This window comes from Rattus rattus, chromosome 3, assembly GCF_011064425.1.
Source record: "Rattus rattus isolate New Zealand chromosome 3, Rrattus_CSIRO_v1, whole genome shotgun sequence".
Classification (NCBI taxonomy): Eukaryota; Metazoa; Chordata; class Mammalia; order Rodentia; family Muridae; genus Rattus; species Rattus rattus.
This window is the reverse complement of record NC_046156.1, coordinates 75,710,439-75,782,527: the sequence shown is the minus strand read 5'-3', so window position 1 is coordinate 75,782,527 and position 72,089 is coordinate 75,710,439. Positions and strand designations below refer to the sequence as shown.

General features: G+C 37.5%; 1 pseudogene; it reads left to right on the top strand.

Annotated features, from left to right (window-relative positions):
• Positions 1-43,353: 43,353 nt before the first annotated feature.
• On the top strand, positions 43,354-44,434 carry LOC116895450 (annotated as a pseudogene).
• The last annotated feature ends 27,655 nt before the right edge of the window (positions 44,435-72,089 follow it).

Sequence of the window (72,089 nt, the reverse complement as noted above, 5' to 3'; positions counted from 1 at the left end):
TATTCTTCCCTTTCTCCTCCCTTTCTTATTTGTCCACCAATAAGTAAGCTGCCTTTCTCCACAAAATGTGCCTTTACAACGATCTCTGTCTTACTATAGCTTACCATGGAATCATCTAATCCTGCCGGGAAGTCGTGGCATCATAAGAATACTCTTCTCCTTTTATTTCAGTGATTTCTCCAACAGACAGAAGGTAACTAGCAGTTTTACTCTTCTTTTCTTTCAAATGCTATTTGTGAATATTATGTTATTTGCAATTCTACAAAGCTGTTGGGATCAAGGAAAATTATTGGATTGTATTAGATTAAACATTGAACTAATTTTTAATCTGGACTACTTTATGATCAGACTGTCTTGTAAATATTTTTAGCTATTTTATATTGATAAAATGATGGCTAATTATGAAGTATGCTCTGTACTACTGTGCATGAATTTTTAGAGATACCTTTAAGATCACAGGTAGAAGTTGTAACTTTGCCAAAAACACACTGATGTATCAGTGTGTGTAAGAGCTACAATTACTCCAAAGGGTAATTAAGAAATTATTTTTATTTTTATAGTTCACCGCTGTGCCAAATTATTTATGTCATTTACTATCATGCATTTTATTTAAAATAGAAACATCCCATACTAATCAATAAATATTGAGGAACAATTTCTCAGAAATCAGGAAACATTCCTCATGTTGGTTCTTCATAAGTATTAATTTAATCATGTCAGTAGGCTAGATTTAAGAAGGAATAAAAAGTGAGTTGTTGGGTAACATAAAGAGTTTAAAATTATTCTTTAAAATTATTAAATTTAGTTAAAATGGTTAGGTTGATTTTTATATGCTCACTCTGAAATTTTTCACAACTACTTTTAAACATTAGAAATATATGAAATGCTGACTTATGGGGAAACAAATGGGAGAGACAGGAATGAATTTGCTGAACCAGGAAAATAAAGTAATTTTCTCTATTTTGGTTGCTTGGAAAGTCTGAGACAATTGAAATAGTTCAGAGAACTCAAGATATTTTAGAAACTAATGTTTTATAATTAACATATCCCTGACACAAATATGTTACATTTCTGTGATTCACTATATAGTAATAGAAAAACTATAGCAAAATCTAATAAAATAATGTCTTACAAGATAAGAAATGTCTCCTTTTAGCGAAGATTCCAGATGTTTTCGAAAATATCTTATGAGTCTGTGAAAAGGGGTAATGGGGAAAAGATACTTTATCAAATAAATTAGAGAAGAATTCTTTCAGGCAATATCACAGCAGATGTGGATTTGGGTTTTGATGGTAACTACCAGCTGTGATTCACTCTAACTCACCAAACTTGTGCACATGTATCATGACGTGCTGATGTGCAATAGATGGGATTTTCAAAAGGCCTCCCAGAGATGCTATTATTAGTATGACCCTACTTTATTTTTCAGGAGATGCTAGCTTCATCTAAAATAGGTAATTTTTTTATTTAAAAGTTACATAAGTTAGAAGTTTATTGCTATTTCAACAAGATCAAGTTTTCATATCTTCATATATTTTACCTGCTCTGTATCACATATATAAGACTTAATTTGGGCAGCTTACTTCATGAACTGCCATATTTGTAACATAGAGGTCCCTGATATTTTTTGAATACATACTCTGTTCTTCTAGAACCACTTGTTCTACAGACTATCACTTGTTCTTGATCAGTATGGACTGTTATTGTGGATGCATATGAAGTGAATTTCAGTGTATTAACTTTTTACTTTTTAATTTTCTATAATTTCTAATGTCAAAAGAGTTTATAGAGATTGGATTGTTGTTATTATTACTGAGATGTTTTCTTTTTGATTGTAGATAAAGAAAATTTTTAATTTAGACAAATTTCTTTCTTCCACCCAATATACATTTGTTTTTTAAATTTCCATAAGGTACTAGAAAGACCTTATAGTAGGGCACTGAACAGGAATAGGGGCTGGCTTATTGTGTTCTTGGTCATAAAAAGAAAGCATCTAGTTTTATATAAATAAACATGACAAGGATAGTAAACTTTCATAGCTATTGATAATTGTCAACATAATGAAACTTTTACTGGTAGCACTAAGTGGGTGAAGTCGAGGAGAGACTTCTTTCATAAAAAAAAGTTGAAACATTCTCCAACTTTTATTTGCCTTTATTTATATTTTCATGTGTTTTTCTCCAGTTAATCCCCTACATATGGTGAACTATGCTAAGTTATGTTAAACTTCTAATCATTCCCTTATCGTGGTGATTCCACTTAGACTATCATCATAAAACTATAATTTCAAACGTCTGAATATTACATAAAACTTCCCCCTCCCAAAGTACAGAAGAGGAAGACAAAAGCATTTCGGACATTCTGTTTTGCATGTTACCCCATCTGGAAACTCCCTTTTGAGGTTGTGGACCTGTGACCCCATTCTTGTGAAAACATCCCTTCTATCACAGAAATTACATAAGGATATAAAAATCAGGTTATAAAACTTGGATGAATTCTACCTAACTGCTTGTGAAGTTTGTTTTGCACATTTTTAGTTTTTTATTATAAATATCTCATAGAATATTTCTATGTAAGAGTTCATGTCTTATTTTCATGTGGTTTCCATTGAAGGGTGCACTTTTTTTTTTTGATAGCTACTTCCTCTAGTGACAAGCTTCAGAATTGTTGATTTCTTTTTACTTTAGTAGTTTTAGAATTTCTAAATATAATTGGATGTCAAATCATGCTCTAAAAAATGTATGCCTTCTGTATTTAATGTATTCCTTATCTGTTTGAAATATATTTTAATATTAACCTATGTATTTTAACTTAAAACATGCTTTATGCTACACAGTGCCATTAGACTAAAATGTACTGAAATGTTTCATTCTCTGCTATTGAAAAATTTATGGAATAATCTCACAGACTATCAAAGAAACTTAGGAGGCAAATCATATAATTAAATTATTACCAATGAAATGGAGTTTTTACTATAAATATATGGACAAAAATCTTTTCAAAAGAGTAAAATTTTTGTTAAATTTTTCTATATATGCTAGATATTGTTGACTATAAATCCAAAACATTAGACAAATATTTGATGCTATTTCCAGATTATGCATATCCTTTCTAGAATGCACTACTTTATATATATATATATATATATATGTGTGTGTGTGTGTGTGTGTGTGTGTGTGTGTGTGTGTGTGTATGAAATATTGTCAGTAAGAAGTCCTTACACTGTTCCGTTTTTTTCTTGGTTATGAATTACTCATTAATTTTATTTGACCATTACAATATATATATTAAACTTCATATTAAACTTCATAAATATATAGAATCATTATATGTATCAATGAACAAATAATAACCATTTAGAAGGCATATATATATTAGACAAATATTATTCATGCTAATTTTCAGATTTATATTTATATTTCAAATCCATGCCTCAGCACTCAGTATTGAACACTAAGCATTATCTTTTCTTGTTATCTCTACAACTGAGCTATAATTCTCTTTTAAAACTTCAAGAAAACATATAATTTAATCAACTGTACCTTTCATTTTCCTTTTCAAATCCACAATTCTACCCTTTCTTTTTTAATTATTTCTATTTTAATTAATAGGCTCTCTTTTGACTCTGTCTCTGTTTCTATCTCTCCTTCTTTTTCACTAATTAACGCTACACATACACGAGAATACATCTGTAATTGAAGTACACATATACACACACATACGGACACATGAGTACAAACTGCTAGGTCTCTATCATGTTATGTGTTGATACTCGTGCATATGTTTATAGGGTGTGCAGTTCTTATTAGATTCCTTTGTTGCTCTTAGTTCTTTTTGTCAGTTTGAGGTATCATGAACTTTTGACATTCCACATTAATATTTCTATTGGAGTCATCCTTGTTCAGCTTATGTTTATATAGTCTTTTTAATGGAACTCCATGAATGAACCTTTTAAAAAGCCAGTGTTTCATAACCAACTTTCCTTTTCAATGACTCAATTTTTTTCTGCCTTCTCTTCTGAAATGATCTCTGAACTGTGGGTTCAGGAGATATGATAGAGGAGTATCAATTTTAATGGGATTCATAACTCTGCCCTTTGGCTGTTTGTGTTTTTCTGGAGTAGTCTATGTTGCAAAAGGAAGTTTCCTTAAATAGACAGGGGTCAAACTACACTTTCCTGCATAAATAAGGACAAATATTTAGAGTGTACTTAGTAGTGTTTGTAGGTTTAGTAAATGGTGGCTGTAAGTTTTCCCCTAGGTCCAATGACTCTACTAGCCCTGTATTGTTAGCTAGGTTTTCAGTACTACATAGCTTCCCTCTTATTGAATGGATCAGTGTCCAATTAGAGATGGCTATTTACCACTAAAATGTGCACAACTACTGTACTTATAGAGTTACCGTGTCTGGTTATTGTGGTCCATTTTTATCCTAGCTGTGTTGGCTGCTTTTATTTTTTGGAAACTTGCATAGCAACATCTTGAACAATGAAAAGTTACTCTTTTGAGAGTAAACTTTCAGGACATTTTTGATCATGGCTCTAGGTCTTGAGTTTGTGGGACATAGTGTTTTAAGCAATAGGGACTATGGGACTCAACCAAGGATAAAATCAGTAGTATATAATGTTTCAGGAGCCTCTTGAACAAACACAACCAACAATAGAACAACAAAAAAAGAGGGCTTCCCTTGTAGGGTGTTGGGTTCTTTTTCATAGATGGTCTTTGGATTTTAGAAAGAGCACTGTTAACTCACATGTGTTTTTGTTGTTGCTATTTGTTTTGTTTTGTTTTTGTTTTGTTTTGTTTCTTTTCTCCCTTTTTACATTTTAATAACAGATTATATTATCTTAACATTTTCTTTTTATAATTTAATTGATTTTATTTGCATGAGTGTTTCGCCTGCAAGTATGTCTTTTGCTTTTTCTTGTTTTTTATGTTTTATTTTATATTTTTATCCTCCAGATTTTAATTACCTCCTGGTCCACCCTCTGACTGTTCCACATCCCATGCCACCTCTGTTCCTCTTCTCCACCAGAATGTGATCACCATAACCCTTCTTCATTAGATCTCTAAACTTCCTGGGGCCTCTAGACCTCTAAACTTCCTGGGGCCTCTAGACCTCTAAACTTCCTGGGGCCTCCAGTCTCTTGAGGGTTAGGTACATCTTCTCTGACTGAACCCAGACCCTAAAGTCCTCTGTTGGGAGCCTCATATCATCTTGTGTATGCTGCCTGGTTGGTGATCCATTGCCTGAGAAATCCTGGGGGTCCAGGTTAAATAGAGACTGCAGGTCCTCCTACAGGGTCACCCTGCTCCTCAACTTCCTCTAGATTTTCCCTTATTCAACGACAGGGGTCAGCAGGTTCTGTTCATTGGTTGGGTGCAAATATCTGCATCTGAAACTTTCAGTTGCTTGTTGGGACTTTTGGGGGCAGTCATGATAGATCTTTTATTGTGAGTGCTCCGTAGCCTAAGTAAAAGTCTCAGGCCTTATGGCTTCCCCCTTGAGCTGGATCCCAAATTGTTCCTGGGGCTGAACCTTCTTTTTCTCAGGCTTTTCTCCTTTTCCTATCCCTGCGGTTCTTTTAGACAGGAGCAATTATGTGTCAAAATGTCTGACTGTGAGATACCAACCCCATCCCCACACTTGATGCCCTGTCTTTATGCAGGAGATGGGTTCTAAAAGTTTCCTCTCCTCACTGTAGGGCATTTCATATAGGGTCCCTCTTTGAGTCCTGAGAGTCTCTCACTGCACGGATCTCCAGTACATTCTGGAGGGTCCTCCCAACCCCTTACCTCCTGAGATTGCCTGTTTCCATTTTTTCTGCTGGCCCTCAGGGTTTCAGTCCATTTCCCCCACCTAATACCATATCATGTTCCCCTTCCCTCACCCAAGTGCCTTTTCCTTCCCAAGTCCCTCCGCTTCTCCTGCCTTGTGGTTAATTTCTTCTCCTTGCCAACTGGGACTGAGGTGTCCTCACTTGTGCCCTTCAGCTTGTTGACCTTTTTGAGTTCTATGGACTGTATCTTGGGTATTCTGTACTTTTTTGTTTAATATACATTTATTAGTGAGAACATACAATGCATGTACATTTGGGTCTGAGTTACCTCACTCAGGATGATATTTTCTAGTTCCATCCATTTGCCTGCAAAACTCAGGATGTCCTCATTCTTAATAGATGACTAGTATTCCAATAAACCACATTTTTTATATCCATTCTTCTGTAGTGGGACATTGGGTTGTTTCCAGCTTCTGGTTATCATAAATAAGACTGCTAGGAACATAGTGGAACATGCACCCATGTGGCATGGTAGAGCATTTTCTGAGTATATCCTCAGAATATTATAGCTGTGTCTTTAGGTAGGTCTATTTCTAATTTTCTGAGGAACCTCCAAATTGATTTCAAGAGTGGTTGCACCAATTTGCAATCCCACCAGCAATAGAGGAGTTTTCCTCTTTCTCCACATCCTTGCCAACAAGTGTTATCACTTGAGGTTTTGATCTTAGCCATTCTGATTGGTGTAAGGTAGAATCTCTATGTCGTTTTGGTTTGCATTTCTGTGATCACTAGGACTTTGAACATTCTCTTTTGTGAATTCTGAGTTTGGTTCTATATCCCATATTTGATTGGGTTGTGTGGGTTTTTTTGTGTGGGTTGGTTAGCTTCATGAGTTCTTTATATATTTTGAATATTAGTCCTCTATTGGATACGGGGTTACTGAATATTTTTTCCCAATGTGTAGGTTGCCTATTTGTCTTATTGACTATGCCTTTTGCCTTAGAGAGGCTTTCTAGTTTTATGAGGTCCCATTTATCAATTCTTGATCTTAGAGTGTGAGCCATTGGAGTTCTGTTTAGGAAATATCCCCCTGTGGCAATGAGTTCAAGGCTCTTTTCCACTTTCTTTTCTATTAGATTGAGTGTATCTGGTTTTAAGTTGAGATCCTTGATCCACTTGTACTTGAGCTCTGAGCAAGGTGACAAATATGGTTCTATATGTATACAGAGCTAATTAGACCAGCAATATTTACTGAAGATGCTTTTCTTCCCCACTGTATATTTTTGGCTTCTACGTCAAAGATCAAGTTTACGTAAGTGTGTGGTTTTATTTCTGAGTCTTCAATTCTATTTCATTAATCAACTTGTCTGTCTCTGTACCAATTCATGCAGTTTTTCACTATTCCTGTGCAGTAAAGCTTGAGGTCAGGGATGGAGATTTTCCCAGCTGTTCTTTTATTGTTAAGAACTGTTTTTGTTATTTTTAGATTCGAGTTTACAGAAGTGTGTGGTTTTATTTTTGAGTCAATTCTATTTCATTAATCAAATTCCAGATGAATTTGAGCATTCCTTTTCCCATGTCTTTGAAGAATTGTGTTGAGATTTTGATGGGGATTGCATTGAATCTTTAGAATGCCTTTGGTAGGAGGACCATTTTTACTATGTTAATTCTGCTATTCCATGAGCATGGGAGGTCTCGCCATTTTTTGAGATCTTAAATTTCTTTCTCGAGAGACTTGAAGTTATTGTCATATATAGATCTTTCACTTGTTTGGTTATTGTTACCCCAAGATATTTTATATTATTCGTGGTTTTTGTGAAGGGAATTGTTTCCCTAAATTGTTTCTCAGCCTGTTTATCATTTGTATAAATGAAGGTTACTGATTTATTTGAGTTAATTACATATCCGGCCACATTGCTGAAGTTGTTTATAAACTGGAGAAGTTCTCTGATAGAATTTTTGGGGTCGCTTATGTATACTATCATATCATCTGCAAATAGTGATACCTTTAATTCTTCTTTACCAATTTATATCCCCTTGATCTCTTTTTGTTGTCTTATTGTTCTAGCTAGCACTTCGAGTACTATATTGAATAGATATGGGGATAGTGGGCATCCTTGTCTTGTCCCCAATTTCAGTGGTACTGCATCAATTATCTTGCCATTTAATTTGACATTGGCTGTTGGTTTGCAGTAAATTTCTTTTATCTTGTTTAGTTATGGGCCTTAAATTCCTGATCTTTCCAATACTTTTAACATGAAGGGGTGTTTTATTTTTCAATGCTGTGTCTGCATCTTAGGAGACAATCATGTGATTTTTTTTCAGTTTGTTTATATAGTGGATTATGCTAATGGATTTCATTGAAACTATATATACCAATTTATGTATATTACAGGTAATTTTAGATATGTAGTTGATATTGTGATTCGTGATGACTTTTTTATATGACCTTACTACTTTTTACCATCTTCCTTCTTTTGTCTATATTCATCTTTTTCTCTATTACCAAATTTTAGTCCAACTTTCTTTTTTCCCCTTACAGGTCACTTGGACACTGATATGAAAATGAATATTTCTGACTATAATGCCTGCTCTTTGGACTCTATCTTTTGTTGGGTTTCCAGGTTCAATTTTAATATGAAAGTTTTTACTTCATTTCATTACATTTTATTTTTCATGTCAGGCTATTATCTCTTAGAAACCTGATCTTTTTAATGAGGTACAGAAAGGACGTGGATCAAGAGGAGAGGTGAGATGTAGAGAAAATGAAAGAAATAGATGGATGGGAAACCTTAATGAGAATAAATTGTATGATAAAAGAATTTATTTTCAATAAAAATTGTTTTATATTTCATTAAAGTAGAAAAACTGTGAAAACTTAGATTATATGGACATATATGCCTATATATATATATATATATATATATATATATATATATATCATAATGCCAAGAATTAAGTAATAGATTTTTAATACAATCATTTAAAAACCTCAAATGCATATATATGTATATGTATATATGCTCCAATCATTCAATTTAAGAAACAAAAGTGATCTTCCTATGGGGTTGCAAGCCCTGTCAGTTCCCTTAGTCCTTTCTCTGACTCTTCCATTGGGGTCGACATGCTCAGTCCAGTGTTTGGCTGTGAGCATCCACATCTGTATTGGTCTGGCGCGGGCAGAGCCTACAAGAGAAAGCTTTACCAGGCTCCTGTCAACAAGCACTTTTTGACATCTGCAATAGTGTCTAGGTTTTGTGTCTGTGTGTGGGATAGATCTCTAGGTGTGGCAGTCTCTGGATGGCTTTTCCTTCAGTCTCTGCTCCACACTTTGTCTCTCTATTTCTTCCCTTGAGTATTTTGTTCCCTCTTCTAAGAAGGACTGAAGCATCCACACTTTGGTCTTCACTAACTGGATCACCTCAGAGCTGCCAGGGACTAAACCACCAACCAAAGAGTACACATGGAAGAACTCATAGCTTCTGCTGCATATGTAGCAGCGGATGACCTTGTCAGACATCAATGGGAGGAGAGGCGCTTCATCCTGGGAAGGCTTGATGCTCCAGTGTTAAGTAATGCCATGGCAGGGAGGAATGAGTGGGTGAGTTGGTTGGGGAGCATACTCATAGACTCAGGGAGAGGAAGATGAGATAAAAGGTTTCTGGAGGGGAAATCAGGAAATAGGATACCATTTTAAATGTAAATAAATAAAATATCTGAAATAGGAAAACAAAGGAACAAAAGGGATGTATTTCAAAGTTATTTTAGTGTCAGTAGTCATTGAAATGTAAATTTTACTTTACAGTGTTATGAAAACTACACAAATTTCCACTGAGCATTTTTGTGTGTTTGTTTTAGAAGATTTTCACAAAGTCATAGTATATAGAATGAGGTAGCAATCAGTATAATGTTAATTAAACAGAGAGCTGCTATTTTTTTTAAAGAATTTAAACAAGTGACTCATCTGCTTTTTCATCTTTGTTCTAAATGAACATTAAATCCTTAATAGGCCTTTGTGTATCCTGAGGAGGCTGTGATATTGTGTTCAAGTACATCATCAGGAGCTGGAAAAGCAAAGCAGCACACATTTCAGATTGTCTCTGACCTGGATCATGAGTTCACTTCGTGCTTTACTGTGTTAACTGTGCCCATCACTTGGCCTTGTTAGTGGTTGAATGGTAACAAATGATCTTCAGGCAACTTCTATCATCATGCTTTATCCTCTGCCTTAAGAAAGGCATATTCTCTCATATGCATTGCCTCATCATGGATATTTAGAGTCACTATTAAAGTTATTAAAATAAAAATCTACTCATTGTCCCTGAGTACCTCTAGTGAAATCAGCATTCCTACATCACAAACCAAATCCTAGAATCATTTTCTACTTTAGGACTTTATCTGAGTATCACTATAGACATCAATGCCTGAGAACTTGATAAAAACACAAAACCACATTACTGGGTTCAAAAAGACAGATTAGGAATACCTTACATAAAATGAATCATCAAGAGATTCACACACATATTAAATTCTGAGAAATCACGTCTCAAATCAATTTCTACTCAACTATCACCAACTATTACTATCTTTATATAGAAACAAACACAGAGGGAATAATTTTGCAATCACCATGGTTACTACTCTAATTCTTCATTATCTTTCCACTGATTTACTCCATTTCATCTTTGTTCTCTTTGCACTGGCCCATACTTCTCACAGCAGCCAAAATGTTCTTTGAGAATTATCTACTAGATTTGTCAGTTCCTGGTCTTATCATTGCATTTGAAGCTCTTTAGCCTGCTGTGCAATGTTCTGTATTATCTATTGCTATCTGCCTGTCTGCCTTTATTGCCTGCCATTCCAATCTCATTTACTATTCTTCAGCTTCAGTAGCTTGTTCTGGTAACACAGCCATGTGGTATTCTGTGATCAAGTGCTCTGTCTCCTAGATCTGGGTATCATGCCAAAAATGTTTCTCAAAAGATATCTAACCCTTCACTATCCATAGTAGGACTGAGTCTCGTATTCCTAAGGCATATCCAAGATTCTGCCATTCAAATTTGCCATAAATGACAAACTCCATCATTACTTTTTATCATGAACTGCAATAGTGGAGTCAATCTTATCTGTATGGCCCACACTTTCAAGCTGCCATCCTCACTACATGAACCTGCCATAAAGAGCACTTTTTTGCTCAGCTTGCCCAAAATCTAGCAGCCTTCATGTCTCTTATCATAGAATCTGAATCAGGTCCCAATGGGTAGAATATATTGTCTCCAGAACCAGGAACATCTTGTCAGATTCTTCATTCTCTGTGAAAAAAAGATGTAATATTTCTTCTGCCGCAATATTTCTTTTGTTTAAAGAGAATATCCTTGAAAATTTTATATCACCGGGCCTTAAAAATCTTTTCTAAGTGACAGGTTCCCAAAAGTCTGCAGCAATTACCTTTCAAATTCTGAAAACCATACTACCAGAATCTTTGTGTACATAGGCATACATTATTCTTCCTGTCCAATCTGAGTGATACCACCACCAACATACAGCAGTTTGACAGGCTGCAATTGGCCATATTAGTCACCTTTTATGGGAACTCTATCATACAGAGGAAAGTGAGTTCCTAGCAACTGTGGGGGGGCACTACATTTATTACCATATTTCATATGAATTTGTATGGCCTGATTAACTTATGAGGATAGAGGAATATTATCATTAGGTCATTGACCAACATGTCAAGTACCTGAGGCATTTTTAACCTACTTGGCAATAAAGGCATATAAGCACAGTGCTCCTGCTTGATACAATCTCTAGTGATTCTCAAAGATCTCTTCAGTGTCATTTAAAACACGATTGAAGAATTAAACTGAGATAGGATGAGACTACTCCATTTATGTACTTCATGTTATTAACATTATCAAAAATCTTTTCTGCCAAGATGTAATAATTTTTTTTTCATTTTTGTAGCTACAACTCGGGAAAGTATGAGAAAGGCAGCCCCAGTGGCTTCAGGCTATCCTTCCTCATAAAAATTCTTCCTTCATGATACAGGTGCTATATTGACTTTCTCTAACTCCAAAAGCTCATTTGTCGTTTTGCTGTTTAGTTCTTAGGAATGTAATTTGCCATGGGCTGCACCTAATATTAACTTACTTAGCACCGTCACCCTATTTCCATTACGTATGAAAGAGCTTCGCTCAGTTCTGATTTTTTCAACTAATTAATAATTTATTTACAATCCATCCATTGTCCCTAGTCTCTACTACTTTCTAGATTATCTCCCTATCTCCCATCTTCTGCAGCTGTATATTTTTGTTCATTCTGTTGACCCTCAGGGCCTCCCAACCCTCTTATCAGACTCTGTTCCCCTTTTCCCTTACTCCTCTCCTCTCCTGCCCAAATTCTTCCTTCCCTCTGCTTCTCATGATTGCTTTATTCCCCCTACTAAATGGGATTGGAACATCGTCATTGGGCCTATCTTCTTCTTAAAGACCTTTATTTCTGTGGGTTAAGTCCTAGGAATTTTGTATTGTTTAGCTAATATTCACTTATTAGTAAGTGCATAAGGACATCCACTGCTGTGCACTTGCAGTGGTATTTGTTCATAATCTTCCTTGATGGTAGTCATCTGGTACTCTGTGATCAGAGTCGTTTGGTTTTTCTAGTCTTATATTGCATATTCATTTCAGAACGCACACATCCTTGGGATTTCCCATCCCCTCCTCTACCATCTGTTAGGACAATATGGGCAAGCTACTTTAATTCTTCTGGGTATTTTGGGCCTCTCTAGACCTAAGTATGCTTCATCATTTGGGAGTCCTTAAATCTCATGGCCCTTAAAATTCTGTTAGTCCACTTCCATATAGTTTAGTGTAGGAAAGGGTATTTTAACTGATAGATTTAGAGGTTTCAGCTCATATTCACTCCCCCTCATCATATTTTAGACTATAGTACCAAGGTCAACCATGACACGACACAGTATCAAGGTAGTCTGCTAACTTCACAGATGTTGAAAACAAAGAGGGGACACATGTATAACTTACAATGTCTCCTTTCAAGGACAGCCTTCACATTAACATACATCATTGAGCTCTGAATCCTAAAGTTTCCTCCAGTATAGGGTATTAATAAAACCTTCTACCTATGGGCCTTTAGACCTTTGAAGTAGCTATACCATAGCCATCCTAACAATATATGAATATTTATGTACACAGACCTAGATTCTTGTCTCAAAGGTAAATTTTTCATGTAGTCAATGACGGGACAGATTTTGAGGTGTATGGTTGCACCAGGTTATTTCTCATGATTTCCTCTGTCAAAAAATAAGTTATTCTGGAATTAATCTCTCATTTCACTTAGTATCCAGAATAGGATACTAAATGGGATGAAGAGTATAAAAGCATAAAGGGATAAAAGTACAAACGATAGTTTCAAGTAATGGGTGAAAAAATATTCTTGCAAATTTCAGGAATGTAGGAGAACCAAAAGAGTCCAAATGCTTGGAGGTGAACTTACAGAAGTCTAATATTGCATGCTATGTTTCAAGCTTTCCTCAATAGTCTCTTAACATCATCTTTGAAAAGGCATGTGAACTTAAACTTCAAAGTTCCCGGCTTTTTTCCAGTTATGAATGTCAGCTACAGGACACAAGGAACTTTTCATAAGATCTCACACATAACTTTCCAACCTTTCATTTTCCCTATGTGGATTGTCAGCACAACTTTGTAACTACTCCACCTGGGGATCTATCCCATTGATAGACACCAAACCAAGACACTTTGGCAGATGCCAAGAAGTGCCTGTTGACAGGAGCCTGATATAGCTGTCTCCTAAGAGGCTCTGACAAAGCCTAACAAATACAGAGGCAGATGCTTGCAGCCAGCCATTGGACTGAGCACAGAGTTCCCAATGAGAAGTTAGAAAAGGGACTGAAGAAGCTGAAGGGGTTTGCAACTCCATAGGACAAACAACAATATCAACCAACCAGCTACCCCAGAATTCCTAGGGACAAAACCACCAACCAAAGAGTACACATGGAGGAACCCATGGCTCCAACCACATGTGTAGCAGAGGATGGCTTTGTCAGACATCAATGCGAGGAGATGCCCTTGATTCTGTGAAGACTCGATGCTCCAGTGTAGGGGAATGTCAGGATGGGAATGCAGGAATGAGTGCGTGGGTGGGGGAGCACCCTCATAATAGCAGGGGGAGGGAGGATGGTATAGGGGCTTTCTGGAGGGAAAACTGGGAAAGGGGATAACATTTGAAATGTAAATAAATAAAATATCCAAGAATAAACAAAAGAAAACAAAGATTTAAAATATCAAAAAAAAAGCACAATGCAGTTTTGTTACACAAGAAATAAGGGAAAAAAAGATACTTGAATAAATGGAGTCACAGGACACACATTCTGGAAAAAGGAATGGTCCAGCCAATGTGAAATTGGGGCTGAGACTGGAGTGGAAAGAATGGTGCAGAAATGAAAGAGTTGACCCTGAAGTCCTAGGCTATGGCTATGGGTACAAATCCACAGTAGGCTCTCATGGGGTTTCTGTTGAACAGAATCTCATAACCACCTGTTATCTAAGGTATTCACTTTAAACCAACACTTATCTTCAGGTCTGCATGAAAAATTAAGTAGATTAAGACATTCTCCCATTGCACAGTCTCTCTCACATGCCCAACAGACGATGTATAATGATATATTCTATGCAAAACTGGTGAATATTGAATCATGATTCACTCTTTATGTGTTGACAAGTGAATACAAACCAGTAACAACTTACTGAGTGATAACAATATTCTGATTTCTAAATACATTCTTACAGTTTATCTTTTAGCAATTTCTTTTTATCTTAGAATGTGTGCATTTGACTATATCATAAATGTTTATTGTGTGTTCATGTTGTTTAGAGATTCAGAATTTCTGGCACCTTTGATCTCAATTTTTGTTAGCAATATTTATTTTGCATCTTAATGTTTCTTTTTGGCCATTGTTGATAACCTATAGTTCTTATTAGCTTTATCTCAAGAATAAAACTTTAGCTTTCAAAATGACTTTATTATGTCACTCTTCATTTTCCTTAACTTTGTTCCTATGCCTGTCATGATCCTGACTTTGCTAGCTTTCTTTCTTTTCATTGTATTTCATAAATTAGAAATTAGAAAAAGATCATTAACTTGGAGACATCTGTTCTAAAATGATCATTTAAAGTAATAAATTTACCAGCAGCTACTGATTTGAAATTTATTTTTAAGTATTTGTAGATGATTCATTGAAACTTTTCTCTGTCATTTCAGCTGTTTTACAACAGTTTTTACCATCTTCTATTTAATTATCATTATTTATCATTAAACACCTGATCTAAAAAGTGTTTCTTTGTGATCAAAGAACATATTCATCCCAGTAATTCTGGAAGTTTTGCACTATGCCCGAATTCATGATGACTATCTCAATATTTTATGTGTGTTACAGAATATCTACTCTCTAATTTTCAGAAGTAGATTGACTGATAACACCTGAAGTTTCTTCATTAGACTTTCAATTAACTTCACACTTAAACTCTTCCTCTGTAGCATGTGTATGAAAAAGTGTGTATATTTTATTTGGAGGTATAAGTCTTAAGATCATTATGTTAATACATAAAATAAAGAGCTTCTAGTATTAAATATTCAGATAAATTTTTTATTCAAAATTGTTCTATCACTAATATTAATGCATAATTTTGTTAATCTTGTTTCAATTTTATATTATAATAGATTATTTTCATATACCCTATATGCCAATAATTGTTTCCCCTCCCTCTAGTTATCTCAGTTCTTCCTCACCTTCATCCACGACCTTTCTGCCTCTCATTTTAACATTGATTCTACCCAACATAATTCTTGCTATACAATCTCTCTTTTGACTAACAATTTCCTGCTGTTATTATTTAGAACTGCTTTTTTAATAGAACTTTAGGTTTGTCTTCTATAGAGGAGAAGGCTAGACTTCTAAAATCTAGTCTACACTGTGTGTTTGAATAACACACCAATATGTTTTCTCATCAGGATTACAGAGAGGATGGTGAAGTCTGGGTATGGTTTAGATCTGTCTCTTTTGCATCCATTTTTATTTATCGCTCAACATACTTAGTTTACACTATTTTTGCATCTTCCTGTCGTAATTTTGTTTCATTGATCTATTAACTCCCTTTAGACAGTTTTCGTGTCAGGCCGTGGTTAGTAGCTATTATCAAGTTGATAGTACCTAGAATCACAATCATGTGGGAGACAGGGGAGGGGTCATTGCCTGCTCACTGTTGGTGGCATTCTATGGCAAGGACTCTAGAATGCACAAGAGGAAGAGGGAAATGAGCAGCAATGGATCCCATGCTGTTCACTCTTTTATGACTGTGGATGAGATGAGAACAGCTTCTTCAATCTTAGTTTCTTGATCTTTGAGTCAAAGTAAACCCTATCTTCCTTAAGTTGTTTTGGTCATGGGTTTTATGAGACCACCAGTAAAAATAACTAACATAGGTATTGGTGCCAAGAAGTTCAACATTGAGTATCATAAACCTGATGAAATGTTTTATAGGCCTTTGGAACTGTTTTGGAATAATGAAGAGGTTCGGACATTTGGCTTCAAAATACCTAACATGTCTCTGATTTTAGTGGAATTGTTGTAAGTTTCTCTCCACTTAATTTTATGTTGGCAATTGGAATGATGTATATTGCATATATTATGTTCAGGCTGAACGATCTCTCCAAGACCTTTCTTTATTAATTAATGAATGTATTTATTTATCTACTTCCAAAGTGCTAAACCCTCCTAGTCACCTGCTCATTGATGCTTTCCCCCATCTTCTCCTCTTCACCTCTGAGAGGGCAAGGCCCCCTGGGTATCCCCCAACCTTGGGAGTGTCTCTTCTGTCTCTCCATACACCTTGCTCCTATTCCTATCCATATCTTCTATCCCCTACTCTACCACTGACTTCCATCCCTCCCTCTGGAGGACTTTTTTGTTCTTCCTTTTATGTGTAATTCAACATCTTTGGTGGGCCTTCCTTCTTTTAAATTTCTTTGGCTTATCATGTGTACTTTGTGCTTTAGGACTAGTTTGCACTTCTTAGTAAGTACATATCACACATGGCTTTTGGGGTCTGGGTTACTCAGGATGATATCTTCTAATTTCATTCTTTTGTCAGCAAATTTTATCATGACTTTATTTTTAATAGTTGCATAATATTTGATTGTGTGAATGAACCACATTTTCTTTATCCACTCTTTGATTATGGACATCTAGGTTGTTTCTAGTGTTTTACTACTATGCAAAAAGCTGATATGCATATTGTGAAGCATGTGTCCTTGGGGTATGGTGGAACATCTTTTGGGTATGTGCTTTAGAGCGGTACAGCTGGGTCTTTAGGTAGAACATTTTCCAATTTTCTGAGGAACCACCAGTTGATCTCCAGAGTGGTTGTACAAGTTTGGATCCTTACCAGCAATAGAGGAGTGCCCCCCTTTCTCTACATCCTCTCCAGCATGTGCTATTGCTTGAGTTGGTCTTAGCCAATCTGATTAGTGTAAGGTAGAATTTCAGGATTGCTTTTATTTGCATTTCCTTGATGACTAAAGATGTTGAGAATTTCTTTTTTTTTTATTAACTTGAGTATTTCTTATATACATTTCGAGTGTTATTCCCTTTCCCGGTTTCCGGGCAAACATCCCCTTCCCCCCTCCCCTTCTTTATGGGTGTTCCCCTCCCCATCCTCCACCCCTTGCTGCCCTCCCCCCAACAATCTAGTTCACTGGGGGTTCAGTCTTAGCAGGACCCAGGGCTTCCCCTTCCACTTGTGCTCTTATTAGGATATTCATTGCTACCTATGAGGTCAGAGTCCAGGGTCAGTCCATGTATAGTCTTTAGGTAGTGGCTTAGTTCCTGGAAGCTCTGGTTGCTTGGCATTGTTGTACATATGGGGTCTCGAGCCCCTTCAAGCTCTTCCAGTTCTTTCTCTGATTCATTCAAAGGGGGTCCTATTCTCAATTTAGTGGTTTGCTGCTGGCATACGCCTCTGTGTTTGCTGTATTCTGGCTGTGTCTCTCGGGAGAGATCTACATCCGGCTCCTGTCGGCCTGCACTTCTTTGCTTCATCCATTTTGTCTAATTGGATGGCTGTATATGCATGGGCCACATGTGGGGCAGGCTCTGAATGGGTGTTCCTTCTGTGAATGTTTTAATCTTTGCCTCTCTATTCCCTGCCAAGGGTATTCTTGTTCCCCTTTTAAAGAAGGAGTGAAGCATTCACATTTTGATCATCCGTCTTGAGTTTCATTTTGTTCTAGGCAACTAGGGTAATTCAAGCATTTGGGCTAATAGCCACTTATCAGTGAGTGCATACCATGTGTGTCTTTCTGTGATTGGGTTAGCTCACTCAGGATGATATTTTCCAGTTCCGACCATTTGCCTACGAATTTCATAGGTCATTGTTTTTGATAGCTGAGTAATATTCCATTCTGTAGTGTACCACATTTTCTGTATCCATTCCTCTGTTGAAGGGCATCTGGGTTCTTTCCAGCTTCTGGCTATTATAAATAAGGCTGCAATTAACATAGTGGAGCACGTGTCTTTTTATATGTTGGGGCATCTTTTGGGTATATGCCCAAGACAGGTATAGCTGGACCTCAGGCAGTTCATGTCCAATTTTCTGAGGAACCTCCAGACTGATTTCCAGAATGGTTGTACCAGTCTGCAATCCCACCAACAATGGAGGAGTTCCTCTTTCATCCTTGCCAGCATCTGCTGTCACCTGAGTTTTTGATTCTTAGCTATTTCACTGGTGTGAGGTGAAATCTCAGGGTTGTTTTTGATTTGCATTTCGATGACTAAAGATGTTGAACATTTTTAGGTGTTTCAGCCATTCGCATTCCTCAGCTGTGAATTTTTTGTTTAACTCTGAACCCCATTTTTAATAGGGTTATTTTTTTCTTCCTCCTGGTCTAACTTCTTGAGTTTTTTTATATTTTGGATATAAGGCTCTATCTGTTGTAGGATTGGTAAAGATCTTTTCCCAATCTGTTGGTTGCCATTTTGTCCCAACCACAGTGTCCTTTTGCCTTACAGAAGTTTTGCAATTTTATGAGATCCCACTTGTCGATTCTTGATCTTAGAGCATAAGCCATTGGTGTTTTGTTCAGGAAATTTTTTCCAGTGCCCATGTGTTCCAGATGCTTCCCTAGTTTTTCTTCTATTAGTTTGAGTGTATCTGGTTTGATGTGGAGGTCCTTGATCCACTTGGACTTAAGCTTTTTACAGGGTGATAAGCATGGATCGATCTGCATTCTTCTACATGTTGACCTCCAGTTGAACCAGCACCATTTGCTGAAAATGCTATCTTTTTTCCATTTGATGGTTTTGGCTCCTTTGTCAAAAATTAAGTGCCCATAGGTGTGTGGGTTCATTTCTGGGTCTTCAATTCTGTTCCACTGGTCTATCTGTCTGTCTCTGTACCAATACCATGCAGTTTTTATCACTATTTCTCTGTAATACTGCTTGAGTTTAGGGATAGTGATTCCCCCTGAAGTCCTAGATACTTGGGGCTTTCAAAGATTGAATGACCAACCAAGGAACATACTGGGTTAGACCTAGGTCTCTGTACACATATGTAGCAAATGTGCAGCTTGGTCTTCATGTGGTTCCCTAAAAACTAGAACAGGAGCTATCATAAAAGTTGTTTCCTCTATGTGGGATATATTCATCTGGCTGGGTTACTTGTTTGACCTCAGAGGGAGAGGATGTGTCTAGCCTTACAAAAACATGAAGTGCCTGGAATAGGAGGTACCAAGGGGGGTCTCACATGCTCAGAGGAGAAGGGGAGGCAGGTTGGGGTAAGGATTTTGTGAGTGGGTCATCAAAGGGCAACAGTGACAAAGGGTAAAGTGAATAAGTAAAACATTAATAATAATAATAAATTTTAAAAAATGAAATAATACCCTAGTGAAGTAATCTAGACCCCTAAAGGAATGCTTAGTATGTGCTTATTTAAAGTGGATATGAGCCATAAAGTACACCATATCCAGGCTAAATTCCATAGACCAAAAGAAGATAAAGAAGAAGGGAGGCCCAAGCCAAGATACTTGAATCTCACTTAGAATGGATAACAACATAATCATAGAGCACTGAGGGAGGGAGGAAACTGTGTGGGAGAGGGGTATGGAGGAGAAAAAGGAGTAGGTTCAGGTTCAGGTGTGGGGAGTGGTAGAAGAGAGGGTCAGAGGGCCAGAAGAATGAATGGGTGTCTTTAGCTGGTTGGGGTTGGGGGTTGGGGAGCATCTCTAGGAAATGCCAGAGACCTGGGGTCAGAAAGACTCCCAGAATCTTTGGAGGCGAGTTTAATTGAGAACTATAGCCGTGAGGATATTAGATTTGAAGAGCTGCCCTCATATACCCAGGCAGGTCCACCAATGGATGGATAAAACACTAACAAAGCCACAAAACATTCAACCCAAAATTTGTCCTGGCTACAGGAGAAGCAGAGATAAAGATGGAGCAGACACTGAAAAAAATGGGCCAATAAGCAGTCCTACTTGAAAGACCCATCCCACCAGCAAGCTCTAATCCATTCTATCAAAAGCAATCTCCAAATTTAATGCAATTTCTATCAATTATGTCTTTATACAAATCTAGCATATACATTTTGTGTTTGATGTTTTCAAAATTCATGCATATGTCACTTTATCTGATGGATAATTAAATATTTTGTATTGTTTTAAAAAAGATTTTTGATATTAATTTGAATATACTTTATGGTGTAATTTGCTCACAATCTTCACTGTAAAGGGCTAGATGTTTATAGCTGTAATGTAACATGTTTCAATGTTCATTTGACAAAGGACAAAGATGATAATCAATATTAATTGTCAAATTGACCGAATCTAGATGGAACTCTACCATATCTATGAGTAATCATGTTATAACTATAATTGAGGAAGTTAGACACATACACTCGTGTGTTCCCCATCCTGGGCTAGCAACTTAACAATGTTCTAGTGGAGAGGAGGAACTGAATAGCACCGTGACTCTCATGCTTTCCTTCTCTACTGTGGATATGATGTGAGCAGCAGCTTCAGTTTTTGCCTCATTGGCTGTTCTGCATTTTGAGGTCTGAGTCAGAACAAGTTTTGTCATCCTTAGGTTGTCTTTGTCAGGATATTCTGCAACAGAGACGGAGAAATAAAATAAGATAATGTCTGATGGTGCTGGGTACAATTTTATGTTTGGGACGTTTGTTTTATTTCACTTTGTTTTCAACATAATCAAATCCTGCATAAGAACAATGATTTCTCAGAAGTCTATCAATAAATATTGAACTCTGCATTTGGAAATGTGTTCTTGTGTTTCTTTGTTTCTGTAACAGGGATTTGTTTACTCCAGGCTTCCCTTGAACTTGCTATACTGCTAAAGATGACTTTGAAGTTCACACCCCCATCTCTACTTACCTAGTGCTGAGATTATAGGCACGTACCACCATGACTGGTTTATTGTTTGTGGTATCCTGGGGATATTCCCAGGGACATTTTGTACATGAGACAATGTGTTTAACAATAAGCTACATGATTACCTTCTCTCAACAATATAATCACTATTTATGGAAACATACATGACCTTAGGAGCATATCAGTTAACTTTTCGTTTGTTTTATGTAACTGTCAAAGCCAAGGTTTCATGTGTGAGAAGGAGACTCCTCTACCACTGAGATCCTTTGCTGACCCATCTCTGACTGCGTCAATTACTTGTTCAAATATCATTTCCCTGTGTTTTCATACCATCTTTCATTGTTCATACATTTGTATTTTCCTGTATAGTTTAAACTGTTTCCATGAGCCAGTGTGTTTATATCTCCAAATTTTCCTATAATTTTTCCATCTCCACTATGATTAAGATGAGTATAGTAGATTCCCTATTTTCTTCCTTATATGTCTGAATTATTACCTAATTCTATATCAATTTATCTATGAAGCAGATTGTTTTAAACTTCTAGAGGCCTCTCCCTCTCAAAGAGGACTAGAATAACATAATCACTCTTATTTCAACATATACTCCGTGCCTCCTCTCTAGTCTCCTAATTGTGTCACTAATCTTGTAAATGACCTTATGGTGATCCCACATCTCATGGAATGTTTCTTTCCTTGTATTTTTTATTGGATATTGTCTTTATTTACATTTCAAATGTTATCCCCTTTCCTGATTTCACCTCTGGAAACTCCTTATCCAATCCTCCCTCCCTCTTCTTATATGAGGGTACTCCCCCACCATCCAACCCACGCCCTCCTGCCTCCCTGCCCTGGCATTCCCCTACACTGGGGCATCAACCCTTCACAGGACCAAGGGTCACTCCTCCCATTGATGCCAGACAAGGGCCCTCCTCTGCTACATATGCAGTTGTAGCCATGGGTCACTCCATGTGTACTTTTTGGTTGGTGGTTTAGTTCCCGGGAGCTCCCAGGTGTCTGTTTGGTTGATATGGTTGTTCTTCCTATGGGGTTTGAAACCTCTTTAACTCCTTCAGTCCTTTAAGTTCTCCATTGGAGTCCCCATAATCAGACTGATGCTTAGCTACAAGCATCCTCATCTGTATCAATAAGGTTCTGGCAGAGCCTGTAAGAAGACATCCATATCAGGCTCCAGTGAGCAAGCACTTCTGGGCATCAGCAATAGTGACTGAGTTTTATGGCTGAATATGGGAAGGATCCCAAGGTAGGGCAGTCTCTGGCTGGCCTTTCCTTCAGTCTCTGCTCCACTCTTTCTCCCTCTCCTGTGAGTATTTTCCCCCTTCTAAGAAGGAATGAAGAATCCATGTTTTTGTCTTCCTTCTTCTTGGGCTTCATATGGTTTGTGAGTTTTTTCTTGGTTATCCCAAGCTTTCGGGCTAATATCCACTTATCAGTAAGTACATATCATGTGTGTTATTTTGTGACTGGGTTACCTCATTCAGGATCATATTTTCTAGTTCCATCAATTTGCCTAAGAATTTCATAAAGTCATTGTTTTTAATATCTGGGTAGTATTCCATTGTGTAGATGTACCACATTTTCTGTATCCATTGCTTCATTGAAGGACATCTGGGTTCTTTCCAGCTTCTGGCTATTATAAATAAGGCTGCTATCAACATAGTGGAGCATGTGTCTTGGTTGTATGTTGGAGCATCATTTGGGTATATGCCCAGGAGTGGTATAGCTGGGTCCTCAGTTAGTACAATGTCCAATTTTCTGAGGATCCACCAAATTGCTTTCCAGAATGGTTGTACCAGCTTACAATCCCACCAACAATGGAGGAGTGTTCGTCTTTCTGCACATCCTTGTTGTCACCTGAGCTTTAGATCTTAGCCATTCTGACTGATGTGATGAGGTTATGTGGTTTTTATGTGTTCCTCAATCATTTACTTTTTTTTCTCTTTTTTTCATCTTTATTTAAATTGGGTATTTCTTATTTACATTTCAAATGTTATTCCCTTTCCCGGTTTCCAGGCCAACATCCCCTAACCCCTCCCCTCCCTTTTTTTTTTTTTTTTTCTTTTTTTTTTATTAACTTGAGTATTTCTTATATACATTTCGAAAGTGTTATTCCTTTCCGGTTTCCGGCAAACATCCCCTTCCCCTCCCTTTTTATGGGTGTTCCCTCCCCATCCTCCACCCCTTGCTGCCCTCCCCCCAACAATCTAGTTCACTGGGGGTTCAGTCTTAGCAGGACCCAGGGCTTCCCCTTCCACTGGTGCTCTTACTAGGATATTCATTGCTACCTATGAGATCAGAGTCCAGAGTCAGTCCATGTATAGTCTTTAGGTAGTGGCTTAGTCCCTGGAAGCTCTGGTTGCTTGGCATTGTTGTACATTTACTTTTAGGAGTCCTTCCAACTATCTGGAATTCTTCTTTGTCATTCATTGCTTAGTTAATATTTGAAATTTTAGTTTGATGTTAGTCAGATCTCTGAAGATCTGTAGTGCATATATCACAGAAAGCATCGGCTTTGAATGTAGATAATGTGCTAACATCATAACAACTAGAATATCATATTTGTCATAGAAGAATCTCTTTGTTCATGTTCTTTCTGTTCAACCACACATCCTCCCTTTAGCTAAGGAAGCCAATGCCTTAGATCTGTCACTGTGGTTTTAGATGTTTCTGTTCTGTAAAACTACATGTCATTCAGTAAGAAGACCTAATTTAACCTGGAATTGCACTCTCTACTGCTTCCTAAAAGAACTATTTTTATTGTCACTTTTGTTTTCAGTACTGCTGAGGACAATTACCTCCTGATGAATCTATTGAACCTTTTTTGTTCTATATTTATTTTTTTAGCGGAAAACCACCCAGTGAATGAAGTCCAGGGTTGTTTTGCGGTTGTTGTTATTGTTGTTGTTGTTATTTGTTTGTTTGTTTCTGCCTTGGGTTGGGTTGGATATAAAACTAATGAGGTAGAATTTTTGCCTTTTTATTCCATGGTACTTATTTAATTGATGTTAGGTCTCTGAAGCACAGGGTATGCAGAGGCATAGAAGCACACACACATGCACAGGCACATGTATATGCACACACATATATATGAACACACACAACACAGAAGGGATGGGGAGGATGGGAGGGAGGGAGAGAGTGAGAGAGGGATAGAGGGATAGAGGGAAAGAGAGACTGATTTTGTCTACTATCTGTGACTTGTCCCTGTCCTATCTTTGATTGTTTTTATGCTCTTTCCAAGCAGAACAGAGTGGGAGATCTAAATTCTTCAGTGAATCAAACTGAATGTTAGATGAAAGGTGCATTTTTGTGAGTCTTCTTGCAAGAAGGTAAGTGCAGGTAGTTGGACACTTTTTCTCTGAACACTGCTGTGTTTTCCTTGTTTATATTTGCTCCACATTCCCTGCATAATTCTGGCTTGAACTCTTAAGTAGAATGCTTTGAAACTACACACAGTTAATTAAACATATTAATATATGTTTTCAAAAATAATCACAGGAGGATTAATAGTCCAAAAATCAAAGCTATTTAGTTTTTTATTTATAAGAAAGATATTAAACTATTCTATATAAAATTCACAGTGAGAAGATATAAGGAGTTATTGCCATGTATTTTTGTCACCTTCTTCTCAAATAGCATCTAGGATTGTTTCCACCTCAACCTGTTTGTGATTCAGGTTAGTAGTAAGTATATACTCCAAAACTCTCTGTGCTTAAAACTTGACCCTAAGGGCAATGATGTTGACATAGAGAAATTGTTATGAGTTTGGTCCCTATGGAAGATAGTTCAGTAAATTCAGTAACTTGGAGACTCTCGATCATATGAGATGAATGGACTTTTAGCTGCTTCAAATAAGTTCCTTGGATAATCATCTATTAATTTAAAAAAAGAGGCAAATATCACAGTGAATCCCTTTCATGTTTCTCTTGTCACCATTTGTCCCTTTTACATGTTCCACCTTGTGTTTACCATTATGTTAAGACACAGCCACTAGGCTCTCACCAGAGCCAAACAGATGCTGACACCAGCTGGTTGATTGTCTCTGTTAGTTGAATGGACTTCATCACCTTGATGTAAGCACAGGTATTTTGATCTAAAAAAAAAAAAAGAAACAGAATTCAGATACAGACCCACAGACTACTCTGTTCATGGAACACAGTTGGGCTTTGTTAAATCTTATTTGGAAAATATGTATTTTTATTCAAAATAAAATTTAATGTAACACTGTAAATATTTTGGAGATTAGCAATCTCAAAAATAAAAATAAAAACAACACAAATCTATTCAACATCAAAATTTAGACTATATATCATAGACATGTGAACTTTTTAAAACATATATAATATATATTCTCTGAGGAGACACTTGTAGTTTTAATCAATACTTAGAAAACTTACTATGCCAAGAGTCATAATGAATTATTGTCTTAGCTAGGGTTTTACTACTATGAACAGATACCATGACCAAGGCTACTCTTATAAATGACAACATTTATTTGGGACTGGCTTGCAGGGTTAGAGGTTCAGTCCATTATCATCAAGGCAGGAACATGGCAGCCTCCAAGCATGGTGCAGGAGAAGCTGAGAGTTCTATATCTTCATCTGAAGACTGATAACAGAATACTGGCTTCCAGGCAGCTAAATATTTTTATTAACATTTCAAATGTTATCCTTCTTCCACTTTCCTATCCGTAAACTCTCTATTCCATCTTCCTCCCCCTTCTCCTATGATGTTCCCCCATCCATCCATCCACCCCTTCCCACCTCCGTACCCTGACATTCCCCTACGCTGGGGGATCGAGCCTAGGCTGTACCAAGGGCTTCAGTGACACACCTATTCTAACAAGGTCACACCTACTCCAACAAGGGAATGACTTCTAGTAGAGCCACTCCCTGGGTCAAGTATATGCCAACCATCATAATTATCTATCACATTAGGAAATGTCAGAAGTAGTGATTATATTGTCATGAAGGTAATTTTTCGGGGCATACTATTGAGGTAAATAATATTATTTCCTGACTTTATTTTTTATTTAATTTTTAATTTAATCATTGAATTGAATAGAATTTTATCACTCCCCCACATTTATTTATTTATTTATTTATTTATTTATTTATTTATTATTTATTTACTAACTTACCTATTTATTTTTCCCTCCCGGTCCACCCTCCAACTGTTCCACATCCCATACCCACCTCTACCCCCACATCTCTACAAAGATATCTCCACCCCTCCAACCCCACCAGATCTCTAAACTTCCTGGGGCCTCTAGTCTCTTGAGGGTTAGGTGCATCTTCTCTGACTGAACACAGACACAGGAGTCCTCTGCTATATATGTGTTGGAGACCTCATAACAGCTGGTGTATGCTGCCTGGTTTGTGACCCAGTGTTCAAGAGATCTTGGGAGGTCCAGGTTAATTGAGACTGCTGGTCCTCCTGCAGGTTCAGCCCCCTCCTCAGCTTCCTCCAGCTTTTCCCTAATTCAACCAGAGAAGTCAGCAGCTTTTGTTCATTGGTAGGGTGCACATATCTGCATCTGACTCTTGCAGCTATTCACTGGGTCTTTTGGAGGGCAGTCATGATAGATTCCTTTTTGTGAGCACCCCATATCCTCACTAATGTTGTCAGGTCTTGGGTCCTCCCCTTGAGCTGGATCCCACTTTGGGCCTGTGACTGGACCTTCTTTTTCTCAGGCTCTTCTCTATTTCCATCCCTGTCTGCATTTCTTTCAGACAGGAAGAATTATGGGTCAGAGTTTTGATTGTGGGATAGCAACCTCATTTGTCATTGGTACTCAGTTTATCTGCTGGAGGTAGGCTAAACAAGTTCCCTCTCACCACTGTAGGGCATATGATCTAGGGTCACCCCTCTAAGTCCTAAGATTCTGTCACTTCCCATGTTTATGGCACATTATAAAGATCACCAATCACCTTCCTCCTGAGGTCCTTGTTTCCCTTCTTTCTGCAGGCCCTCAGGGCTTCAGTCCTTTTCCCCCCACACAATTCTAGATCATGTTCCCCACTTCCCCAACCCCATCCTCTTTCCCTCCCCTGTCACTTTCTCCCTCCCCTCTTGTGGTTGCTTTCTTCTCCCTCCCAAATGGAAGTGAGGTGTTTTTACTTGGGCCCTTCAGCTTGTTGACCTTTGTGAGATCTGGGGACTATATTTTTTTGTACTGGCTAATATCCACTTATTAGTGAGAACATACCATATCTGTCTTTTTGGGTCTAAGTTACCTCACTCAGGATGATATTTTCTAGTTCCTTCCATTTGCCTGCAAAAATCAGGATGTCCTCGTTCTTAATAGATGAATAGTATTCCATTGTGTAAATAAACCACATTTTCTGTATCCATTCTTTTATAGTAGGAGATCTGGGTTGTTTCCAGCTTCTGGCTATCACAAATACTGGTGCAATGAGCATAGTGGAACATATACCGCTGTGGCATGGTAGAGCATTTTTTTGGGTAAATCCTAAGTATGGTATAGCTGGGTCTTTAGGTAGGTCTATTTCCAATTTACTGGGGAACCTCCAAATTGATTTCAAGAGTGGTTGTACCAGTTCACAATCCCACCAGCAATAGAGGAGTGTTTCTCTTTCTCCATGTCTTTGCCAACAAGTGTTATCACTTGAGGTTTTGATCTCAGCCATTCTGATTGGTGTAAGAATAGAATCTCTGGGTCATTTTGATTTGCATTTATGTGATCACTAAGAACTTTGAACATTTCTTTAGGTGCTTCTCAGCCATTCCTCTGTTGTGAATTCTTAGTTTAGTTTTACAACCCATTTTTTGATTGGGTTGTTTGGATTTTTGATGGTTAGCTTCTTGAGTTCTTTATATATTTTTAATATTAGCCCTCTTTTGGATATGGGGTTACTGAAGATTTTTTTCCCAATCTGTAGGATCTGATTTGTCTTATTAACTATGTCCTTCACTATTAGAGAGGCTTTCCAGTTTCATGAGGTCCCATTTATCAATTCTTGGTCTTAGAGTTTGAGTCACTGGAGTACTGTTCAAGAAATTTTCCCCTGTGACAATGAGTTCAAAGCTCTTTCCCACTTTCTCTTCTATTAAATTCCATGTATCCAGTTTTATGTTGAAGTCCTTGATCCACTTGGACTGGAGCTTTTTGCATGGTGAAAAATATGGATCTATTTTCATTTTTCTACATACAGGCAGCCAGTTAGACCAGCACCATTTATTGAAGATGCTCTTTTTTCTCCCATTGTATATTTTTGGCTTCTGTGTCAATGATCAAGTATGCATAAGTATGTGATTTTATCTATGGGTCCTCACTTCTATTGCATTGCTCAACCTGCCTGTCTATGAACTAATACCATGCAGTTTTTATCACTATTGCTGTGTAGTAGAGCTTGGCGTCAGGGATGGTGATTTTCTTTTATTGTTAAATATTGTCGTTATTCTGTTTTGTTTTTGTTTTTGTTTTTGTTTTTGTTTTGCCTTTCCAGATGAATTTGAGAATTGCTGTTTCCATGTCTTTGAAGAATTGTGGTAAAATTTTGATGGGGATTGCATTGAATCTGTCCAATTCCTTTGGTAGGATGGCTATTTTTTACTATGTTAATTCTGCCAATCCATGAGTTTGGGAGATCTCTCTATTTTCTGAGATCTTCTTTGATTTCTTTCTTGATAGACTTAGAGCTTTTATCATAGAGATTTTTCACTTGTTTGCTTAGTTTTCCTCCAAGATATTTTATATTATCTGTGGCTATTGTGAATGGAGTTTTTCCCCTAATTTCTTTCCTACCCTGTTTATTATTCGTATAAAGGAAGGCTACTGATCTATTTGAGTTAATTCTATATCTGGCCACTTTTCTGAAGTTGTTTATCAGCTGGAGAAGTTCTCTGGTAGAATTTTTGCGGTCGTTTATGTATACTATAATATCATCTGCAAATAGTATGCCTTTAATTCTTCTTTACCAATTCGTATCCCCTTAATCTCTTTCTGTTTTCTTATTGTTCTAGCTTATACTATGGGTACTATATTAAATAGATACAGAGGAAGTAGTCATCTTTGTCTTGTCCCTGAATTTAGTGGGATTGGTTCAAGTATCTTTCCATTTCATTTTGATATTGGCTGTTGGTTTGCAGTAAATTCTTTTTATTATGTTTAGATATGGGCATTTTATTCCAGATTTCTCCAATACTTTTAATATGAAGGGGCATTGTATTTTGTCAAATGCTTTTTCAGCATCTAGGGAGATTATCATGTGATTTTTTTCTTTGAATTATTTTATGTGGTACATTATGTTAACAGATTGTCATACATTGACTCAACCTTGCATTCCTGGGATGAAGCCTACTTGATTGTGGTGAATGATGATTTTGATGTGTTCTTTGATTCTGAGTAATTTTGCATCAATATTCATAAGCAAATTGGTCTGAAGTTTTCTTTTTTGGTAGGTCCTTGTTTGGTTTGGCTATCAGAGTAATTGTGGCTTCATAGAAGGAATTATGCAGTATTTCTTCTGTTTCTATTTTATGGAATAGTTTGAGGAATATTGGTATCAGGTCTTCTTTGAAAGTCTGGTGAATTCTGAACTAAATTCATCTGTACCTGGGCTTTTTTTGGTTGATAGGTTTTTAATGACTTCTCCTATTTCCTTATGGGGTATAGGTCTGTTTAGAAAATTTACCTCCTCTTGGTTTAACTTTACTATGTGATATCTGTCTAGAAAGCCATCATTTCTTCTAGATCTTTCTGTTTTGTTAACTATAGGCTTTTGTTGTAGAATTTGATAGTTTCTTGAATTTCCTTCATTTCTTTAGTTATGTCTCCCTTTTTATTTCAGATTTTTTTAATTTGGATACTTCTTCTGGGCACTTTAAGCAGTTTGGCTAAGGGTTTATCTATCTTGTTGATTCTCTAGAAGAACCAGCTTTGTTTTTGCTCAATATTTTTTTTGTATTGTTCTCTTTGTTTCTTGTTGGCCCGCAGACTGGAGGCTTTCCACAGAGATCTCTTGTCAGGCTAGGGTGAAGGGGAGAGAACTCAGGCAGAGAGGGAGAACTGCCTCTGCAGCCTTCATTGCTGGTGTTGCTCTGCTTCCATTTCCTCTGCTGCTGCTTCGGTTGCTCCAGGATATTGGGATGGGCTGAGCCAGCAGGGGACTAGCTAGCTGGCAAGGGGTGCAGGGGAGCTTCTGGCAGTTATTTCTGGAGAGCAGATCTCTTGTCCAAGTGGTGGTGTTACAGCTCTTATGATAGAAGCTCTCAGATGATGGAGTAATTCATGCACACACTTTTACACAGTTTTGGGATGGGACAGGGTCTGACAGCAGGTACTTCCTATTGGTTTGGCTTGAGAGCTTGCAAGTACCTTATCTACATATCTGGGGTCATGATCCTGCTTCTAAGTGACTGATCTGTCTTGAGCCTATGTTACCTGTGTTCATGTCCTGAGGTATTTTTATTTTTGGTTGATTTCAGCCCTGAGTTTGACTATTTCCTTTAGTCTACTCCTCTTGGATGAGTTTGCTTCTTTTTGTTCTAGAGCTCTGAGTTGTGCTGTTAATTTGCTAGTGTAAGATCTCTCCAGTTTCTTTATCAGTTCACTTCAAGCTATGAATTTTCCTCTTACCACTGCTTTCATTGTGTCCCATAAGTTTGAGTATGATGTATAAATATTTTCATCAAATTCCAGGAAGTCTTTAATTTCATTTTTTATTTCATCTCTAACCAAATTACCTTTGAGTAGAGAGTTGTTCAGTTTCCACAAGTATGTGAGTTTTCTGTTGCTTTTGCAGTTATTGAAGACTAGCTTTAGGCCATAGTAGTCTGATAGAAGGCATGGGATTATTTCAATCTTCTTGTATCGGTTCAAGGTTCAGGGTTGTCTGTGACCAATTAAGTGGTTGATTTTGGAGAAGGTACTATGAGGTGCTAAAAAGAAGGTATATTCTTTTGTTTTAGGCTGAAATGTTCTGTAGATATCTGTTAAATACATTTGGTCCATTTCTTCTATTAGTTTCACTGTGTCTCTGTTTAGTTTCTGTTTCAATGACCTGTTCATTGATGAGAGTGGGGTGTTAAAGTCTCCCACTATTATTGTGTTGGCTTCAATGTGTGTTTCGTGCTTTAGTAACATTTCCTTTATGAATTTGCTTGCCCTTGCATTTCAGGCATAGATGCTCTGAATTGAGGCTTTCTCTTGGTGATTTTCCTTTCGATGAATATGAAGTATCCTTCCTCATTATACTTGATAACTTTTGTTTGAAAGTTTATTTAATTGGATATTGGGATGACAGCACAAGCTTGTTTCTTTAGACAATTTATTTTGATGTTGTTTTCTAGTCTAAGATGGTAACTGTCTTTGTTATTGAGGTGTGTTTCTTGCATGCAGTATGCTGAATCTTGATTGCATATCTAGTGTGTTACCTTATGTCTTTTTACAGGTGAGTTGAGTCCATTAATATTGAGATATATTAAAGAGAGAGGACTGTTGGTTCCTGTTATATTTTTTTATTGGTAGCTTTATGTGCTTGTGGTTTTCTCCTTTTGACTTTGTTTTGAGGTGCTTAACATCTTGTCTTTTCTTTGGTGTAGGTATCTTACTTGTGTGGGAGTTTTCCTTCTAGGATCCTCTGTAGGGCTAGATTGGTAGATAGATACTGTTTGACTTTTGTTTTGTCCTGGAATATTTTGATTTCTCCAACTATGTTAATTGAGAATTTTGCTGGTTTTGGGGCTTTCATTTGTTTTCTCTTGTAATCTGCACGACCTCTGACCTGGCACTTCTGGCTTTCATGCTCTCTGTTGAGAAGTCGGATGTAATTCAGATAGGTCTGCCTTTGTATGATAGTTGGCCCTTTCTCTTTGCAGCTTTTAATATTCTTTGTTCTGTGTGTTTAGTGTTTTGATTATTATGTGATGAAAGGATTTTCTTTTCTAGTCGAATTTGTCTGATATTCTGTAGGTTTCTCGTTGCTTTATGTGCATCTCTTTCTTTAGTTTGTGGAAGTTTTCTTCTATGATTTTGTTGAAGATGTTTTCAGGTCCTTTGAGTTATGAATCTTCATTCTCCTCTATTCCAGTTATTTTTAGATTTGGTCTTTTCATTATGTCCTGAATTTCCTGGATGTTTTGGGTGAGGAGATTTTAATGTTTTAAGTTTTCTTTGCCCAATGTGTCAATCTCTACTACAGTGTCTTCTACACTTGAGATTCTGTCTTCTATCTTTTGTATTCTGTTGGTAATACTTACATCTGTAATTCCTCACTCCTTTCCTAAGTTTTCCATTTCCAAGTTTGCCTCCATTTCTGTTTTCTTTATTGTTTCTACTTTCACTTTTAGGTCTTGGACTGCTTTTTGCAATTCCTTCCCCTGTTTGTGTTTTCCTTTAAGGACTTATACCTGTTTACCTGTGTTTTCCTGTATTTCTTTCAGTGAGTTATTTATGTTCTTTTTATAGGACATATTATCTTCATGAGATAGGATTTTAGGTTAGCTTCCTGATTTTCAGGTGTGTTGGCATATTCAGAGTTTGCAATAATGATAGAACTGGGTTCTAATGATGCCCATGTATATTGGCCTCTTTTGCTATGGTCTTACATTTACCTCTCACCATCTGGTTGTCCCTAGTGTTTGCTAGTCTATGTGACTCTGTCTGGAGTCTGCCTCTTTTGTCCCTGTGTTGTAACAGGTCTCCTGGTAGGCCTGTGGTCCTGGCTGTAGAAGACCTTTTGTAGGGCCTTCCAACTAGAGGGTCTTCAGAAGGACAGAGAAGCTGTTGATCGTTGCCCTGGCTGCAGCAGATCTCCTAGGAGACTTTCAGACTGTTGCATCTTCAGAGGAGCAGTCAGACTGTTGTTCTGAGTGAAGCTGTTCTCCAGAGGGTGGTGGGTAATGGTCAATGAACTGTGGTTTCTATTTCCTTGTGTGCAGTCACACTCCACAGAAGCTTACAGTCTTTTGGGTCATTTGTTCAGCATACCACAGAGCCCCTGGGAGGTCTTCAGACTGTGTTGTCAATTGCCAAGTTGACCTGTCTACATAGGAACTCCTGGCATGCCTTCAATTTGTGGTGTACTGGGTGCAGTGTGTCTCCTGGGATGCATCCAGTTGACGTGTCAGATGACCTGGGTGCAGCAGACCTCCTGGGGTGCCTCAGGATGTGCTATCATATGTTCTTAGTACAGTGGTTTTTCTGTGGTGCTTCAGGATATGACATTAAATGTTCTGAGTGCATTGGATACTCTGTTATGCCACAGGATATAGGCTTTTCTGGGGAGCAGACTAGCTAGCAGTAGGTCCCAGCATAAGGGACAGGTGTGTTTGAGGAATGGGGAGCTCCCAGTGGCAGCTGTGGGACTTCAGTGGGTGGCTGTTCTTATCAAATGTTCTGAGTACAGTAGATATTGTGGTATGCCTCAAGATATATTCTCTTCTGGGGAGCAGACTAGCTACCAGTCTATCCCAATGACTTTATTCTTGAAGTTAAGCACTTTGTCATGCAGCATTTGTTGGCATTTTATACATATTTAAATTTATTAAAGTATATTGCTTTATTGTTTACAATATAAATATGCTTATATCATTCAAAGGCCTACAGATTAACAGGACTCTCAGGAAGGAAAGATAAATAGCAATGGCTGGCTAATAATTAAGCTAGCGTCTATTTACAGGCTGAAAGCCAGAATCCCTAGCAGTCTAAATGGTAGGGCAAACTTCAGACCTAGCCCCATGAAAGCCTTGGCTTCCCCTTGTCTGTACCAATTCTTTCTGCCTTCTCTGTGATGGGCTTTACCCACAAATTCCTTTAAAACCTTAAGATACTGGGGATCTGACATGCCAACACCAATAAAACTGTCTGCATACATTGTCACAAACACATAAGCAATAATTAATGTACTACTTTGAAGCAAACATAATTTTAGCATTTGTTCTCTCCCTGAGACAAAATAACTAACACATTCCTAACCCTTACTGTACTAACTGAACTTTAGATGCATTGTCTTATTATTTAAGAAGAGAGGGAGACATCAATATCTGTATTTCTATCTAGAATGTATTATTCCATACAGAAAGGTAATGCATTTGGCTACATGTTTCCCTTATAAATGAACAACACATGATGTTTACATACCTATCAATTTCACACATCCCCTATATAATTGCACATAAATACAATTACTTGAAAAATTTTGAAAAGAATAGGAAAGAAGAATAAGGACTATTTCTGCCCTTGTGCTTAATGTGCTTTGAATAACCTGGATATTCTGTCATTACACTTACACCTAAGCTCACATGTGTATGTATGTGTAGGATACCCTGATTATGATAGCATATGCATACATTGTGTCATTTAAAACAATTTCTCTGTATAACCTGCTTTCTTTAATGTTCAAACTTATCGCAGGAATTTAGTGAATTAAGGAAACGGTTAAACTATCTGGCAAATCTTTATTCTACCTGAAGGATAAAAAGCAATTTCTTATAGTACCCACCAAATCTTTATGTAATAAAAATCTGTCAAAAAAAGTAGAAGAAAAAAAAATAAAACAGTCTGTAACAATAGGCATTGTCACGAAACAGCACTGTGACTATGTCCCCTGTGGGGCAACAGCCACCATTCAGCAGGACACTTTGTGCTATTAAGGTATTATTGGCCATTAAGGGCAGCAGAGGACTTGTTTTGCAGAGAAGTGCTGGTCACTGTGTCTGCAGCAGTTTTTATTGTACTTTTTAAAGAGGAACACGCTAAAATGACATGTGAACGCTTTGACAGCTTGCCCACAGAGCCTTCATTAAAAGCATTTACAATTTTTTAAACCTTCCCTAGCAGTCTTTTATTGGAAAAGGTAGCTGAAAGCTGCCAGACTTTGGTCTTTTGCTCTGCCTAATGAGCTGTGACCAGGGTGCTATTGTCCTCCTCAAAACTGGGTTTCATTTGACTCTTTAGAAACAGACTCCTGCATTTCTCCAATTTATATGCAACTTGCAAATTTTATATGGAACATGTGTAACGTCTCTCACCTGAACTCTTTAAGCTGTACTTCTGTATTCAGCCTCTGATAAAACCCAAAGAAGTCAGGAACACGTTGCAAAGCTGTAGTCGAAGAGTAGCCATGGCTCTTACTCACTAAGAGATTTATTCATGGTTCCTTATTCCAACTGCAGGGAAGGTTGTGTTTACAGTGCTCAGTTTGGCTGACAAAAATATTTTTATTTAGGTCTTGGTTTATTTATTCTTGCATATTCACACACACAAAAATAACTCACCTTACTAGGAATTAAACTTTTTCTTCTCGAAAATGAAACACATAAACATTTTTGAAGTTCTTAGGCTTAATAGCAGGTATGTCTTAGTTAGGGTTTTGCTGCCACACCTTCTAATAGTGCCACTCCCTGGGATGAACATATGCGAACCATCACAAGGTATATATTTTAGGTATGATAAGTAGTTGAAATCATATGTCTTTAAGGTTATAAGTATATAAGTATGTATATACATGTGTATATTTATGTTGTGTGCCTATATGTTTATATATGCATTTATATATGGGATGTACCCATGTGGATATATTTTGCCATCTAAAAGGTCTAAAAATAAAGATATTCTCTTGATTTTTAATGTGAGTTTTCAATGCTAAATTATAGCAACAAAAGAAATATTTTTGTACCCTAAATATGTATTTTAGTCCTCATTTTTCCTTGGTCATTTTCTTAAAATAGGACTAATGGACTTCTTTAGGGCTGTGTGCTCAGAACTTGACCAGCATTGCTTGTCGTGCATGTTGTGGTACTTCTCCAACGTTTCCACTTTTTCGCACAAGCTCAGACAGCAGATTAATCTTACCATACAATTTCCAGCGTCTATATCTACTGAATTCTCACTCTTCTCCATGTGAAAACTGGAATCCGCAACTTATGATTTCACTTCCCTGAAGCATCCCCACTGCTTGTATAATCTATGTTGAGCATAAAACTGTTTGGAGCATCTACACTCTGGGATCTTCTATCCGTTTTGCTTGCAGAAAAATCATCCACCTCGTTGACTGAACTCATTTTACAGCATGATCACTAACCTCAGGTGAGCCCTAAAGGGGCGAGCAGCCGTCTCACAATTTCACCATCCAATAAGTCTCCAGAAGTATTTCAGTTTCTTTTCTTTCCTCAAAATCCAGCACTGCCACCAATTACATTGTACCCACAACCATTTTCTTTAAAAACAGAAGAGATTGAGAAAATAGAAATAATCACAAGGGGGAAATTCTTAGTGTGGCAATGTCCATGTCAAATATGTCCACCTGGCTGTCCCATCTCCTCTCATATTTTGGCGATTGAGAATGAGTTGCTTTAGCTTGACCCTGTCCACTTTTCTTTACCCCAGGACATCACTCCAGCCATCATTCCTCTCTCACTATGTCAATCTCGTCTTTCCATTAACACTTGTCGCACCTTCTGATTCCCCTGTTAAACCTGCTTTACTTGAATGTCCTGCTGACTGCATCCCCACACAGCCGACCTGCTTAGAGTTGCAGTATCTTCCTTTGAGCCTTCTTAAAGTCACTAATTTTCACTTTTATTGCCCAGATAAAACTTCCTCACTATTATCCATCTTTGGAAAGTCAATGGACAATTTCCTGTTAGTATTTTATTTCGTTGATTAGTTTCCAAATGTTAAATATAAACTATTTGTGGTACAATAGTAATAACTTCTTGTTGACCTCTTTACCAAGAGTTCTGGGCTTGTGTAATGAGTTCTCATTTGCCATTTTTCTTAGGTAGGCTTCCCATATGCCCCAAAGCAACTTGGAGAGGAAAGAATTTACCTGATGTACATATCCTGAATCAAAATACATTAATGGAAGCAATAGCAAAAATCCAAAATAGACAAGAACCTGGACAGGAACTAGTGTAGAGGATAGGGAGGAATTTTGCTGAGTGAGTTCATTCTTAAGGCCTGATCAGTCTACTTTTTAAATAGAATCAAGAACCACTAGCCCAGGGCTAGCTGCACACATAATGGCATGGGCACTCCCTCATTAATTAATAATTATGACTATACTTCACAGGAAGTTTATACCCAACCTTATGGAGACATTTTCTCAAGTGAGTCTTCTTTCTCTCCAGTGACTCTAACTTGTGTTAAACTCACATAAAACTAGCCATCATACCTTCTTCACAAGGATGCACTAGATTTTATAAGGATAAAACTCAACTTTCATCTCCACTTTAAAACTTAGGCTTCTCCCACATTTTTATTCATTTTTGGGAAGTGAACTTTATTTTTGCAATTATATGAACAAAATTGACCCTAAGTAAATATTCTGCGAACCATTATTTTTTTTAATGTTTCATAGTCAAGCTGTCTTAGAATTTTTTTGTTACACTAAATGTATTTTGTTCACCTAGACCCCACCAGGGGTAATCTGTTCAAATTACCTATATGATCAGTCAAAAGTGTGTGCGTTTGCTTCTCTAAACTCTTTTTCAAAAGAAAGAGGGAGAGATGAAAGTCAAAGCATTGTGATCCTTAACACAAAAGCTTTCTAGTTTATTAGAGTAAAGTTCAAAATTCTTCATTCAGCTGTGAAGTCCCACAAGATCTGGCCTCACTGCTAAGTTGACAAGCAGGATTTCGCTAAGGACTGTTCACTAGACATTTTTGTTTTCATTAAACTTTTGCTAGTGTCTTGTATTCTGCTTGCCACTGTAGGTGTTCCTTATCTGGAATATTCTGACTTCCTACAGAATTGGTATCTTTGTTTTAGTTGTTTGGTGAACCCTAATCCCCAAGGCTTTCTGTGTGCATATAGTTCAATATATATGATTTATTACCACTTGTCATTTATCGTCTCCCAGTAAAGCCATTTGTGATGCTTCCAGATACTACAGCAACTTACACAGTTCCTTTTATTCACCATCCATTGGTGTAGAATGCAAAGTTTTAAAAATGCAGAGGTTACAAAAATGTATTAGCATGTCTAAAATAAACGTTTGGGGTCAAATGTAAGTTTACTTCACTCACCCATTTTTTTTTAACTACCTAAAGTTTGTCCCACTGATACCTATTACATACATCTTGGTTACCATAAGGACAAAATCTGTATTGAACATTCACAGGTTATAATTGGTACCTCTGCATAACTATAACTATCAATCAGGAAGTAAAAATGAGTTTTCATTAATAATGACACAGACATAGAGGTATGAAGAGTGTGTGAGCTGGTTTAATATGCTGTCAGAACTCTCTCAGAGATGTGCAGATGCATAACTAAAGAATTTGATGACCTTCCTCTGTAAGTCAGTTTCCAGGTAGGGCAATATTTGTTACATTTCTTGTTGCAAACAAACGATTTGGCAAGTAGCACTTTAAGAAATGGAAGCTTTATTCTGAGTCCAGAAAATACATTCTCCTGTAAAGAGTACATTTAAAATTTTAATATATACTTTCACTACATACCTCCACATATGAGGTGATATGTGCAACTGTCTTTTCCAGGTCCACATCTGGCTTATAGCTGGAGGCAGAGGCCCCTTTCCATAGTTTTCTGACCAGAGCAACAGCGGCAGCAGTTGGTAGCCATCTGGTCTTTCTGTTCATTTTTGCATGTTCTTCATGCTAGCTGGGGACCTGTTATGAACTCTGTAATGGTTTCTTTTTGAGCTGTGACTGTCAGTGTTCTTGAAATAACATATTTTTGATATATTTCATAATATAAGTATTTTACCACATTTATGTAATTATTTCTCATTAAATCATTTATTATTAATAATACCTTTTATATATAAACATAATATATTAAAGTCTGAAGCATTTCAGTTAAATGGGAAACATTATAAACTTGTTGTTATATTAATTAATTTACTTATAATTGTCCTAATTAATTTGTCCTTAAATTATTACATATTACATTTGATATTCCTAAAATGTACATTATTTTAAGTTATTTTCATGCTATGACTAATCAAATAAAATATTTATTTTGTCTAGAATTCTGATGTTACGAATTTTTATATAACCTTATTCTTACAAACTTCATATTTTTATTGAAAAATTACATTTGCTAGTAACTGAGTTTCTTTTTATTTACATGTCAGATCTAGCAAATCTTTCAATAGAAGTCTTGATACATTAATTCTTCTTGTGATTAATAATATATTTCAACTGACATAATATTCACAATAATTGTTTCTATATGAGTGATTACTTACAATCAAAATAAAGTGCATATACTCTCAACTCATCTATTACATGCACACAGACAGCAAAAGTAATAGTGAATTTTATATTGAACTAACATCTTTTCAAGGCAGGAGTAACAATATTTTTTTTCTCATTGATGAGTAAAGTCCATTCCCTTAGCTACTTATGGTGAAATGTGACTGACTACAAGGTCTTGAGGTTATTATATCCTGGAACCATCACTTCAATTTGCCTGTAGAAGGGTAGAAACAGGCCAGCTTCTACAAGAATAAATCTAGCCAACTATTGATCCATGTGAATTGTCAAGGTCTAATATTCTTGTTTTAATCGCAATTCTGTAATTGTCTTTAACTTCAATTTAATAAAACAACTAGGAGATGGAATTTGCAATATCCTCAGGAAGACAGTCACTTAGAATCTTACTAACATGGTTCTATATACTGCTGCTCTTGTTCAAGTACTATTAGAGGAATAGAGGATAAAGATGCTAGTAAATATTATTCCGGTAGAATTTAAGATAGAGTAGAGGTAGAAAAAGTAGTCAAAATTAAGAAAGCCAGATTTGCAAAAAGAAAAGTTACAAATGACATTTAAGAAGAATGAGGAATAGAACTAGTTGTGAAAATGTATTCATCAAAAGTGCATGTTTTAAAATGGAGGCATGAAAAAAATACCCCTGTGTCATAAATCAAAAGAGCAGAAGAACTAGTGCTAGGGAAGGAGAAAGAAATTAGTTGTACACATGAGGAAAACAAGACAGTTATGGTATCTGATCTAAGTATAAGATAAATGGAGCAGTGTACTGATTCTGCATAGAAATATAGAATACTGTTGAACATTGGTCATAAAGTTAAAAAAAGACACAATTGCACAGTGAACATGATATAGAGGTATCCTAGGGAGTATTAATTGTAAACAATTATTGTCAGATGTTCACTGCAAAGGGAGCATGACCAGGGCCATAACCAGTATAAAAAAAGTGTGATTGTTTTGTAGAGTTTATGAAGATAGAAGAAATAATTGAATTATTTAATCAGAATGAATACAAATATCTATTTTAAAAGGCAGGAGATAACAAATTCAGCATATTTCTGGAATACATTGATTAGAGAGAACAAGACCCATTGCTCAAAGAAAAGTTCAAAGTGTAAGGGGCATTTCAAATGTCAACAGTTTAGCATCTCACTGTGTATGGAATTCACTTTGTGATTTCATTAATATTTATTGTAAAACAAGTCCTCATTTCTAAGCTGAGAACAATGAACTGGGGATAAAGATAATGCAGGGGTGTATTGAGAAAAACTGAGAAAATACTGAGTGTGCTATAAAATATGAGAAGGCAAGAGTTAGAGAAATAAAAATCATTACAATGTATGTAATGTTGACAATAATCTCATTAATCTGAAATGAGATTTACCTCAGGAATTAGATAATAGCAGCTAGTGGGCTAAGAAAGGATTAACATTTATAGATAACCCCTTTCCTAAAAGTCTGCCTCAAACTAGCTGACCAAAGCAAAGTGCCTATGTCTACGTATTATTGCAGAATGATTTCTGGAAGAAGATTTGGTGGAATGCAATCCTACTACTGCCTATGGAGATATTAAAACCATCTATATACACTGAAGTTGATACATGATGGTGAGCAGAACACCAGGTAATTCTATCTACTGCTCTGTACATTGTGCAGTTTTTCACACATACTCAAATTCTTAAAATCAAAATCCACATAGAAATTATTCTTACATCTTTTATGTTTTTAGTATATTTATGTCAGCCAATGTTTTGTGTCATTAATGTTATCCAAGGTTTTGTCTTACTCATGATCCCTAGAGATTTGTGATGAACATATTTCAAGTGCTTATTAATACTTTAACAATATATGCCAACCTATGTATTTTATGACTTATCAATTTGTTAAAGAATGTATATATATTTTTGCTCATTTGCATTCTTTTGTAGCATTTGAATCATTTTATGTATTATACCATACTATATACATCTTTCTCAACTTATTTTTCCTTTATCATATTGTGAAAGTTAATCTGGAATTAATATATAGAATATTGCTCAAGTTCTTGCATTTTAGTCACTATGGCAAAGTCTGGAAACATAGTATTAAAGGAATTTCTTAACAATCATCAATACAAGGAATTTCAGTGTTGATTTATAGCTCATTAGAATTATTCATTGATGATGATAAGATTTATAATAGTAACACGGGAAAAAATAATATGATGGATCTGTAGGATGTGCCTATGTAGCTAGTGTTGTATAGAAGAAACCCTGACAGAAGACCTTGTCACTATGGAGGTTCTGGTATGTTTTATGAATGCCATGTTGTTTCTGTATCTCCTATAAGTTAAGGGTAGAAGAGAGTACATAGGCCAGCATCTTAGACAGGGACTAGCCATGGGCTGTGATACCACCCTTAACTAATTACTACAATGACATTGATATATTTCTTCATTTCTTGCAAAAATGAGTAAATTTTTAGATGCTGCTGTCAGGCCCTGGAAGTCTTCTTTGATATAGTAAAAGCTGTCTTCAAATTACTATGTAGTCAGTGGCATTGTATTTGTGAAACCGATTAATTTTGATAGACAACTAATTATTTCATATTTCTCACTATCTATGTATTCTTATAAATAAAAAACATTTCCATTATCTTACTGATAGATATTAAATTATATACATAAGATAATGCTGAAGTAATATAATCTTCTACTTTTCTGACTAAAGGAGTTAATAGATTAATGGACATCATTCTAACTTCATAAAAATTTGCTATTCTGTCAAACTCTTATATCAGTTTGTATACAGACAGTCAATATACTAGGAAAATATTAGTAATTTTAAATCTTCACATTGTTGTAATAAGGTGGATTGCATTATCATTGGATGGAAATGGAGTTTTCTCTAATTAATAAAAAAGCCCTCTTTCCTATAGCTATTAGCCATATATATTTTCTCTACTGGATATTTGTATATGCTGGTTGTTTATTTTGTACCTATTTGTTCTTTTTACTTTGTGGATTTGGTTCATTAAATTATTTCATTTATCTGTGTCACATATGTGGGCATCAGAGCACACTCTGAAAATTCTGCAAATCAATTCTTTTTCCACCAAGTGGAACCAAAGGGATCAGTCTCTCGGCATAAGACTGGGCTATTGGTATCTATATCTGCTGAGACTTCTTATTGTCAATTTTATTTATAGAATAGCAAATTTTCTTTGCATGTATATGTGACAATCCAGTAATTCATATAAATGACACATATCTTCTGTAGGGATGGAAAATTTTCTCACATTTTAAGTACCATTTAAGTAATCCAGATTAAGTAATCCAGGGTCTTATTGCTGGGAACAGACACCATGACCATATAAGTTTTATAAAGGACAACATTTAATGGGGGCCGGCTTGCAGGTTCAGAGGTTCAGTACATTATCATCAAGGCAGGAGCATGGCAGCATCACAGCATCCAGGCAGGCATGGTGCAGGAGGAGCCGAGCTCTACATCTTCACCCAAAGGAAGCCAGGAGCAGACTGAGCATCCTCAGGCAGCTCGGAGGAGGGTTTCCAATCCCACCCCAACAGTGACACACTTCCTCCAACAAGGCCACACCTTCTAATAGTGCCACCCCCTAGGCAAACCATCACACCATGTTAGATTTATCTCATTTGGAAGGGGGTAATTTAAGACACACATGGACACTGTGATATTTTAAGAATTGTTTCCCATATTTTCTTTATATAAGAACTTTAAGGTTTTATACTATATTTTATCCATTCTCAATGAATATTCATTAGTGGTCAAAAATGAGTATTTCAGGCTATCATTAACCATGGAAGACACCTTTAGGCATGCTAAGCTGTTCGCCGGAACCTGCCGCTGCTCCTGCGGTCACCTCCTCCTAGAACATGGCTGTGCCTCCCACATATGCTGATCTTGGCAAGTCTGCCAGGGATGTCTTCACCAAGGGCTACGGCTTTGGGTTAATAAAACTTGATATGATAACTACGTCGGAGAATGGATTGGAATTTACTAGCTCAGGTTCTGCCAACACGGAGACCACCAAAGTGAATGGCAGTCTGGAAACCAAGTACAGATGGACCGAGTATGGACTGACGTTTACTGAGAAGTGAAATAGAGACAACACCCTGGGCACTGAGATCATCGTAGAAGACCAGCTTGCTCGTGGACTGAAGCTGACCTTTGATTCATCTTTCTCGCTTAACACTGGGGGGGAAATGCTAAAATCAAGACAGGGTACAAGAGGGAGCATATCAACTTGAGCTGTGATGTGGACTTTGACATTACTGGGCCCTCAAACCGGGGTGCTCTGGTGCTTGGCTGTGAGGGTTGGCTGGCTGGCCACCAAATGAATTTTGAGACCTCGAAGTCCGGAGTGTTCCAGAGCAACTTTGCAGTTACCAAAAGATGGACGAATTCCAGTTTCATACTAATGTGAATGATGGGACAGAGTTTGGTGGCTCCATTTACCAGAAAGTGAACAAGAAGTTGGAGACTGATGTCAATCTCTCCTGGACTGCAGTAAACAGTAACACTCACATTGGAATAGCAGCCAAATATCAGGTGGACCCTGATGCCTGCTTTTCGGCCAAATTGAACAACTCCAGTCCGATTGGCTTAGGATACACTCAGACCCTAAAACCAAGTATCAAACTGACGCTGTCAGCCCTTCTGGATGGCAAGAACGTCAATGCGGGTGGCCACAAGCTTGGTTTAGGACTGGAATTTCAAGCATAAATGAATATTGTACATCGTTAATTTTAAACTATTTTGCAGCATAGCTACCTTCAGAACTTAGTGTACTTTTTAATGTTTTATGTTGGGGATGCGAGAGTTGATAAATGCCACGTTAGACCTCCAGGCTAAGGATGACTCTGCTTTAAGGTGTTTACCATTTCAGAGGTACAGCGGAAACCCCATTCCAGGAAGGGTCCTTTTTAGCTGTAGGCGTAGGTTGGGAAGGAGCTCCTCTAGAGATGCCGGGCTGCAAGTGGAAGCCGGGAATGTGTGGACCCTTTGCAAATCTGTATCCAGTTCACAGATGAAGTTGTGACTTCCTGAACATCGAACCCCGGTGTCCCAATCCTGTCTGCTCGGAAGCATGTACGTGAAAGGGACAGTTTTTTTTTTTGTTGTTGTTGCTGTTGTTGTTTTTTTTTTTTAAGACAGATGGTCACGCCCTGTTCCTACCTTGCCCTTTTCCCTCCTAGCCCATCAGTTACCTGTTTTAGTCTTTAGGGTGTGGTTAGCTATTTCTTTTGTGCCATTTTAGGGTGGAGAGGGTGGGCATGATGGAACCAGACATTCAGGACTTAATTCTTTCTTGTGTTGTGGGATGGTTTTCTCTCTTTCTTCTATTTTTTTTTTTTTAATTCTTTTTTCCCGCCATTGCACCGGAGTATGAAATAGCTTCCGGGTTCTCCAGGTCAAAGCTGGGTGGGTGATTGTGGTCACACCCTGACAACACTAAGGATCTCAACTGACTCCTCTTGTAGCCACACCTCTATTTTTACCAGTTTAACGGGTACATTATAGAGTCTTGCATTTTGTGTGGAATTAGCTCCTCCCCTTTAAATGCTGTAATTAGAGTCACTTAAAATAAAACTAGAATAAAATACAAAAAAAAATAGATACACTCAGCACAAAATAAAAAATTCCTTTCTACAAGCAGACCTGATTGCATTTCACAATATAATATGAATAAAGAAAAAGAAAAAAAAAACTATGACAATGGTAATGTACTTATTCATCCTCCAGTCTCTTAAGAAAACATGCCATTTTATCATTTGAATGTAAGTGTTTGTGTTATTTGTCACACATTTCAAATGCTTCTCCAAAACCGGGCCTACTTGGTGGAATTTAGTTAAAGATTTTGAGTGAATGTACAGAGTTGATATATATTTCCTTATTAGGTCAGTTGACATACCAGGCTTTCATATTTTCAACACTGCTATGACTGATTTTAGCTTGAACTATTTATTACAAGAGTCTGTCAGTCTTCACACCAATGATCCCGTCATCACTGATGAGTGTTGTTCTAAGTCATCCTTTTTTATTTATTTATTTACTTGTTTGTTATTTGTTATTTTATTTATTTATATTTCAAATGTTATCTCTCTTCCAGGTTTCCCCTCCTCAACCTCCCTATCCTATTCTCCCCTGCTTCTATGAAGGTATTCCCCGGCCCCACTCCCTCCTGCCTCCCTGCCCTGGCCTTCCATTATACTGCGGCATTAAGCCTTCACAGGATCAAGGACCTCTCCTCCCATTGATACCCAAGAAAGCTATCCTCTGCTAAATATGCAGTTGGAGCCATTGGTTCCTCCAATTGTATTCTTTGGTTGGTGCTTTAGTCCCTGGAAGCTCTGGGGGTCTGGTCTCTTGATATTGTCATTCTTCCTATGGGGTTGCAAACCCTTCAGCTCCTTCAATCCTTCCCCTAGTTCCTCCATTTCGGTCTCTGTGCTCAGTCTGATGGTTGGCTGCAAGCATCCACATCTGTATTGGTCAGGTTCCGTCAGTCTCTCAGGAGACAGCTGTATCAGTATCTTGTCAGCAAGAACTTCTTGTCATCTATTCGCAATGATGTCTGGGTTTGGTGGCTGAGTATGGGATGGATCTCCAGGTGGGGCAGTCTCTGTATGGCCTTCCCTTCAGTCTCTGCTCTACTCCTTGACACTGTATTTCCTTTAGACAGGAGCAATTCTGGGTTAAAAGTTTTGAGATGGGTGGGTGGCCGCATCCCTCAACCAGGGGCTGTGTCTAACTCTGGATATGATCCTTAGAGGTTCTCACTTCCCTTTTTGGGTTTATTTCAGCTAATGTTATCCCTATGTTGGGTTCTGGGAGCCTCTTTCCTGGCATCTGGACTACACCATTCCCCTTCCCCCATTACTTCATACATTCAATCTCCTGATTCTCTGTCCATCTCTCCCCTCTCCTCCCATACCCAATCCTGCCCCCTTTCCCTCTCCCCTTCCTTTCTTCATCTCAAGTCTTTCCCACCCTCTACCTCCTGTATTTATTTTGTTTCTCCTAAGTAGGACTGAAGCATCTACACTTTAGTCTTTCTGCTTCCTGAGAGTCATATGATCTGTGAGTTGTATCCTAGATATTCTGAGCTTTTTGCCTAATACCCAAATATCAGGGCTGGTGAGATGACTCAGTGATTAAGAGCACTGACTATTCTTCCAGAAGTCCTGAGTTCATTTCCCAACAACTACATCGATCTGTAATGGGATCTAATGCCCTCTTCTGGTGTGTCTGAAAACACCTTCCGGGGACTCTACTCATTCTTAAACATGACACGATGGTGATCTGGGAATTCAACCTGGAACTATTCTACATTAGTCTAGTTCTTTGTATTCTGCGCCTTGGCTGATGTTTCTATGTGAATTAGAATTCTTCAACATATTTAATCTTTTATAACAGAGAAAACATAAAGTACTTTACTTAGGCACAAGGAAATGGTATGTGTTCTTGAAATCTCCATAGAAAGTTCCTCACTCCAGCTTCCTTAGGTACTCATGTGACAGATTCACTGGTGTGTTTCCTAACCAATACAGTTTTGTAAACAATTAAAAGTAAAAGAAATGTTAAAATAAAATCTAATTTTTTTTCTGGTTGGTGTTATTTGGGTCATGGATTTATCCAAGGATAATCATACCACAAACTTCTTATATGGTGGCCCAAAAGCCTAGACTACTTTGAAAGAATGAATGTGGTGGGGGAAATACAGATGACTGGATCTAATCTTAAGCCTTTATGTGGGTTGTCTGGGATAAGGCTGCAGAATTGGTCTTTCTTTTTTTCTTTTCTTTCTTTTTTTTTTTGTAATTTTTTTCAGCTTTATTAACTTGGGTATTTTTTTATCTTTATTAACTTGAGTATTTCTTATTTACATTTCAATTGTTATTCCCCTTCCAGGTTTCCTGGCCAACATCCCCCTAACCCCTCCCACTTGCCTCTATATGGGCTTCCCCTCCCCATCCTCCCCTCATTACCACCCTCCCCACAACAATCACGTTCACTAGGTGTTCTGTCTTGGCAGGACCAAGGGCTTCCCCTTCCACTGGTCTTTTTAAAGAACACATATCCAAATCCTCCTTTGAGAGCAGCTGATCTCACGTTTATGCTGCAGCCGAATGTCAGAGAGTTTAGTTTACTCCGGTTTGCCAGATTCACCTACTCTGGACTTTTTCTTTAATATAAGTTCTTTATGAGTTTTTGTTAGTCTCCATATTAAGTGCAGCATTCTTCTATCATTTAAATAATATCCTTCATTCTTTTTTTTATGCTAGATTTGAGACTCTTCAAAGAACAATATGCAATTACTGTAGATACATTCTGCTTCATAACCTATTGTTACCCTCCCACACTCTCTAGAATTGATGTGTGAACTCCAGGCCAGTTGGAATGCTTTACATAAAATGATTCTGCATTTAGCAAACATGGTTAGTAAAACAATGAATGTGCTATTTATGAAACGGCAGGACTCCAAAATTTCAGATCAAATTACCATGCCTAGAAGTCAAAAAGGATGATTTCTTGATCCTTACACAATAAGCAATCCCCAGTCATTCGAGACTTCATATCTTAGCTAAGTATGGTGAAAGCAGGATGTCTTCTGATGTATGGCTTATTTGACTGAAATGTAAAGGAGCCATAGGTATCATCTATGCTAACTCATAATATTATATTTTGTCTTTAAATTTCCAATTAAACAATATAATTTTGTCTATATTCTATGATTGTTGTCTGCTCTCTGTACCTAAACTCTTCTGGAAATAACTGGACTCATTTGATACTATTAAACATTCAGGGGTTTTTGTTCGTTTGTTTTTGCATTTTAAATATTTTTATTGCTTATTTTATCTATTTACATTTCAAATGTTATTCCCTTTCAGGTTTCCTTCCAAAAATTCCCTATTGCATCTCCATGCTTCTATGAGGTTGCTGCCCCACCCACCCACACACTCCCACATCACCGCCCTAGCATTCCCCTATACTGGGGCATCCAGCCTCCACAGGACCAAGGGCCTTCCCTCCCACTGATGTCAGACAAGGCTATCCTCTGCTGCATATGCAGCTGGAGCCATGGGGCCCTCTATTTATATTCTTTAGTTGATGTTTCAGTCCCTGGAAGCTCTGGGGGTTCTAGTTGGTGGATATTATTCTTTTTCCATGTGTAGTGCCTCACAGTCTAGTTTCATGTTTGTTTGTAGTAGTTTTATTTTTAATATATGTTTTACACTGTGTGTTTTATTGTAAGTTGCATCAAATAATCTCATTATATGTTTCTGGCTCTTTTTAATTGTTTCTAAATTTTTATTATTTTCTTAGTTGAATTACATACTTACATCCAACTATGAAAACTTTTGAAACTCATTAGATTTAAGTAACTTTTAATCTAGATATTATATTGTTCCTTTAAAATACAGGCTTTCTAGTATATTTTTCCTTTATTATGTGTATTTATAGATAATTGTCATTTTCATCTGACAATGAAACAAAATCACAGTAATTCATGAACTTATTGTGACTTGGTGAATTAAAGACTACTAGCATGCATAATTTCAAGACTTGGTAAGTAAAGGCAGTGGAATAAAAAATACTGGCCAGACTAGAAAATATAGCAAGACTTTTTCCTACTGTCAAATGTAAAGAGAAAGAATAATGGATGAAAAGAAAGAAAACTGGTTAGAAGGGCAAAAGAAGAGATAGATAGATAGATAGATAGATAGATAGATAGATAGATAGATAATAGATACATATATACATACATAGATACATAGATACATACATAGATACATACATAGATACATAGATACATACATACATACATACGTACATAGATACATACATAGATTAGGGTGGGGAAAGAAGTGGAGATTTGAGCATTAAATTTAGGTGATGGAACAGAATATATTTGATATCAAATGTTTACATATCACCAATTTAAAAATGACATTTATATAGATAAAATATTTTCTATAACTCAATTAACTATTAAAAACTTCATGATATTGATGAATTTTACATATACTTTGTTAAGATAAAATTATCAGTTACAGTTTGTTCATATTAAGTTAATGAATTGATCTAAATTCTTGATATACTATAATGGATTTTTGGTTGATTATTTAGAACATGCTTTATTTTATCATCTCTTTTAAAAATCAAGTAATTTTAATATTCCACTGAAGAGAGAAAATAGGAGATAAGGTTTGAGGTATACAAGAAGTTGCTTGCTAAGTAGTACTCCACTGAGTAGATGTACCATATTTTCTGTATCCATTCCTCTGTTGAAGGGCATCTGGGTTCTTTCCAGCTTCTGGCTATTATAAATATGGCTGCTATGAACATAGTGGAGCATGTGTCTTTGTTGTATGTTGGAGCACCTTTGAGTATATGCCCAGGAGAGGTATAGCTGGATCCTCAGGTAGTTCAATGTCCAATTTTTCTGAGGAACCTCCAGACTGATTTCCAGAATGGTTTTACCAGTCTGCAATCCCACCAACAATGGAGGAGTGTTCCTCTTTCTCCACATCCTCGCCAGCATTTGTTGTCACCTGAGTTTTTGATCTTAGCCATTCTCACTGGTGTGAGGTGAAATCTCAGTGTTGTTTTGATTTGCATTTCCCTTATGACTAAAGATGTTGAACATTTCTTTAGGTGTTTCTCAGCCATTCGGCATTCCTCAGCTGTGAATTCTTTGTTTAGTTCTGAACCCCATTTTTAATAGGGTTGTTGTCAGTCTAACTTCTTGAGTTTTGATATTTTGGATATAAGCCCTCTATCTGTTGTCCCCCAATTGTTGGTTGCCTTTGTCCTAACAGTGTCCTTTGCCTTAAGAAGCTTTGCAGTTTTATGAGATCCCATTTGTCGATTCTTGATCTTAGAGCATAAGACATTGGTGTTTTGTTCAGGAAATTTTCTCCGGTGCCCATGTGTTCTATTAGTTTGAGTGCATCTGGTTTGATGTGGAGGTCCTTGATCCACTTGGACTTAAGCTTTGTACAGGGCTATAAGAATGGGTCGATTTGCACTCTTCTACATGCTGATCTCTAGTTCAACTGGCACCATTTGTTGAAAATGCTATCTTTTTCCATTGCATGGTTTTGGCTCCTTTGTCAAAAATCAAGTGACTATAGGTGTGTGGGTTCATTTCTGGGTCTTCAATTCTATTTCACTGGTCTATATGCCTGTCTCTGTACCAATACCATATAGATTTTATCACTATTGCTCTGTAATACTGCTTGAGTTCAGGGATGGTGATTCCCCCAGAAATCCTTTTATTGTTGAGGATAGTTTTAGCTATCCTGGGTTTTTTGTTATTCCAGATGAATTTGCAAATTGTTCTTTCTAACTGTATGAAGAATTGGATTGGAATTTTGATGAGGATTGCACTGAATCTGTAGATCGCTTTTGGTAAAATGGCCATTTTTACTATATTAATCCTGCCAATACATTAGCATGGGAGATCTTTCCACCTTCTGAGATCTTCAATTTCTCTCTTCAGAGGCTTGAAGTTCTTATCATACAGATCTTTCACTTGCTTGGATAAGGTCCTACCGAGGAATTTTATATTATTTGGGACTATTATGAGGGGTGTTCTTTCCCTAATTCTTTTCTCAGCCTGTTTATCCTTTGAGTAGAAGAAGGCTACTGATGTGTTTGAGCTAATTTTATACCCAGCCACTTTGCTGTAGGTGTTTATCAGGCTTAGTAGGTCTCTGGTGGAACTTTTGGGGTCACTTATGTATACTATCATATCATCTGCAATAGTGATATTTTGACTTCTTTCTTTCCAATTTGTATCCCTTTGATCTCCTTTGATTGTCTAATTGCTCTGGCTAGGACTTAGAGAACTATATTGAATAAGGAGGGAGAGAGTTGTCAGCCTTTTCTAGTCCCTCATTTTAGTGGGATTGCTTCAGGTTTTTCTCCATTTATTTTAATGTTAGCAACTGGTTTGCTATATATGGCTTTTACTAGGTTTAGGTATGGTCCTTGAATTCCTGTTCTTTCCAGGACTTTTATCATGAAGTGGTGTTGAATTTTGTCATATGTTTTCTCAGCATCTAACGAAATGATCATGTGTTTTTTATCTTTCAGTTTGTATATATAGTGGATTCCATTGAGGATTTTCCAAGTATTGAACCATTCCTGCATACCTGGGATGAAGCCTGCTTGATCATGATGGATGATCATTTTGATGTGTTCTTGGATTTGGTTTGTAAGAATTTTATTGAGTATTTTTGCATCAATATTCATAAGGGAAATTGATCTGAAGCTCTCTTCCTTGGTTGGGTTTTTGTGTGGTTTAAGTATAAGAGCAATTGTGGCTTCATAGAAGGAAATTGGTAGTGCTCTATCTGTTTCAATTTTGTGGAATAGTTTTGACAGTATTGGTATGAGGTATTCTATGAAGATTTGTTAGAATTCTACACTGAACCCATCTGGTCCTTGGGCTCTTTTTGGTTGGGAGAGTTTTAATGACTGCTTCTATTTCATTAGGAATTATAGGTTTGTTTAAATGGTTTATCTGTTCCTGATTTAACTTTGATACGTGGTATTTGTCTAGAAAATTGTCCGTTTCCTCTAGATTTTCCAGTTTTGTTGAATATAGGCTTTTGTAATAGAATCTGATGATTTTTTTGAATTTCCTCTGATTCTGTTGTTATGTCTCCCGTTTCATTTCTGATACTCAACTATCAAAAACAATGATTTCCTGAAATTCATAAGCAAAAGGGTAGAAGTAGAAAATATCATCCTGAGTGAGGTAAACCAATCACAGAAAAATACACATGATATGCACTCATTGATAAGGGGATATTAGCCCAAATGCTCAAATATCCCAAGATGCAATGCACAGACCACATGAAACTCAAGAAGAATGACCAAAATGTAGATGTTTCACTACCTCTTTAAAAGGGGACCAAAAATATCCATAGGAGGGTATCAGGAGGCAAAGTTTAGAGCAGAGACTGAAGGAATGGCCATTCAGATCCTGACCCACATGTGGTCCATATGTATACAGTCACCAAAACTAGATAAGATGGATGAAGCTAAGATGTGCATGCTGACAGAAATAGGATATAGCTCTCTACTCAGAGACACAGTCAGAGCATGTCAAATACAGAGGCGAATGCTGGCAGCAAACCACTGAACTGAGAACGGGACCCCGGTTGGAGGAGTTAGAGAAAGGATTGAAAGAGCTGAAGGGGCTTGCAAACCTATAAGAACAACAATGCCAACCAACCAGAGCTTCCAGGGACTAAACCACTACGCAAAGACTATACATGGACTGACCCTGACCTCCAACTCCATAGGTAGCAGAGAATAGCCTTGTTGGGGCACCAGTTGAAGGGGAAGTCCTTGGTTCTGGCAAGGTTGTACCCCCAGTGTAGGGGATTGTCTGTCAGGGGAGCAGTAATGGGGAGGTAGATGGGGAGGAGAACACCCATATAGAAGATGAGGTGGTGGAGTTAAGGAGTTGATGGACAGGAAACCTGGAAATGGAATTACTTTAGAAATGTAAATAAGAAATATCCCATTTAATAAAAATGGGGGAAAAAAAGAACTTGAGGCTGAATCTGTGGATAAAACACTGTCAATGCACATAGCAGCACCAATCGTTTGAATGCATAGTACCCAAGTAAATGCAGCGTGGGCATGATGAACTGCTGTCATTTTGTCTCAGAGGTGGAGGCGTGGGATTCCCATATCAAGCTGGATGAGTAGAGTAGGCATATCTGACAGCTGTTTCTTTGATTAATAGATCCTGCTTCAATGAATAAAGTAGAAGAGTAATGAAAAATTATTTCTTACATCAAATTCAGATTCCCAGCAAAACAAAGTTTACCTAATCTCAGTAGCTGCAGCTTCTGTTGGTATTTGTTTATTGGATATTTTATGTATTTACTTTTCAAATGTTATCCTCTTTCCAGATACTGCCCTCTTTCACACTCCCCTCCCCCTGCTTCTATGAGGATGCACCTCCTGCCCACCCACCCACTCCTAACTCAGCACCCTGGCATTCCCCTACATTGGGGAAATGAGCCTTCACAGGTCCAAAGGCTTCTCTATTGATGCTGGACAATGCCATCCTCTGTTACATAAGCAAATGGAGCCATGGGTCCCTCCATGTGTACTCTTTTGTTGGTGCTTTAGTCCTTGGCAGCTCCCAGGTGTCTTGTTGGTTGACATGTTGTTCTTCCTATGGGGCTTCAACCCCTTTCATTCCTTCAGTCCTTTAATTCCTCCATTGGAGTCCCCGTGCTCAGACTGATGCTTAGCTGCAAGCATCCTCATCTGTACCAATGAGGCTTTGGCAGTGCCTCTAAGAAGACATCCATATCAGGCTCCTGTGAGCAAGCACTTCTGGGCATCAGCAATAGTGACTGAGTTTGGTGGCTGCATATGGGATGGATCCCCAGGTAGGGCAGTCTCTGGCTGGCCTTTCTTCAGTCTCTGCTCCACTCTTTCTCCCTGTATTTCCTCCTGTGAGTATTTTGTTCCCCTTTGTAAGAAGGAATGAAGAATCCATGTTTTTGTCTTCCTTCTTCTTGAGCTTCATATGGTCTGTGAGTTTTTTCTTGGGTATCCTGAGCTTTTGGGCTGATATCCACTTATCAGTGAGTACATACTATGTATTTTTTATTTGTGATTGGGTTACCTCACTCAAGATGATATTTTCTAGCTCCACCCATTTGTCTAAGAATTTCATGAAGTCCTTGTTTTTAATAGCTGGGTAGTATTCCATTGTGTAAATATACCACATTTTCTGTATCCATTCCTTGGTTGAAGGACATCTGGGTTCTTTCCAGCTTCTGGCTATTATAAATAAGGCTGCTATGAACTTAGTGGAACATATGTCCTTGTTATATGTTGGAACATCTTTTGGGTATATGCCCAGGGATGGTATAGCTGGGTCTTCATGTAGTACTATGTCCAATTTTCTGAGGAACCACCAGATTGATTTCTACATCTTTTGTACCAGCTTGCAATCCCACCAACAATGGAGGTGTTGTCCTCTTTCTTCACATCCTTGCTAGCATCTGCTGTCACCTGAGTTTTTGATCTTAGCCATTCTCACTGTAACTTAAGGCACTAAACATCCAGGGGGAAAAAAGCTATGCTAAAGCATTTTTGCACATACTATAAACATTTACACATGGACCAGAGGAAGTGTTTCTTTTCTCTCTGAGTCTCAGAGCAGGAGAAAAGTTTTTTGTTTTCCTATGGGTCTCAGGATGTGGTTCTCGACCTGCTAGCATCATATCAACAACACCTACCCAGTCTGGTCTTCAAATACTTGCACCTCTGGTGCTCTCCATATGTGGGTATATGAGTATAAATATTCATGTAACTGCTACCACTTTAAAAACAGCATTCATGACAATCCGAGTGCTCATTCTTGAGAGCCACTATATTTAGTCATAATAAATAATCTCTTATTCCTTTTGAAGCCAAAGCTTTTTGTTGTGTCAAAAATTGGAAGACTCAATGTCAGTAGCACATTAGAAGTTCTTTTGCCAATATTATCTCTACAGTTGATGCAATATAACTGAAAATCTAGCAAGTTATTTTGTGAATTTCAAAAAATCCTGTCTCTGGTTTATATGGACATTTTAAAGAACTAGAATAGACATGCTGATAAAAGAGATCAAAGATGAAGGACAGACACTACTTAATTTCAAGGTTTCCTATGACCAGTTTGATAGGAATCAACAAATTAAACACAACCAAGGGATCTCCCATGACAAGATTTTTTTCATCTCATTCTAACCACATTGACTTCCTTCTTGTCATCTGTCTTCTTCTAAAGGTGTTGATGATTCATCCAGGACTTCCCCGACCATCTTTTTCCATCCTCTAAAGTTTTATAGATATTTCTTCAGTTTATCAGATGAATTTCTTGCCATCTTCCGTTTGAAAGACTTGAAATGTCATGTAATTTTGACACTTATACATTAGTAAATTATCAATCCTTTGTTAAACAATTAAATATACAAGCAAATAAAATGAACATGGTCAATTGTTAAAGAGGGAAAAATTAGTCATAAGAATCTAGCCTTTATTTTACATTGTTCTTTTTTATCAATTTATTTTTTCTTTAATTATTTTTTACAGTGCAGACTTAACTCCCTCCTGCTCCACCCTTTAACTGCTCCAAGTCCCACTCCTCATTTTCCTGTCTCCAAGAGGATGTCCCAACACCCACCACCACCCTACCAGACCTCCCCACTGCCTGTGGTCCCAAGTCTCTTGAGGTTTAGGAGCATCTTCTCTGACTGAATCCAGACCCAGCAGTCTTCTGTTCTACATGTGTTGAGGGCCTCATATAGGCTTGTATATGCTGTCTGGTTAGTGGCTCAGTGTCTGATTCTGGGGTATCTAGGTTAGTTGAGATTGCTGGTCCTCCTACAGGGTCACCCTCCTCCCCGAGCTGCTTCCAGGTTTTCCCTAACTCAACCAAATAGGTCACCAGTTTCTGTCCACTGAGTGGTGTAAATATCGATATCTCACTCTTTCAGTTGCTTGTTGGGCCTTTCAGAGGGCAGCCATGATAGGTTCCTGTTTGTAAGCACACCATAGCATCAGTAATATTGTCAGGCCATGGGGCCTTCCCCTGAACTGGATCCCAATTTGGGCCTGTCATTGACCACCTTTTCCTCCATTTTTGTCTCTGCAATTTGTTCAGACAGGAACAATTCTGGGTCAGAGTTTTTTGTCTGTGGGATGGCAATGCCATCTCTCCAGTCTTTCTACTGGAGGTGAATCCTACAATTCCCTCTCCCCACTGTAGGGCATTTCATCTCAGGTGTCCCCCTTTGAGTTCTGAGTGTCTCTCACCTCCCACGTCTTTGGTATATCCTAGAGGGTCCCCTTCCTCCTACCTTCTAAGGTTGCCTGTTTCCATTCTTTCTGCTGGCCTTTACGGTTTCACTCCTGACCCCCAGACAAACCCCAATACCTGATCATGTTCTCTCCTTCTTCTCCCTTTTACCTTTGCCACCCATGTCCCTCCTCCTTCCTGTATTTGCTTTTCTCTCCCTCCCAAGTGGGACTGAAGCATTCTCACTTGGTCCCTTCAGCGTGTTAGCCTTCCTAAGTTCTGTGGATTATATCCTGGAAATTCTGTAATTTTTTTGGCTAATATCCATTATTAGTGAGTATATAAAATGCATATCCTTTGGGTCTGAGTTACCTCACTCAGGATGATATTTTTCTAGTTCCATCCATTTGCCTGTAAAACTCTTTTGTGTAAATGAACCACCTTTTCTGTATTCATTCTTCTCTTTTTGGACATCTGGGTTGTTTCCAGCTTCTGGCTATCACAAACAAGCCTGCTGTAGTTTGAAAATGTAAGTTGTATGCACTTTTCAGTACTATTATTTTAAGTTTTGTTGTATTTACTATACAGATTTGTACTGTCATCTTCTTATATGGTACTGAATGTAAAAAGCAAGTACACTCTCCTATCCAAACCATGAGTGCATGCATGCACTGCTTGGGGAGACCAGTTACAACACAGTAAAGGAGGCTGAAAGTGTTAAATGTGGTGGTGTTAACAATGGTAGGCTATACAGTTTGTGGAAATACCAGAGTTTTGTTTGTTTGTTTTGGCTGCTGCTGCCTCTAATAATAATTGAATTAAATCTATAGTTGGGATGTGTCTGTGGTTTTATATCAGGTGATCTCAAGAAGTATTGAATGCTGACCTATCTAGAAATTTTGCACTGTCATACCCAATTTGAAGAAACAGTAGATCTTAAAGCACAATGGAGCTTGTGGGCATAGTCCTGTGTTAACTCACTTCTGCATTTGGAAATAATAACAAAAGCCCAGGTGGTCATTACCTTGCCTCAGCCACATGGTAGCAGCTCATGATGCAGGTGAGTGTAGTCTAGAATAAACCACGTTGTAGAATCCGAGTCTTCTAGATTCTGATAACTACAATAGCAAATCAACTTCAAATATTTTCACATGATCTTGCTCCTACTCTCTAAGGTACATGAAGGGTCATTGGAGAAAGGTTTCCACATTGCATAAGGTATTTATATAAGGAAAAGTAAATGGATAGTAAAATATTCAAATGCCTTAGCACTTCAAACTAAGCTAACTAGTAATAGATCCTTAGAAGACTTCTATGTACACTTTGTATAAGGTTGTTTCCTTCCTTCCTTCCTTTTTCCTTCCTTCCTTCCTTCCTTCCTCCCTCCCTCCCTCCCTCCCTCCCCCCCTCTCTCTTTCTTTCTTTCTTTTTGTACAATCTAAATAATAACAGTGCTTAACTCCACTGTGGTCCTTTATGCTTAAACTAATCAATATATTTTGTTCCTTCGTCTACAGTGTGTTATTACAAAAATAAAAGTGACATTTATTTTCTCAGATCAAATAAAAAGAAAGCCAATTTCACCAATGATTTTGAACATGAGAATATTCATCCCTATGTAGCAGCTCTTTAAAATGGAACAATCATCCATGCTATGGAAGCAAAGCAGAGGGATTTTTTCAGGTCCTCAACCTACACCAAATCTATTCTACTACAAAACATTTCATAAAGATTATATTCAAAACAATCTAAGGACTGCAATGTTCACTATTAAACAAAAGTATAGTTTTTCTTTCATTGTTCTAAAAGAAAAATTCTGATAGATCAAAGGCATTACATTTGAAGTAACAATAGTTACTGAGTTTATGGGCCACCTTGAGCGAAAGTGTAAGGACAAGCCATAACTATTGTCAATGTAAAATCAAAGGAGAATGATTTAGAAGTTCTACCTTTTTATAGTGACCTAAACAAAACTGTAATTTTCCAAGGACAAATATCTAGAAGCCGGAGAAAGCTGCCCTAAGTCATGCCTAAGTCCCCCTTAAAGGACAAAACAGTGACTTACTGAAGCCTATCTCTACATGTGCTCCTTAATTGAATTAAGAAAGTCTTAGAGGGTGTAGTATAACAGGAATTGAGCAGTACGGGAAAGAAAATCTTGAAAGTCCCTGTCTTGTGTATGATAATTGAAATACTAACTTCACACAGATGCAAAACAGAAATCGATTTGCAGATGCCTTAGTCTGGGGGGCTGTATATAAATCAGACATAGTTTTTAGTAGACATGGTTAGCACATTTCATGTAAAACTGGCCAGATGTACATTCAGTCCACAGTGAGAGGTCTTTAAGAGCTGGGTTGGCGGGAGAGTGGTTACATCACAGGGCAGCAATTTCACACTGGGTTGACAAATTCTTCTAAGGTCAATCAAGTAATCCATGGTTTATTGTGAATCAGGCTGCTTCACACGCATATGGCTAATTTCTTTTCTACTCTGTGGGGCTCTGATGTTGTTGTCCTCACCTTAATCTGATACATTTTGCCATCTATAATTATGATATGAATTTATTTTTTAAACATAACCTAGTGCCAGGTAGGCTGAAGTTGACAAATGCTGCCAGAAACAATAATACAAAAGATAAGGGGGTAAGGGTTGATTAGTCCCAAGAAAAAGGGAGACATAATGGAGAAAAGATAAAACAAAGAAAAATGTAAAGAAAACAGAGAAAAATAGATATATAATTTTGAACAAAAAGATATTTAAATTGAAAGTATTGGACATAAAAACATCTCTTACTTGTAATACATTATATCATTTTATAAACTAGAATAAAAACATGACCTGCATTACAAAACAAAAGGTGTATAGTAGGCAAATGGGAATGAAACACAGTTGTCGTTCATATGATGGGATTAAAAATTACTTAAGAAAGAAAGCCATTACAATAAAAAAAATTCCCTCTAATAAAATAAACTAATGAAACTCTCTTTACCTAACAATCTAGGCTCAAGTTTTGTGAAAAGAAAAAAAAAAGATAAAAAAAACCCAAAAAACAGAACTCTAAGAGAAAGTGTAAATAATACAACATAGTAAATGGGATCTTAACACAATTTTCAGAGAAAATGGTTATTCTAAGCAGGTTTTGGCAGCAGAGACGCCCACATGCAGGCGGTGTGGAACAGTACAACAGGCTGGGTCAGCAGGCTGCCAAAGGTACACATAGCCACAGGCAAAGAGCCAACAGAAGGTGGACATCTGCACCTCTTGTACAGACAGGGAAAAATCAAACTCTCATAATGGCTGTCGGAAATCTCTGGATACAGCCCAGGCTTCACATTATCTGCGACTCTTGCAGTCTAGACATGCTGTCCTTTACCTTCCACCCGAGAACAGGCCATAACCGCAAGGCCCAGAACCAGGCCTGTCCTTTATGTTTGACGGGTAATATCACAAATGTTTGTCCGTTAAGTGGTAGGAGTCATTCAGAATGAGGAAGCTGAAACCTAAAACACTGATGGCGTCCTGGGAGAATCTAGGAACGACGTGGACAGCCTGAGAAGGAATTTAGACATATTTCATTCCCACATGGTATTTCCTCAAGTCCTTGATGTCAGCCCTGCAACATCATGAATGTAAATGATGCCCAAGCACGTCTGATGAGTCACGTGGGGTTACCAGTCATTATGAAGACACAGGAGCTTCCTCACTCTTCTGCCAGCACTGCTAGTCCACTCCTCCTTAGGTTGTGCTCTGCTACAATGATGGTGCTAACCCAGAGTGCAGCTTTCAGAACAAGGATTCTATGGGAATTGTCCAGTCAGGTCCCACGTTACTTCTGGCAACTTTGTGAACAAATTTATCCCGCTTGTGTCATTGCCTAAAATATATACACAGCATGCTCTTATATGGGATGCTTCAGTTACATTTTGCACAGTTTTTTTTATAAATGACTCTGGATGGTAATAAAATCTTGAACCTTCCTCCGTCATTGGACCTTATTTTGTAAAGCCTAACTTCAGATACTGGATGACAGCTTGCTGACTCTTGGTAACTCACTGTTTCAAAATTTAGTAAAACCCATTTAATTTTTCTTCTGAGTTTTTATTTTATTGATGATTTTCCAGCATACTTGTAGTTCATTTGCAAAGCAAACTTTCCGGGTGATTCATGAACAAACCGTAAGGGCCCAGTGGATGAAACTCAGTAAATCTGCCTTTGTGTATGGATAGGAAAAGTCTACAGTCAGAGCTTCTCCTCTCCCTAAGCTGCTGAAAAGTTGTGGGATTCCTGGCATTCTAGGTTTCACAGCAATCTAACACATACAGACTGCCAGATATTATCATTTCTGCTTTTTCTTTTAAATGGAAAATTACTTGCTTTATCTTTATAGATGCCAATAGTATCGGTTTTCAAGAGTTCACCAAGAGCTGTTGAAACGTGTTACTTTGTAATGGAGTATGGCAAGGTGTTAGCAGACACCTGTGTGTCACTCTGAGAACCTCCAGTCAGGGGTCTCTGTGCATGTGATGCTCTTCCCCAGAGAATCACACCTGCTTTGTGATGTGTGCTAGGAGATTGGTGTTTATGAATGTTATATGAAAGATGATGTTATATGAAGTAATGCCAGATTTGGGGGTGAGGAGTTATTGAAACTCTATTGGACTAGGGATACAATAGAGGACTTACCCAATAGGTGTGAAATGTTGAGTTACAGTTCTCAATACCAAAAACCTATTATATAGGTTATTACTCTTAATGTTAGTTAGGTGCTGCTGTTTCTCATGCCTCCATAATACTCAGCCTTCCCAACTCTATGCAATATGTAATGGGTAACCCTCAGCATCTTTTGACTTGTTTGGTGATACAAATACTGATTTCTTGACAACTAAAATTTTGCCTTTTATAGTTTAATAATTCTGACATTTGCATACATTTCAGTGTTAAGATATCCCCCAAACACTTTAAATGATACAAAACACCTATGGAATGGCATATAAAGTAGAGATAAATTATACATATGAAATAGAAATAATGTTAAAAGCTAGAGTTGGTTGGTAGCGGTCATGAATTTGCACATTAGAATACATACTTTACTGTGAATACCATTATGCCAGAATGAAATAAAAATATAGACTTGGAAAATTAAAATATATACAAAGAAATTATTGAATAAGCTAACCCAGGCAAATATCAAGCATAACAAACACAAAAACAAATCCCTATGCTATCTAAAATAAATATTAAATATAAAATTATAGAATTAATTAGACCTACATGTATGTGTATATATATATATATATATATATGGAATATAAAGGATTACAGGAAATGATTTTAGAAACATAAATTTGAAATGTAAATAAAAGAGTTGTATTTGTTTAACTAGTTTTAGATTAAAAAAATTTAAACAGCCTGATATGAAGAATATATATTCAAATAACACTCAACATATACAATCAAACCTTACTACACTTCACCATATAATTTATAGTTATCATGCCACAATTATGTATTAAAATGGAAATAGATGTCAGATAAACTTAATTTCTAAGTCAATTATGAAAGAAAATCAGAGAACTGTCACACATGAGAAAGTATTATATACACTAGTCTGACCTTATTAATTCAATAACAAAGAGGTCGATAATTAGCAAACGAAACCCAGACATCAACTCTGGATAAACTAGGATCAGTGAAGCTTGAGTATAGCATTTTAAAATGGCTAATCAGGACTTGTCATAATAAAACTTACAAGAGGGAGAAAAACAAGGGAAAGTGCCACAGAGGCTAAAGGTTTTCCCTTAAGTCTTGTGCATGGGGAGAACATAAAGACTACAGTTCAGGATTTTAAATTAATCCTTACTTAGAATAAAAGAAAAATATAACAAAATTATATTATTCAATTTTATAATGTTATACACTGACTTGCCCTGTTACAAAAATACTAATTAATGTCAGTCATCAAGATCTCTTTACACACGACTTTGTTAATCCCCTGGATGGTCTTCATTTATAACACCACCATGTAGGGCGAAATACCCTGCCAAATCTGTAAGTCAACATGCAAATTTTTATATATTATAGTTCTCATTCTAAAACTACTTCTGAAATATATCTAGGAAATACAATATTTAAGTAAAAATATTTAAAAGTTGTATTAGGTTATAGAGATGTTTATCAAAGCAGAATAAATCCAATTAGAAAGTAAGAGTGTTTAAGTTAGAGTGATAAAAACCTTATTTAATCCTTACCTCAAATAAAATTGGATGATTATTTGGTTACTGCTCAAGTTTTGACTTAATTTAAAATATATAAACAGGTCGTTCTAACTTCTTTTGAAAATGTTTAGCATAGAATCTATTGGGAATTTATACCCCAGCATTTGTAATCACCTATTTCAGTATGAAATTAGAAATACCTCTCCTTTGGAAATAAACAAACCAACAACAAATTGCAATAAAAATTAGTATTCCCATTTCTCTCACTCCCCTTTCTGCTGTGGGACTATATAGAATCAAGAAATACAGTATATTTTACACAGCTGAATTTGTAGGGAGCACGTAGAGCAGTGCCTCAGGCCATAATTTGTAATAGCATACTAAAACACATTCATCAACCACAGATGGAGCTCGAAGTGTCTGCAGAACAGAACTGGAGATACCTGGGACTGAGATGTGTTCCAAGGTAATAAAGGCAGTTGGCAGAATCCTCACCAAATGCTCCCGCTGGAACTTCTGGCTCCCTTCAAAGGTTGCTTCATGCTGGTGCCAGATCTGACCTGCTAATGTGCAGCAGCATGAACCTCTAGGTGTTCATCCCATATTCCTACCCCTTAATAAGGACCCCATGCTTTCCCAAACTAGATCCTTTTCTGTAGATTCTTTAAAACAGGTTTATATTTTCCTCAAAGCATTAGGGCTAGCCAAATGTCTCATAGAAACTATCTTGCAAATTTAATACTTATTGGCCCATGGGCTTTGGTGGCATTAGATTTTGGCAGATAATATTAATATCTATGTATAAGCCAGATGTGGTGGTAATCTGTGTAGTTGGGAAATAAAGGCAGTAGGAACAAGAGGTCATCATTAGCTGCTTACTCTTAGTGGAAAGACAGCTTAAATTTTATAAGACCCTGTCTCAAACCAACATTAGCCATTCATAGATCTAGATAATATATTTTTCTTAAAATTCTTACAATTGTTACATTATCATTTATAAAACCAATTTTAAAAATTGTGAATGGTTGTTTACTAAAAAAATTCTATTCACGAACAACTAGTAAAAATGATGAGGAGTGGCCATTATTTTTTCCTATTGTATAATTCTTCAAGAAAGGGCTGTGTTCAATAACCACACCACTATGAAAATTGGAAGCTACAATTCTCATTAACAGCACATCCTTGAGCAAAATCCTTTGATTCATCTCATTTCATTTTTGATAATAACATTAATGATGTAAATGACTCCATGCAGTTAACTGAGTGTGCCTTAAAAACCCCATAATCATGGAGAAACATGGAGAACAGTCTCACTTTAACTCTTCAGCCACTGACTTCCTGTGGACTTGTAGAAATTCTAAACAATTTCTAAACAATCTCATAAGATGAACTCTCTCTCCCATTATTAGAGACTATCCTGTTCTGTTATCTTAGTTTTCCTGCAGGTAGGTGAACAAGATACCCCAGATAGATCATTAAGAAATCATAAAGAAAACATAGCGTTCAAGTCTAGTTGGTCAGCCAATGTATTTATTAGAGCTACTGACAGGAAAATGGGTGAAGGTTGCTCACAGGAGTATGAGTGACTCAAACACAACTGTATTGTACACACACACACACACACACACACACACACACACACACACACACACACACATCTCATTCAGAAAGGGAGATAACATGAAATCCTGCTCCTTTGACATTCCTGTACAACTAACACATAGCTTCACACGCCAGTCTCATCTCTGTTGCAGTAAAAATGAAACAGCAAGATGAGTTCTCCTGTGTACAACTCTGTGTTACTCTGCATGGCTTTTTCTGACCCAGGAGGTCTGCACGCCATTCCAGCATGGCACCTTGCCACGCTGTTTTGCTTTCACTCACAGTTCCCATGCCAGACATACACATGCCAGTTCTGTGGCAGGCTTGGTGTGTCCTGCCACCACACAGTCTCTTGAACTCAATTAAGTCGCCACACGAAAGAACACATCATACAATAACCTCTGATCCAATTGATAGGATGTAATTTGCCAATGTAGACAGGACAGAATCTTGTACACAGCCATCCCTTAAAAATAGTCATAACAATCTGTATCTATGCACACAGAGGAATCTTTTTTAAAAAGGTTTTCAATGGATTTTTTAAATTTACATTACAAATGGTATCCTCCTCAGTTTCCTGTCCATAAACCTCCTATCCAGTCTCCCTTCTCCTTCTATGAGGGTGTTCATACTCTCCAAACACCCACCCCTTCAGGCCTCCCTGCCCTGACATACTCCTCCACTAGGGAGTCTAGCCTTTGCAGGACCAGGGGCTTGTCCTCCCATTGGTGACCAACAAGGTCATCCTCTGCTGCATATGCAGCTGGAGCCATAGGTCTGTTCATGTGTACTTTTGGATGGTGGTTTAGTTCCTGAGAGCTCTAGTTGGTTGGCATTGTTGTTCTTATGGGGTCGAAAACCCCTTTTGCTCCTTCAATCTTTTCTCTAACTCCTCCATTGGGGCCCCTGTTCTCAGTTCAATGGTTAGCTGCTAGCATTTGCCTCTGTATTTGTCATGCTCTAGCAGAACCTCTCTGGAGACGGCTATATCAGGCTCCTGCCAGCATGCACTTCTTGGCATCAGCAATTTTGTCTGTGTTTGGTGGCTGTATGTATATTGGCTATATCCACAAGTGTGGCAGGCTCTGGATGGTCTTTCCTTCAGTCTCTGCTCCAAACTGTGTCTCCGTATTTCCTCCTATGAATATTTTTGTTCCCACTTCTAAAAACGACTGAAACATCTGCACTTAGGTTTTCCTTCTTCTTGAGCTTCATGTGGTCTGTGGATTGTAGTTTGGGTAATCTGAGTTTTTAGGCTAATATCCATTTATCAGTGATTGCATATCATGAGTGTTTTTTGTGATTGGGTTATCTTACTCAGGATGATATTTTCTAGTTCCATCCATTTGCCTATGAATTTCATGAAGTTAATGTTTTTAATAACTGAATCGTATTCCATTGTGTTAATGTACCACATTTTCTGTATCCCTTCCTCTGTTGAGGGACATCTGAGTTCTTTCGAGCTCCTGCTATTATAAATAAGTCTGCTATGAACATAGTAGAGCATCTGTTTTTGTTATATGTTAGAGCATCTTCTGGGTATATGCCCAGAAGTAGTATAGCTGGGTCCTCAGGCAGTGCAATGTCCAATTTTCTGAGGAATCTCCAGACTGATTTTCAGAGAGGTTGTACCAGTTTGCAATCCCACCAACAATGGAAGATTGTCCCTCTTTCTTCATATCCTCACTAGCATCTGTTGTCACCTGAGTTTTTTATCTTAGCCATTCTGACTGATGTAAGGTAGAATCTCAGTATCATTTTGATTTGTATTTCCCTGGTGACTAAGCATGTTGAACATTTCTTTAGGTGCTTTTCAGTCATTCCATATTCCTCAGTTAAGAATTCTTTGTTCAGCTCTGTACCCTGTTTTTAATCAGTGTTATTTAATTCTCTGGAAGAGAGAAGAAACTTAACACTGCTGGTTTTTTTTTTTTTTTTTTTTTTATTAACTTGAGTATTTCTCATTCACATCTCCACTGTTACCCTCTTTCCCCGTTCCCAGGCAAACATCCCCCTAACCCCTCCCCCTCCCCTTCTTTATGGGTGTTCCTCCCATCCTCCCCCCATTGCCGCCTCCCCCAACAATCACGTTCACTGGGGGTTCAGTCTTAGCAGGACCCAGGGCTTCCCTTCCACTGGTGCTCTTACTAGGATATTCATTGCTACCTATGAGGTCAGAGTCCAGGGTCAGTCCATGTATAGTCTTTAGGTAGTGGCTTAGTCCCTGAAGCTCTGGTTGCTTGGCATTGTTGTTCATAAGGGTCTCGAGCCCCTTCAAGCTCTTCCAGTTCTTTTCTCTGATTCCTTCAACGGGGATCCTATTCTCAATTCAGTGGTTTGCTGCTGGCATACGCCTCTGTTTGCTGTATTCTGGCTGTGTCTCTCAGGAGCGATCTACATCCGGCTCCTGTCGGTCTGCACTTCTTTGCTTCATCCATCTTGTCTAATTGGGTGGCTCTATATGCTTAACACTGCTGTTATGTCCTCCCAGCTCCTTTTCCTCACTCCTCTCCTGCTTCTCCCTCCCTTCTAAAACCTCTGTTCCCACTTCCGTTCTGTCTCCTCCAATGACAGGCCTTGTTTTATCTTGTCTGCCTTCACTTGCATAATGACATTACCCTACACATCCCCCTATCAGGTCTTAGTACTTTTACACAGAAGAGAGGGATTTATGGGTATGTGCCTTTCTGAGCTTCCTTGGTCATTACAGGTCTTCCTACTGCATATAATAAGTAAAATTTCAATTCAGAGAAAATAGTTAGCTTTACACAACTGGCTACTCTTTCCTCTTCTTTTACATTGTATCTAGTACCTCTCCATGGCATTTCGTGAAGTTTCTTTTTATTTTATTATTTTGTTTAGAGCGTAAAGATAACCAGATATTTCTCAAAAAACCTGCCTTGCCTACTTTAATATTTACTAATTTAGAGACTCAGAGAACATTAGATTTTGGAAGAATCTATTAATGTTTGTAGATAAGCCAGAATTAGTAGTTATATATATATATATATATATGCTTCATTCTTTGAAAAGGACTTGGAACTTTATGCTTGACTAAAAGGTATTTCTTCTGAGAAAGTTGACTGTTTTTAATCCATGGTGGTTACACACTAGGAAAAAAAAAAGAAGAAAAGAAAAAAGAAACAAAGTTCATCTCCATGACTAAATTGTCATCAGTCTGCAGCCATATGTACAATAATTAAAAGATGATTTCACAGGTAGAGCATATCTCTTTATGAGAATAATAACAGTCATTTCTCTGCTGGAGCCTAGCCTAAAACCTGCCCAGTCACAGGTTTTTACCCTGGCATACAGTACTAGATAAGAGATCCCTTCCATGGCATAAGCCTTAAATTCAATCACAATTGAGTTGGTTCTAGCTATAACAATTGTGTCATAATTATACACAGTAGGTACTTCTTATTGGTCCTGTTGATATCATATTATATAAAGTTAATTACCAACAGGATTGTACATGACAATTTAGCCTGAGTAGACTGCAGGACACTTTCCAGCTCCTCAGAAGACAGCTAATAGAGACTGAGGTTCTAGCTCAACTTCAACCTGATTCCTCCATCACCTTAGCAAATGTGGTTTGACTTTATCTTCCACATGCAACCAACATTAGTGGTCATAACATTTATATTTGGCAATGCTCCTGTCCAACAATTTATGGGGATGCAGCCTAACTCAGTACTGGGATTTTCATTGAACTTTATGGCTATTAGTGTCTTTTCCCATCTGTGTAGAATGCTTTTCTTCAAACACTTTACTGTTTTAATTATCCTTCCAGATGGTATTACAAATATGTAAGACACTTAAATATTACCACCATATAATGAAACTTTATTTTATAAAGGGGAGGTGATATCTCTGAAGATTTATCATCGGACAGTAAAGGGATTAAAAAGAAAATGTCAAGGCTTCAGGAAAACATCTCATCATCTGCATGAAAACTTTCATCAAAATGCTGAGTACTCAAGTACATATGGGGAAGGCTACCTCACATAGCCTAACTCAAACCACATTTTCTCTGGGCAATCCTATGTGCTTGTCCAGGGGTGCTGATGTGAGACTACAGTGCATCTTCCCTACTCTGACAATCTTGGCAGGGCAGTTCCCAGCCAGGTTCTGATGCAAGGGCAATCTTTGTTTCCTCCTAAGATGGCAGTCAAGGTTCTGACAGAGTTCATGGCCCAGCTCCCTGATGTTTGATTCTTGAACTAGATGAACAAACATCATTTTTGTATATTTTAACATCAGGGTTAGACTGGGGACATGTTAACCATAGATTTTGTGGCATAAGTCTGCACTCCCAGGGCAAGCTTAATAATTTTCACCTGTGAGGCTTTATCCATTTTACATTCTACAAAAAGGGACTCAGACCTTACAGACTTTCAGAACTCCCAAGCACAGAATTCGGCTTTTTATCAAATATTTCTTTAGGAACTCCATCTTGACACAACTCCTGACATATTTGCCTTCAAATGACAGAAAGAAACTCATTTATCTGCTTTGTCCTGCCCATTATGTCCTTGATTACTTCAAAACTTAATCAACCAGATTTATATGACAGCCTATATCATTCAGATCTTCCTGTCTCCTACATCATAAATGTGACTAACCACTAAAGCATAATACCAGTTCTGTGGCTCTCCTCAGCTAATTTCTTCTTAATTCTCCTATGGATACATTTTACCTTGATTAGGCATCAAACAACACCTCTCTTATTACCAATCTTCAGTAATATCTATCCTTTGTTTTGGAATTGTGAATGTCTATGAAGAATTCACCTGGCAATAACTAACTGTCCTAAGTGACTCGGACAAACCAGTACACTGAGGAATAATTTTCCTCATACTTCCACAGGCAAGTCAACATTTGCCTCACAAGGACGACTGGTTGTGTTTTTAGATGTCTACTGCCATTCTACTTAGACTGATCCCATTAGCTCCATGTCTGGCAGTCTCCTGAGCCATGTTTTTAGATTTTCATTTCTTTAAAGAAAACTCCCCAATTAAAGAAGTTCAAATGCTGATTATTTGTCAAAATAACTTGTTAGATAATCATTAAGGACTCCATCTGTATGCTGAACATTTTTAACTTCCTAGATATTAAAGGTAAGGCTTTGGGAGTATTTTTACGTATTTTCATTCACTCTCTTTGTTGTCTTATTCTTCCCAAGAGTAAGACCTGTACCTGTTTGGGGGTACAAGTAAAAGTTCTTTACCCCACATTTAACTTGTAGTCTTCCTCCCTAATATTACCCACTATAAAACAATCAACTCCCCACAACAAACGAACAAACAATAACAACCACAGCAAAACACAACTTTCTTTCACTGTGGAATTTTTAAAAATTCTCTTTTCCAAATACGTGTCTAATAAAAATAATAATATTTCTATTTTTTATTCTAGTTGTTTTTCTGGTTAATTTTTGTCAACTTGACCCAAAAATAGACTCCTCTGGGAAGAGCAAATGCTCACTGATGATGCATTTTCTTTTGGGCATTTCTTGGTTGATAACTCATAGAGAAAATCCCAGGCCAGTGTGGGAGGTACCAAACAGAGGCAGGTACACCTGGACTACAGGAGAAAAATAGAGCAATAAGTAATAGGAAGCAGACCACTAAACAGTGTTCTCTGTGGTTTCTCTTTCAGGTTCCTGCCTTGGTTTTTTTTCCATGATGGCCCATAACCTGTAAGATGAATAAACTCTCTCCTCCCCACAGTTGCTTTTGGTGATGCTTTTCATCACAGCAATAGAAAGCAAACTAATATATTTGTTATATTTCTTCCCTTAAGTAGGTAAGGTTTTTTATTTTTTATTTTATTTCTTTTGTGGGAAGAGGGCTATATATTTCATCACTCAGAGCAAAGGCTACAAAAGTGTCACCGCAGGATGCTTATTACACAACTCCATATATGTGCATTATAGGAATGGAAATTGTATTCTCTACTCCATCAGCCATTTAGCAATCATGTCTGTATTTTTGTGGGAGATCTTATTCAACAAAGAGGTATTCATTTTCATACCTTTCAGAGAATAGGTCCACCATGAGAGTCTAGTTAATGGCATTCCATTCCCTGAGAACCAATCCTTGACTGCATTCTTTATGACCCATCACAGGGAGCAGGCAGTTACTACTATGTGGAGAAGGCACTCCACGATGAAAAACTGGCATACAAGTTGTTATGCAGGATTACTTCCATGAACATTCTACCTTCTTATGGATCAGCCTCAATTGCAAAGCAATAATCATTTCAGGAAACATTAAACAGCTCCTCTCCAACAAATCTTTGGTTGTTTGAGTCCTAGTTTGGGAAATATGTACCCTAGAGTTGGTAACTTTTAGTTTTCTCAACAAAATAAAGAGGGTTATAGATGACTATTTAAAGGGAGGACGGAGTTCAGGAAATATATATGAGGTTAGAGGAAGTCATTTTTGTGTAGTTATTTCCTCCAAATTAGAGCAACTTCTCCTGGAGGAAAGAAGGGGCTTTTAAGACTCAGGAGTCCTGGGGAAAAAAAGAATGTTACAGACTCATAATATGCTTTTCGAGTCTATGAAAGCAATTAAAATTTTTAGGGGACAGAGGACTATCCAGTGTAGCTCAGCTAACTGCAATTTGCAGGAGGAGCCCCAAGGATGTAGCTGTCAAAAGGGTACCATCTTGTTAGTTGACACTGTTTGTCTTATAGTGAAGTTCCTACCTGCTTTAAGACCCCACAATCAATCTTCCTATTTTTTCATAAGTGTCCCCAACCTTCACCCACTGTTTGCCTGTGAGTATCTGTCTGCATCTGTCTGTGTCACTGCTGGGTGGAGTTTCTCAAGGACAACATATTCCTGTCTGAGAGCATAGCAGAATATCATTAATAGTGTTAGGGATTGGTACTTTCCCATTACATGGGGTCTCAAGTTTGGCCAATTATTGGTTGGCCATTTCCCAAGTCTCTGCTCTCTCCCCTGTGCCTATATTACTTGTGGATATGATAAATTTGGGGTTGAAAGTTTGGTTGGTGGGTTGTTGTCTCTCTTGGTCCACTGGAGTCCCTGACTGACTACAGGAGGTAGCTTCTTCAGGTTCCATATCCCCAGTACTATGACTCACAGCTAAGTCACCCTTATTGATACTTGGGTGCCTCCCTTATCCCAGATATCTGTCTTTGAGACACCCTCCACCTCCTCACCCCTGTCAGTTGCAGATTTCTATTCATTTTCATGGTTATCTAGCTATTTCTTGTGTCCTTCCCCAAACCTGACAGTGAATTCTCTATTCTCCTCCACATTCCGTCCTCCCTCCTAGTTCCCTCCCTCCATGTGCCTCTTATGCCTTTATTCATCCAAAGTACATACATGGGCTGGAGCTCAACCTCTCTGCTCATTTGTAGCAGATGTGGTTTCTGAACAGCTGAAATGAGGGTTATCCAAAAAGCTGTGGCCTGAACTTGGGATATGTTCTATGAGTTGGGCTGCCTTGTCTAGCTCAGTTAGAGAGGAAGCACCTAGCCTCACAGACACTTGAAGTGCCAAGGTGGGAAAGTTACAAAGGGGGTCTTCACCTGCTCAGAGGAGAAGGGTAGGGGACATGGGGGAAAGATTGTGGGAGGGGATAATCAGGAGGGAGGCAGTGAGTGTGATGTAAAGTGAATAAGTAAATAAAATTATATAATAAAAATAGTCATCTATGCTACAGCAGCGATTCTTGGTGATATGCCTCATTGATCGCCAATGATATTATAAGTGACACCACCTCAAAGTTTGACTTGGGTAGGATTATGTTGTTCCCTTTTCTGTGATGGTTATACAATTGTTCACATTTTCCACAAAAGTCTGTACTTTCTCCAGCTCTCACTAAAGTTAAGTTCTTTTAATCATATATATCATGTGTTTGCAATCTTTCTTGCTGTAAAGTGTTTTCTATTACCTTTCATCATAGTGAA